Source organism: Bos indicus x Bos taurus, chromosome 9, assembly GCF_003369695.1.
Source record: "Bos indicus x Bos taurus breed Angus x Brahman F1 hybrid chromosome 9, Bos_hybrid_MaternalHap_v2.0, whole genome shotgun sequence".
Classification (NCBI taxonomy): domain Eukaryota; kingdom Metazoa; phylum Chordata; class Mammalia; order Artiodactyla; family Bovidae; genus Bos; species Bos indicus x Bos taurus.
In genome coordinates, this window is record NC_040084.1 from 19,704,658 (window position 1) to 19,765,605 (window position 60,948).

The window sequence follows — 60,948 nt, forward strand, 5'->3', positions numbered from 1 at the left end:
AGCTGAGTGCGAAAGAATTGATGCTTTTGAACTGTGGTGTTGGAGAAGACTCTTGAGAGTCCCATGGACTACAAGGAGATCCAACCAGTACATCCTAAAGGAAATCAGCCCTGAATATTCATTGGAAGGACTGATATTGAAGCTGAAACTCCAGTACTTTGGCCACCTGATGCAAAGAGCTGACTCATTTGAAAAGACCCTGATGCTGGGAGGGATTGAAGGCAGGAGGAGAAGGGGACAACAAAGGATGAGATGGCTGGATGGCATCACCGACTCGATGGACTGAGTTGAGTAAGCTCCAGGAGTTGGTAATGAACAGGGAGGCCTGGTGTGCTGTAGTCCATGGGGTTGAAAGAGTCAGACACAACTGAGTGGCTGAACTGAACTGAACTGAACCATAAAACAAGTCTCAATAAATTCATCTTATAAGAAAATCTTTCAATTAAGTCTGAGATAAGCTGATAGGCTACAGTCCATAGGGTTGCACAGAGTCAGACACGACTGAAGCAACTTAGCATGCATGCATATCCCTAATGAACATGGTTGCAAAATTCTCAACCAAATAATAGCAAACTAGATTAATAATATGTAAAAGGATCATGCATCAGATCAAGTGGGATTTATTCCAGGGTTTGACATTTGCCAATCAATCAATGTGACACACCATATTAACAAAATAAAAGATAAAATTATCTGATCTCAACAGATGCAGAAAAAGCACTTGACATCCGTTTATGATTGAAAAAAAAAACTTCAACAAAGTAGGTATGGAGGCATTATATCTCAGCAAAACAAAGTTTATGTATGACAGACTCATAGCTTATCTCACACCTGATTGAAAGATTTTCTTGTAAGATCAGGAAGAAGACAAGGATGCCTACACTTGCTACTTTTATTCAAGTTAGTATTGGAAGTCCTATCCACAGCAAGTAGGCAAGAAAGAGAAATGAAAGGAATCCAAAATGAAAAAGAAGAAGTAGAACTCCCATTACTTGCAGACGACATGATACTATACATATAAAATCCTAAAGACACCACCAAAAAAGGTTAGAAATAATAAATTAATTCAGTAAAGTTGTAGGATACAAAATTAATGTATGAAAATCTCTTGCACTTCTATACACTAATAACAAACTATCAGAAAGAGAAATCAAGAAAAAATCCCACTTACAAATACATCAAAAAGAATAAAATACCTAGAAGTAAATTTCACTCAGGAGGTGAAAAACATTTACCCTAAAAACTATAAGACATTGGTGAAAGAAATTGAAAAGGACACAAATGGAAAAATATTTTACGAAAGTGTAAGTTGTTCAGTCATGTCCAAGTCTTTGGGACCCCATGGAATTTTCCATGGCATGGAATTTTCCAGGCCAACATACTGGAATGGGTAGCCTTTACCCTTCTCCAGGGGATCTTCCCAACCCAGAGATTGAACCCAGGTCTCCTGCATGGCAGATGGATTTCTTACCAGCTGAGCCACAAGGGAAGCCATAATGGACACAGGATATGAATACATATTTTTCCAAAGACATACTGATGGCCAAGAGGCACGTGAAATGATGCTCATGATCACTAATCACCAGGGAAATGCAAGTCAAAACCACCATATCACCCCACCTGTCCAAATGGCCATTATTAAAAAAAAAAACAAAAACAAGTATTGGTGAGGATAGGGAGAGAAGGGGACCCTCATGCACTGTTGATGGGAATGTAAACTGATGCAGCCAGTATGGAAGACAGTATAGAATTTACTCAAAAACAAATTAAAAATAGAGCTATCATAGGATTCAGCAGTTCCACTTCTGGGGTTCTTTCTGAAGGGTATGAAAACAATAATTCAAAAGGGTATATGGACCCCTGTGTTCACTGTAATGATCTGTGTTCAATGATGCATGAACGGATAAAGAAGGTGTCTCTCTCACATGCACACACACACATACACACGAATACTACTCAGCCATAAACAAGAAGTAAATCTTGCCATTTGTGATAACAGGAATAGAACTTGAGGGTGTTTTACTAGGTGAAATTAAGTCAGACACAGAAAGACAAACATTGTATGATTTCACTTACATGTGGAATCTAAAACACAAAAAAACAAACGAAACTCAGATTGTAGATACAGAGAACAAACAGGTGTTTGTCACACTTAGATGTCACACCGAGGATAGCACTGGCCACCATAAACGTTAAACACAAATATATGCGTGTCTAGACACAAAAAAATTATTTGTGTCTACAAATACACAAAGAAATACACAAATACACAAAGAAACTCTTTAGAAGCAAGCTTTTATGAAGTGGTTCTAACTCTCTCTCCTCTCTGGATCTAGTTTTTAGCACCATTTATAATATTTCATTTTCTTTGCCCATCTTCTCCACAAGTCATTGGCTTCTTCAAAAGTTTAGGATGCATTTTTTAATATTTTATTTTGTCGATTACTTTTGGTTGCGCTGGGACTTCACTGATGCCTGGGCCTTCTCTTGTGGCAAGTGAGGGCTACTTTTCACTACTACACAGACTTCTCATTGCAGTGGCTTCTCCTGTGGCAGAGCACAGGCTCTGTGTGCACGGGCTTCTGTAGTTGCGGCGTACAGATTCTAGAGCACAGGCTCAGTAGTTATAGCCCACAGGCTTAGCTGCACGTGGAATCCTCCCAGACCAGGAATCAAACCTGGGTCCCCTGAACTGGCAGGCAGACTCCAATCCAGCATACCACCAGGGAAGTCCTTGGGATGTATTTTGAAAAAAAAAGAAATACTTGGGACATTTTTTAAAGTTTAGCATGTATATTATTATGTTCCTCAGCTAACACAATAATTGGTACATAGAGAGAAATGACAAGACACTTGTCAAATGAATGTATTCAATATTAATCTGAGAGTATAAAGAACGATTACCTTAAAATGATAAGCAAAGCTTTCTGTATAACATCTAAATTCTGACACAAACATGCTACCTCTTGACAAGGAATTGTTCCCTCAATTATAGTACTGTTTCCCAAATTTTTATGTAAATTATGCCTACAGTTAGGAAACCTCTGACTTAAATTTGAATATGAAAGGGTAAAAGTTGCATAAACTGTTGAAATTTTAACCTTTATCTCAACCTTTACAAACTTTATAAATTGCTGTAATTTTAATCATCAAAAAAGATGTTCAAAATTAAGTCTTTGAAAGACAGTTAATTTCAGTACAATTCCATAGCCAAATGGAGGTATCCTAAGAAGAACTTACACCACAATGATACAATTTAAATATATATGTGTGTCTGTATGTATTTTCATATTAAGATTTATTTATATTTAAATAAAACTTTCAGAGACCAAGATTAAAGCAATGTATTAATTTATGCTAAATATTTAGTAACTCTATAAGAAAAAATCATATAACTTTCATATGTCTTATTTCTTTTTACTTCTTCTTCAAGTCACTTTTGACCCTTTACACTCACCAGAAAATAGTTAATAATATTCTATACCCACATGATAAGAGGTCCCACTAGGTCATGGTAACCCACTTCTTCTCATTCCATGAATAGGAAAGTCTAATTGCATATAATGTTTATTAATTGATGCTACTGCTTGAAATAGGCTCCCAGTCTAGAGTGTTAATCTCTTTCCTAAACTGAGCTGGCCATGTGGCAGCACTGTGAAAACCATGGCAGGTGAGAACCGCTTCCTAAGATTGCTGGTAAGTATAAATCAAAATGAGACAAATTGGATTTCCCTGGTGGTACAGCGGGTAAGGATGTGCCTGCCAATGGAGGGGACATGGGTTCAGTCCCTGCCTCAGGAAGATTCCACATGCTGGGGAGCAACTAAGCCTGTGCACCACAACTTCTGAGCCTGGATGCCGCAACTACTGCAACCCGAGTGTCTAGAGCCTGTGCCCTGCAACCAGGAAAGCCACCGTGAAGAGAAGCCCACGCAACGCAACTAGAGAGTAACCTCCACTCTCTGCAACTACAGAAAGCTTGCATACAGCAACGAAGACCCAGCACAACCCAAAATAAATAATCTTTTTAAAAATGAGACATTATTAGTCAAATTATTATGTAATATTACAACTATATGACAGTACTGATCTGATCTGATCTGATCTGATGACAGTACTAATAAGATGCTGTAATTACTACAGTGGCAATAAAATTACGGAAACCCTGTGGTAACATTGACTGTTTATTGAACACTTAGTATGTGCCTGGAAACTCCCATGGACGGAGGAGCCTGCTAGGCTGCAGTCTGTGGGGTCTCGAAGAGTCGGACACGACTGAGCGACTTCCCTTTCGCTTTTCACTTTCATGCATTGGAGAAGGAAATGGCAACCCCCTCCAGTGTTTTTGCCTGGAGAATTCCAGGGATGGGGGAGCCTGATGGGCTGCCGTCTATGGGGTCGCACAGAGTCGGACACGACTGAAGCAACTTAGCAGCAGCAGTAGCAGTAGTATGTGCCAGGCCATAGGCTAAATGCTTTTCCAGCAATATTTCATTGAGTTCTCATTAAACCTGACTACCCAATTGTGATATAGAAGTGGGCAAACTAACATGAATTTTAAGTATAAAATTAAAATATGGGATGAACCAAGCCACCTCAAATTTTTACTGGAATAAAGAATCCCTTCTTCCCCTGCTGAGTCTACAGCACAACGATGGCAAAAAGGTGCTGATCCTTTCAGCAATATCTAAATGAAACTAATCGTATTAATGAGAAATGTAAATGATTAAATGTCTGTGACTGATTATTCCAAGAAGTCAGAGCCGTTGCCTTCATAATAGTCTGATCATTATGACTCAATATATTTATAAAATCACAATTTATGTCTAACTAGCAAGAATAAAACAAACCTGGAATATGTTTCCTCTAGTCTGTATGCTCTAAAAAATGAAGCATAAGTTTAAGGTAATTAAAAAATATGATTTATCAAGACAGCAGGAGACAAGCCACAGACTAACAGAAAATATTTGCTGAAGACCTATCTGACAAAGGACCGCTACCTAAAATACACATGGCACTCTTGAAGCTCAACAATAAGAAAATAAACAATCCAAATTTAAAATGGGCAAAAGACCTGAGCAGATATTTCATCCAATAAGACAGACAGGCAGCAAATGAAGATATGAAGAAATCCTCCACATTCTATGTCATTAGAAAATTGCAAATGAAAATAACAATGAGATGACACTACACACCCATTAGAACAGTAGCCTCCAAAACTGACAACATCAAATGCGGACAGGGACGTGGAGCAGCAGGAACTCTCACTCATTGCCGGCAAGAGTGGGAAACGGTACAACCACTTTGGAAGACAGTTCAGTAGTTTCTTACCAAAAAAACCACATACTTCTACCACATGAACCAGCAATTTGCTCCTGCGTAGTCACCCAAAGCAGTTGGAAACATGTCCACACAAAACCTGCACATGGATGTTTATAATAGCTTTATGCACCATTACATTTATGTTCAAACTGCAGGAGATTTATAGATGTATACAGGGATTGGCATGGTATTAGTAATGGTCCTTAATCCAGGAATCCATGGCAGGCCCCTCTGGATTTAAAGTCATTAATTTCTATTATTGTCACAGTGCCCAACCAGGAGCCCTTAATCTGATTATCTCTCCTGCTATTCTAACCAGAGCTATTCCAGTACTGTCTTATAACAAGTGCAAATTAATTCCTAATATAAAATAATAAATGCTAATATAGAAAGTTCTTTGAATTTATTGTTAATAAATAAATTTTGAAGTGCTTCAGTATTTAGTTAAGAAATCACACTCTTTCCTTTCATGATCTTCTTTGCCTGAATTCAAGTTACTTTAGTCCACAATCAAACAATATTAGGATAGGCTTCCCAGGTGATACAGTGGTAAAGAATCTGTCAATGCAGGAGACCCAAAAGACTCAGGTTCAGTCCCTGGGTCGTGAAGATCCCCTGGAGAAAGAAATAGCAACCCACTCCAGTATTCTTGCCTGGAGAATTCCGTGGACAGAGAAACCTGGCAGCCCACAGTCCATGGGGTTGCAAAGAATTGAACATGACTGAGCGGCTAACACATACATACATACATCCTTTCACACATTTTCAGGCCGGCTCACAAGTGAAGCTGTAACACTGCTGCAGTCCATTTCCAGCTTGTGTTTGCATTTTATGTGGAATAGTATTTCAGTTCAGTTCAGTTCAGTCACTCAGTCGTGTCCAACTCTTTGCGACCCCATGAATCCCAGCACGCCAGGCCTCCCTGTCCATTACCATCTCCCGGAGTTCACTCAAACTCACATCCATCGAGTCAGTGATGCCATCCAGCCATCTCATCCTCTGTCATCCCCTTCTCCTCCTGCCCCCAATCCCTCCCAGCATCAGAGTCTTTTCCAATGAGTCAACTCTTCGCATGAGGTGGCCAAAGTACTGCAGTTTCAGCTTTAGCATCATTCCTTCCAAAGAAATCCCAGGGCTGATCTCCTTCAGAATGGACTGGTTGGATCTCCTTGCAGTCCAAGGGACTCTCAAGAGTCTTCTCCAACACCACAGTTCAAAAGCATCAATTCTTTGGCGCTCAGCTTTCTTCACAGTTCAACTCTCACAGCCATTCATGACCACTGGAAAAACCATAGCCTTGACTAGATGGACCTTTGTTGGCAAAGTAATGTCTGTGCTTTTGAATATGCTATCTAGGTTGGTTATAACTTTTCTTCCAAGGAGTAAGCGTCTTTTAATTTCATGGCTGTAGTCCCCATCTGCAGTGATTTTTGAGCCCCCAAAATAAAGTCTGACACTGTTTCCACTGTTTCCCCATCTATTTCCCATGAAGTGATGGGACCAGATGCCATGATCTTCGTTTTCTGAATGTTGAGCTTTAAGCCAACTTTTTCACTCTCCTCTTTCACTTTCATCAAGAGGCTTTTGAGTTCCTCTTCACTTTCTGCCATAAGGGTATTTACCAGGCACGATTATTTTCTTTTTCATTTTCCCAATCAGAGTTTCAGCATAAATGAAAATTTATCACAGATGGTTTAAATGAAAAACCTTTTATAAAGAGATGGCTTACAGAGGTGTAAGCAAGGTTAAAGGAACAAATGACTTTCTGGTGCCAAGACCCTAGCAAGAGGATGATGCTGTTATCACCCCTAGAAGTGAAGAAGCGAGAGAAGAAAGCAGTGCTCCCAGAGCTTAGTGAGAATTAAAACTGTGGATAGATTTCCCAGCAGGGACTGTGGTTGTGGAGGGAAGTAGCTAGGGTCAGAGATGCATCACCCAAGTAGGGAAAGAGCATGGAACAGATGTTCTATGCATTCTATCCATCCACTTTTGATCTCCTATTGATTAGATCCAGCTGATCAGGGAGCCAAAGTGATGCACTGTCCACATGGGTCAGTGTCCACATGGGTCAGTGTCCTAGGACACAAAGCAAGGCAGAATGGATCAGACACGTGTAAACACAATCAATCTGTATTTCACAGAAATTTTCAAGAGGTCAAACTCGTGGGCTGAGGGAAAAGCGACAGTGCAGCAGGACTGATGCTGTGGCAGGGTGAGGCACTGCCCTCGCCACTCACCTGGGCCTTCGTGGCTGTCCACTTGATGAAAGGGTACTGCTGTGCATGGCTTAGCTTATGACACAACGAATCGGATAACACCCAGTCCACGATAGGCAGTACAGCTTCCATGGTCATGTGATAGTCTGTGGTCAGCTACACAAATTTCTCCCACGGTCTGGAAGCAGTCCAGGATCTGTTTCTTTAAAATGGCATATTTGGAGACTAGACTATGGCTTTACCCTAAAGCCCTAGAGGACTGCACTGTAATTCTATGTTAAGGCTGGCCAGAGGCCCCTATAGGATTGCTTTCTGTCAGATTCTTCAAGAACCATTTGATCTGTTGGATCTTAAGACTCAAATAGCAGAGTAACTTGCATGGCAGTCCATAGTAGGAACAAAGCCATTTCCTACTCTGGCTCCGTCCAGAACTGTCAGCCTGATGGGTTACTTGATAAGTTAGTAAAGTAGCCCCTTAAATGTATATATACTGTTTCAAAGGTCCAGTGAAATATAGTAGTCTAAGAAATTCACCTCTTTAATACCGGTGGGTAACAAAGAATAGCAATTGTCTTTCACTGAAGACAAAAAAAATCTCCATCTGCTATAGACCACTGGACTGCCCCAAACTGTTGATGTCATGGCTTTTGAATATACATGCTTTTTCCTGCTCCCACCACCTCTTGGGCACTTAGCAAGGAACCATGGTATTTTCCCACCTCCTGGGCTTCTTTGGTAGCTCAGATGGTAAAGAATCTGCCTTCAATGCAGAGGACCTGGGTTCATCCCCTAGGTTGGAAAGATCCCCTGGAGAAGGGAATGGCAACCCATTCCAGTATTCTTGCCTGGAGAACTCCATGGACAGAGGAGCCTGGAAGGCTACAGTCCAAGGGGTCGCAAAGAGTTGGACATGACTGAGCAACTAACACTTTCACTTTCTACCTCATCCTCATCACTAATCACCACATCCAATAGCAGGATGAACCAAGAAATATCTTATGGTGCAATGAGACAAACAGGATTTATAGATTATTATAGAATACTAGATAATCAACACTATCCTGCAGTAAGACCACAAAAAAATAAAGGTGAAAGAAACTACTTCTGTTTCCTCTTTATTGGAAAGGAGAAGAAAAACATTTGAAGATTGATAGCTAAGTATCAGATGTCAAAATTATATTGATTTGTTGCAGTTAATTGACCATGTCTAGAACAGCCACTTGGAAAAGACAATGGCACCCCACTCCAGTACTCTTGCCTGGAAAATCCCATGGACAGAGGAGCCTGGTGGGCTGCAGTCCATGGGGTCGCTAAGAGTCAGACACGACTGAGCGACTTCACTTTCACTTTTCACTTTCATGCATTGGAGAAGGAAATGGCAACCCACTCCAGTGTTCTTGCCTGGAGAATCCCAGGGACGGGGGAGCCTGGTGGGCTGCTGTCTCTGGGGTCGCACAGAGTCGGACATGACTGAAGCGACTTACCAGCAGCAGCAGTAGAACAGCCACTGAACTTGGAGTTACATGATTAAGTTAACATTTCCCAGATTACTCAGTGGTAAAGAATCTGCCTGCCAATGCAGGGGACATGGGTTTGATCCCTGGTTGGGAAGAGCCCCTGGAGGAGGAAATGGCAACCCACTCCAGGATTCTTGCCTGGAGAATCTCACGGACAGAGGATTCTGGCGGGCTAAAGTCCAGGGGGTTGCAGAGTCAGATAGGACTAAGCATGCACGCATATATGCATAAATAATCCAAGGTCATTCTCCAAGACTCTCCAATATCTGGCTAGGGTCAAATTGGAGAGTTAAATTAGTGTATAATAAAAGTAATCACCCCTGAATCTTCATGCCTTCGTTGCTGGCATGAACCTCTAACATTCATGGAGAAACATGGTATTCCTTTTGGTCCACTGTTTCAAGAAGGTGATTGATATTTAAGGGCTTTGACTTGGGCCTTTAATCTATATTAGCCCTCATTCCACTCAGGGAACCAATGTTGAGATTCAGCCAAAGACTGAGTATGACTAATCCACTGTACATTCAGGAACCAAAGAGTGTAGGTTTGGGGATCCATGGGGCCACTGTGAGATGGACTTAGGCCAAAATTACCTTTATCCCCCAGCCTCTTTAAGCCTCGGTTTTGACTGATGGTCACAGTGGGAATTTGGGTGCCTGACGATCAGCATCGGCTCAGTGATCCAGTAATTCCCTAAAGTCTGCTTATTTCCCTTCCCTTTGGGTGAAAGCTAGTAGAATTTATACTGCATTCTTGTGACAATGTCACAGGGAATTTTCTCAAGGGAACCCCACATTCCCACATTCCTTTCATTTAGGAAGTCCTGGGTCTATGAAATGACTCAAGTATAGAAACTGGTGTGGAGGCTGTCTCTCTCTGTCGTGGAGACTCAAGCCACACCTGTGCTCACTAAGTTTAGAGTGAGAGATAGAAATCAAGTAGGTTGCCTATCTGTTTCAGTCCTAGGGACATCATAATAAATTAACAGCCACCATTACTACTCGGGCTTCCCAGGTGGCGCAGTTGGTAAAGAAGACTCCTGCCAATGCAGGATATGCAAGAGATGAGGGTTCGATCCCTGAGTCAGGAAGATCCCCTGGAGGAGGAAATGGCAATGTACTCCAGCATTCTTGCCTGGAAAATTCCATGGACAGAGGAGTCTGGTGGGCTACAGTCCATGGGGTCATAAAGAGTCAGACATGACTGAGCATGCACACACACACACATAAATACAGATGAAGCTATTTTAATAACGACTCAGGGGAGTTCCCCGGCAGTCCAGTGGTTAAGACTCCATGCTTCCATTGCAGAGGGCACAGGTTCAATCCCTGGTCAGGGAAATAAGTTCCTGCAAGCCATGTGGCATGGCCTAATAATAATAACTGTCAGACTCAGCTGCCCATTACTATAACCATGTCCATTTTGGCATTTAAGTACTGGCATTTGGCCTCTAGCAATCGGCAATACCATCATTCCTACTGAAGTCAGAGAATATATTTCAGAAACAGCACTTTCCCTCCTTCATCATCCTGAAGGATCGGAGTACGTTACCCCAAAGCACTTCACTTTGACAACAAGGATTTTTTGAGCTGCAGACAACTGAGAAAAAGCAGACACAGAAAGAGCTCTTTGCCCTCCCTCTGACTGCCTAACAGCAGGGAATAAATTTTCCCTGTGAGGCTGTTCCCTCTACTCCTGTATCAGAAAAGGGAGAACAATCCTTATCCCTGAAAACAAAGAAGGAACGGAGATGAGTCTGCATTATGAAAAAAACAAAAAACAACCTTACAAAATAACCCTATCTCCCATGAGTTTCTCCTATATGCTTTCTAGTTACTTTCCTACAGAGTCTGAGCCCTAGAATCTGAGATTCCCTTTCCTTTGTCCAGTCACCTCTCTATAATTTGTTGTCTTTTGTTAAAATGGTATATAATTCCCAAGGCTAACCATTTCTTCAGGTTTTTTATTTCTTCACCTATGCATATAAAATTAAAAATATTAACATCAATGTTATAAAGCTCTTCTCCTGATAATGTCTCTTGTCAGTTTAATTCACAGGTAAAGTTGCCTTAAAACTCAACATTCAGAAAACTAAGATCATGGCATCCGGTCTTCATTTCATGGCAAATAGATGGGGAAACAATGGAAACAGTGACAGACTTTGTTTTGGGGGGCTCCAAAATCACTGCAGATGGTGATTGCAGCCATGAAATTAAAAGACGCTTGCTCCTTGAAAAAGTTATGACCAACCTAGACAGCATATCAAAAAGCAGAGACATTACTTTGTCAACAAAGGTCTGTCTAGTCAAAGCTACGGTTTTTCAAGTAGTCATGTATAGATGTGAGAGTTGGACTATAAAGAAAGCTGAGCCCCGAAGAGTTGATGCTTTTGAACAGTGACACTGGAGAGGACTCTTGAGAGACACTTGGACTGCAAGGAGATCCAACCAGTCCATCCTAAAGGAAATCAGTCCTGAATATTTATTGGAAAGACTGATGCTGAAGCTGAGACTCCAATACTTTGGCCATCTGATGCGAAGAACTGCCTCATTTGAAAAGACCCTGATGATGGGAAAGATTGAAGGTGGGAGGAGAAGGGGACAACAGGGGATAAGACGGTTGGATGGCATCACTGACTCGATGGACATGAGTTTGAGTAAACTTTGGGAGTTGGTGATAGACAGGGAGGCCTGGCGTGCTGCAGTCCATGGGGTCTCAAAGAGTCGGACACGACTGAGCAACTGAACTGAACCAAACGGTCATGAACCTAAGAGGGTAGAAGAAGTTTTCCTCCTTACAGTCCACAGCCTACAGAAAACAGCCACTACAGAAATTTGCAAGGACATATGACCAACATACAGTTAACACTGTATTTCTCAAATATGATGAGACAGCGGTCAAGGAGAGTCACATGCAATAAATAACCTGCAACATTCCTAACACCCTTAGCCTTTGGAGTCTCTCCTCCGTAACACAATGAATTTCTAACATATGTCTCACTCTGATGCAGGCCATTAATGATTCCAGGTTTTCCTGATTTCAGGTTAAACATTTGACAATTATTAAAGCTACTCCTCACTGTTATGTCCTCAAATTATTCTGATAAGTACATATATATTAATAATTTCAATCCCATCAAATTCTTTAAAAATAATTTCAGGGTAACCCTAAGACATGTTTCTTTTTGCTTGCTTAGCATTCATAGAATCAAGCAGGGAAAAATTAGCCAAGTCCCAAAGCCTTTGACTGTGGATCACAATAAACTGGAAAATTCTGAAAGAGATGGGAATACCAGACCACCTGACCTGCCTCTTGAGAAATCTGTATGCAGGTCAGGAAGCAACAGTTAGAACTGGACATGGAACAACAGACTGGTTCCAAATAGGAAAAGGAGTACGTCAAGGCTGTATATTGTCACCCTGTTTATTTAACTTATATGCAGAGTACATCATGAGAAACGCTGGACTGGAAGAAACACAAGCTGGAATCAAGATTGCTGGGAGAAATCTCAATAACCTCAGATATGCAGATGACACCACCCTTATGGCAGAAAGTGAAGAGGAACTGAAAAGCCTCTTGATGAAGGTGAAAGTGGAGAGTGAAAAAGTTGGCTTAAAGCTCAACATTCAGAAAACGAAGATCATGGCATCTGGTCCCATCACTTCATGGGAAATAGATGGGGAAACAGTGGAAAAAGTGTCAGACTTTATTTTTCTGGGCTCCAAAATCACTGCAGATGGTGACTGCAGCCATGAAATTAAAAGACGCTTACTCCTTGGAAGGAAAGTTATGACCAACCTAGATAGCATATTCAAAACCACAGACATTACTTTGCCAACAAAGGTTCGTCTAGTCAAGGCTATGGTTTTTCCTGTGGTCATGTATGGATGTGAGAGTTGGACTGTGAAGAAGGCTGAGCACCGAAGAATTGATGCTTTTGAACTGTGGTGTTGGAGAAGACTCTTGAGAGTCCCTTGGACTGCAAGGAGATCCAACCAGTCCATTCTGAAGGACATCAGCCCTGGGATTTCTTTGGAAGGAATGATGCTAAAGCTGAAACTCCAGTACTTTGGCCACCTCATGCGAAGAGTTGACTCATTGGAAAAGACTCTGATGCTGGGAGGGATTGGGGGCAGGAGGAGAAGGGGACGACAGAGGATGAGATGGCTGGATGGCATCACTGACTCGATGGACATTGAGTCTCAATGAACTCTGGGAGTTGGTGATGGACAGGGAAGCCTGGCATGCTGTGATTCATGGGGTCGCAAAGAGTCGGACACGACTGAGCGACTGATCTGATCTGATCTGATAATTCTAGGCTATCTCATCACAGGATAGATTCTGTGTTTTCTCCCTGGAGCATGCTCTAATTCTTCTGACAGATCTGATGACACTAAAAGCGTAGAAAGCAGACACGAGGAAGATCAGCATTGTTTTAGAAGGTTTCCACCTTGGGTGAGACAGTGACTGCAGCCATGAAATTAAAAGACACTTCTCCTTGAAAGAAAACCTATGACAAACCTAGAGAGTGTATTAAAAAACAGAGACAACACTTGGCCAACAAATGTCTGTATAGTCTAAAGCTATGGTTTTTCCAGTAGTCATGTATGGATGTGAGAGTTGGACCATAAAGAAGGCTGATTCTTTTGAACTATGGTGTTGGAGAAGACTCTTGAGAGTCCCTTGGACTGCAAGGAGATGAAACCAGTCAGTCCTAAAGGAAATCAACCCTGGATATTCATTGGAAGGACTGCTGCTGAAACTGAGGCTCCAATACTTTGGCCACCTGATGTGAATAGCTGACTCGTTGGAAAAGACCCTGATGCTGGGAAAGATTGAAGGCAAGAGGAGAAAGGGGCAACAGAGATGGCTGGATGACTCAATGGACATGAGTTTGAGCAAGCTCCAGGAGACTGTGAAGGACGAGGAAGCCTGGCAAGCTGCAGTTCATGGGGTTGCAAAGTCGGACAGGACTTAGGGACTGAACAACAACCACCTTGGTTGAAGTCATTACAGGATCTCAAGTAACCAAGGACTAATATCTGACCAGGAAGAAAGTGCTGCTTTTCTTGGCTAGAGATATTCAATGGGATTTAGAGATTCAGGTTCTCGGATTCATCCAAATCCATCCAAATGTCCCCATTCCAATTCTTTGGTTCCCACTCTTTCCCAATTAACACCGCAACTTTCACTTATTGAGGCTGTGAACTTCAGTGGTAATTCTGCCACCACTTTGGACCAAACTTTGGACCTCATTTTAAGGTGAGATCTTCCACTACAAGATGTAAGAGGGCCTCTTAGGGCAGCTAGGAATGAGCCATTTTTCTTTCTGATAGCTCTGCAGGGCAATCAGAAACATCCATCTCACTCAAGTCTTTATATTCCTCATTTCTATCACAATGCTTCAATAATGCCACCACTAGGTCTGCCAAAGACTTTGCTTTCAGTAGTTATTTTGTTCTAGGTGACCATGGTGAAAATGTCAGCTATCTGCTACATGGAAAATAGTATCTCATTTCCCACTGGTCATGAAATTGTCACTGCCTATAAACTCAACGAGGTCAGATAACCAATGCCACATTCTTATCTCAAGCAGCCTGTTTCCTGACTACATTTTGGTACTGAATACTTCATTATGTAAGTAATGTAATACTTACATGAAGTATGTAATACTTCACTGCATGCAATAGATATCACTCAACGTATTTCAGGCAGAAAGGGCTGTAATTCAAAGGATTAGATACTTACACTATTACTGATAACTTGGAGGAATAAAAGTCAGGAGGCCACCCACTAAGTCTTTGACTTCAAATTCCCATGACCACATCTGCCATGACTGTTATCACCACTTCCACTGCCTGCCTTCACCAACTTGGTGCCAAGATAGTAGAACATGCAGTTCAGCTATTGCCAACATATATGTCAGTAAGAAGTCTATTCATACAATTGCATTACTACAGAAAGATGGCATCCACCTCCCTTCTGCCTTTCAAAAGTTTCATTAAGTGCCTCCCTGAGGCTTCCCTGGCGGCTGAGATGGTAAAGAATCCACCTGCAATGCAGGAGTCACCAGTTTGATTCCTGAGTTGGGAAGATCTCCTGGAGAAGGGCATGGCAACCCACTCCAGTGTTCTTGCCTGGAGAATCCTAGGGACGGTGGAGCCTGGTGGGCTGCCGTCTATGGGGTCACACAGAGTTGGACACGACTGAAGCGACTTAGCAGCAAGCAACTAGTTAACCTGAATTTGTCAGGGAGTCTGAGAAATGTACTCTTTCATCCTCCAGACTGTTAACACAAAGGGAGGAAAGGATGGAAGGAGAGCATTTCAAAGGGTTAGGAATGGATTCATAGAGTTGTTAACATCCAGCACACAAACCTAAAGATGCAGCTGGATTTCCTAAGTAGTTAATATGTGCAGAAGACTCTGGGATGTAAACTCCAAATTTCAACTCTGAGAATAAATTAGAAATTTTTTCCCCAAATCAAGTCCCATACTCCCATATGGTACTAGCTCCCATACTCCTTTTCTTTCTGACAAAAAGACCAGACACCACTTTTACGAGGGCTGGTGATAATAATTCAAGTCTAACGTAAACATGTAAACGTTGTCAAATAAATATATCTTTAATGAGCAACTATCTTTGTAACCAAATAACATCTTGAATTTTCACTATGAGAATTCAACATGGAAAATATCTGAACTTCACATATATGTATAGTTGATAAACCCTAACTATATATAATCTGCTTAGAAAAATGTTAAAGTGTGTTTGGTTCCCAGATTTACTGAGGAAATTAGAACATAAATCATATTCAAAGGTGAGGTGTGAATGTCACTAACATAATACTGTGCAAGACTAATAAGCTACCCACCCTCTCATTACCAAATAGCTTGGTAATCATTCTTCTTGAAAGACTGGTTCTTAGGATAGCTACCTCACAGGGAGGAGAATCTCAGTCTAAGCCTACAGCATCAGAGATGACAAAGAATGAATCTCAACTGCACACTTTCCTTTCTCTTCACGGCAAATGAAAAAAAGGAAGAAAAAAAAAATTAAACGGAGGAAAGGAACTACCTGACTGGCTTCTCTAAAATTGAAAGAAAAGGATTCAAGGGTATGTGGAGACTGACAGTGGATACAGAACATGCCTGTGGGCTGACAAATACTCTTTACAACGCACAGTCTTGTATTTAAAGTGGGATATCCAGTAACTTCAAGACCTTGTCTTTTTAGTAGTGGTTGTATTATTTAAACCTTCCCAGAGTTTTTCATCTTAGAATGGCTTTTAATGTGGACATATTCTTTGTGGAGATGTTCAGTTACAATGTGACTTTCTGATAGCTGCATTAGATTAGGTAGATAGATATCAAATGATGTGTTTCAGCATGCATTTATTCTTAAAGAAGATACTGCTTTAAGGACAGATTCTTTGGGGAACCCTCACCTACGAGGACGCTAGTGGTAAAGAGCCCACCTGCCAATGCAGCAGATGGAAGAAATGTGGGTTCTATGCCTGGACCGGGGAAGATCCCCTGAAGGAGGGCATGGCAGCCCACTCCAGTATTCTTGATTGGAGAATCACCACGCACAGAGGAGCCTGGTGGGCTACAGTTCATAGGGTTGCAAAGAGTCAGACACAGGTGAAGCGAGTGACACGCATGCACATACTTATGTGAATAGAAAAAATAAAAAAAATTCTAGTTGAATTTCAATTTAAGATCAGATGGATCTCCAAGAAATAAAAGTATGAAGGAAACTTCGGTCACATGTGGACATGTAAACATGTCTCTATGTTGTAAAATGAAAAAGACAAAAAAGGAGACTTAAGTTCTGGGATTTCTTTTAAACAGATAGAAGAACATTTAATTTCTCAAAAGATACAGCAAAATTTAGACCTGTAAGTGCAAAAGGACACCAAGAGATAATTCAGATCATCCCCCTGCCAGGATGGTAATTAGTCACCATCCAAATGAAGCTATTACCATCTTTTCATATGTCATAGTCCTCACCTGGTATTTGTTCTGTATGTCAATTATAACTTTTAACTTAGACTTCTGAATCTTCAGGAACACAGTTATGTTACAGCCTCCTATTATAAAAACTTAAAAAAAAAAACGCTGTGCCCTTCAACTGACACTTGTGCATTCCCTCTATATTACATCAGGAAAACCGACCTGAAAAACACTTGTGTGATCAGTGTTTTCACACAAGAAATGTTTCTACATTTCTTCCTTTTCACAAAGATCCTTCTGGTTCAGATGTCCTCCGCCTAAAATTGTTGTTGCTGTTAGTCACTAAGTCGTGTCCGACCCTTTCGCTACCCCGTGGACTATATAGCCCACCAGGCTCCTCTGTCCATGGGACTTTTCAGGCAAGAGTCCTGAAATAGGTTGTCATTTCCTCCTCCAGGGTATCTTCCTGATCCAGGGATTGAACTCACATCTCCTGCATTGGCAGGTGGGTTCTTTTAATGCTGAGCCACCAGGGAAGCCCCTGCCTGAAGTACCTAAGCTTAATTTAAGGATGGATTTTAAAACCCAGTAGTAAGGACTTGCTTTCTGAGGTTACCTGTCAAAACTGCTTACATGCTGAGTGGCAGATGATTGATTTCATCAAGCAGGTTTTGTGTTTCCTGCTCAGATGCTGTGTGCCTGGGCAGGTTGCTCACCCTCTCAGCTCTTTGACCCTATTGATCATCCAGCAAAATCCTAACTCTGAGTCACCCAGGTCTGTAGTGAGGATGCCACTTACAGCCCATACATCCAAAGTCATCTTTTTCTCAGTAAGGACAATGTTACAAATACGGCTGGCTGAGGTTAAGGCGATAATAAGGCAAGAGCTGAGAGACTGAACAGTTCAGCATGCTGTCACAGTCTACTGAAGGTGAGATTCAAAAGCTCTGCCCCAACAGTCAATACCCAAGGCTTCAACTACATTATTAATAGATATGACAGCAAAATCACCTCCATCTCTAGGTTCTCCTTCTCATTTATAGGGTATCCCTCTATGAAGCACTTCTCTGATGACTCAGATGTGTCTGCAATGCAGGAGACCCTAGTTCAATCCCTGGGTCAGGAAGAACTGGAGGAGAGAATGGCAACCCACTCCAGCATTCTTACCTGGAGAATCCCATGGACAAGGGGAGCCTGGTGGGCTACAGTCCATGGGGTCGCAAAAATTCGGACATGGCTGAGCAACTAACCTATATGAAGCAAGCTTTCAAATTAAAATATTCCTGATAAATAAAAAAGCACTGCTAGATTTCATGTTCTAAAATGTGAATATAATAATCTATAGGAAAATATTTTTGAATGCCTCAGAGTATGCGTGGAAAGGGTGAAAAAGAGAATAACTAAATTAATAATGCTAAAACTGCAACTAGTCAGCGTCCACCAGCAAAACAGAGCCAGGAGTAACACAGAAAAGAGAAGAAAGAGAGCCGTAGTTATCAATTCAATGGGAAAACACACTGCTAACACATCTCAATTATTTCTAGTCAATGCAAATATTTCAGAAATTCCCTATTTTCTGTGTTAGAAAACTTTTCTTAAGTTAATGACAAAGTTTTACCAGAAAGAGGATGCAATCCTCCTCACTGATTTTTACATATGAGGCATGTGTATTTAGTGGGGTGATAGAGAAATTATGAAAGCGATCAGAAAAGGCTGTATTTATTATATCTTAAAATTATCTTTGGAAAAAAAAAACTTAAAAGTATAGTAAAGAATGGAAGATTTAAATATCAGCACAGGAGAACTTGCTAACTTTATTTTTAGAACAAAAAACAGCACACCATTAAATAGTGTTACCATGTACACACTGCTATATTTAAAATGGATAACCAACAAGGACCTACTACTGCATAGCACAGGGAACTCAGCTCAGTATTATATAACAACCTAAATGGGAAAAGAATTTGGTAAAGAATAGATACACGGATATGCATAACTGAATCTCTTCACTGTACACCTGAAACCAATACATTATTAGTCAACTACACTCCAATATAAAATTAAAAGTTTCTTTAAAAAAAAAAAAAAAAGCTTACATTTGAAATGACAAATGTAAGAATTCACAACAAAATGATATGTCAGGATCCAAAAATTCTTCCAAAGATACATCTAAGTTTTAAAGTAAAAATATGCTACCATGAAAAAATAAGCTTTTTGCCAGAAATTATTGACACCGAAGTTCTAGTTTCATTTCTTGTCTACATTAGAAATTGGCAGCAGGGAATAATTTAGAATATTAACAACTGAATTAAATAAATAAATATCTAGCAGATTTATATTATAACAAACTGAGTAGCCAAAAAAATCATTTTTCCCACAGCAGTAGTATATTTATTGTGCTGAAATCAGGTAGCGGGGAATGAATAGCTCTAGGGAACCAGTACAGAATGTTCACAAGATTTACAAATCTCTAGTCATTACAAACTGAGCAGTAAAAACAAAAGTGTTGAATCCTCCTAGATCAAACTATTACGTGCTGCAAATTTTCTGTAGTTCTCATGTCTGCATGCCTTGAAGGGGGAGGGGGGGAGTGTGTAATTTGAATGCACAATAAATATTTCATAGTTTACAAAGTATTCTGAAATAGTCTGCACAAACAGCATTACATCCTGCACATGCAGTTTTGATATCTTAAAGATACTTAGAAATACTCATGCCTTTTTATTTTTTGGTCACAAGATCTCTGTGCAATACCCACTAGCAATTTAACCTATGTAATAAGACATAGTACATGTTCTTTCCCAGTGAATTTCCAGTTGTGTTTTTACATTACATGAAATACTTCATTGGTAAAGAGCAAATTTAATTTTCTGGTTCTGACTACTCTCACTTTTACTCACTTTATGTCTTAGCAATTAACACCTTGTAATAATCAAGCATTGAATTTAATGATCTTTAGCACCAAGGAGTCAAGAATATCGCACCAAAACGGGTTTACACTTCGTATCTAGTTACAAATAAGATCTTGCAACTCTGACACAGAGAAATATCACTCCAAAATTAAACACATTGAAAGAGAAGGATAATTTCACAAAAAAGCTTGCTGTACGCTATTTGTAAAAAAACAAAAAAAAAGTTAGTGAATTTGAAAGTTAGTATTAAAATTTACATTAGAGGACTCCTTGATTTTTTAATTAAAATTTATTTAATTTTAAATGTTCTTTCCAACAGAAGAGGTAGGTGTATTTCCACATATGAAAAATCGGTAACAGCCACAAATCAAAACAAGGAAAGCCTGATAAAAATCAACATATTCTCTTCTAACAGCACATAAATGTAGAACTATTTTATGATGTTACTAGTAGACACATAAATTGTTTCATGTTCCAATCAGACAGTAATCTTAATTTTCATAATATATATCTAGTAGTAACAGGAGTATTGAAAGGCTGCCTTTTAATCACAAAAATTGTTTCCCACAGTGATTTGTGCTGCAGGTCACAGTGAACTTTGAGCCACTGGACAGGATTTTACTGTAATTCTATTTTCACCAACACCATCATCATAAAGCCTCTAAGAGTCTACAAAGATCATCAGATTTTTAAAATTTAATTCCAACCAAAAGGGTATCTTCAGACTACAGGTGGAGAGACTTGATCATTCCAGTCAGCAAATGAATTCAAATGTGCACGTTTTAAAATATCTGCATTTTCAGTTTGGGACCAGAAAAGATAAGGTAACTGATTTTCATCAGTACTTAAGTTGCAATTTAGCTAAAAAAAAAAAAAAAATGCATAAAGACCATGTTTCTGTGATCATCACACTGAAGGATGAAGAGAAATGAAAAATCTCATGCACTGTTGATGTGAATGCAGGGGGAGGGGCGCGGGGGAAGGGTCTCCAAAGTCACGTGATGATTGCTTTGGTCTGACAACATCAAGGCTGATAAAAAAAAAGTTTAAAATAAAAACTTCATAAATAAAACATCTGGGTGTTGTATTTAACACTTTACTCAATCTAAAGGTTACTAATAATACATAGAGCACATTTGCCTTTTTGCTCCCCACCCTCAAACCCTCATTTGCTTCTGTTTTCCCTGAAATCTTAAATGAAGTGGGAACTTCCTCACTGTCAACCCCAGGTAAGGCCCAGTTCATTTTACTCTCCTTTTGCTTTTCCATTTTTCTGCTTCTTGCCATTTTCTACCACTAGGTGGTTTTCGGATTTGTTCACACCATTAGCTGAAATACCATTCGTTGCTGTTTTTCCGGGTTTTGCTTTCTTAGGCTCTTTGTACGTCCGCACATAGAAGTTAAGGAAGAGGAATATGAAGCTGACTGCATAGACAATGAGAGCCCAGTGCATCCACTTGGGGAAGGGGCAGTCGGTGTAAAGGGACAGTGCTGTGTGCCCAATGGTCACGTGGAACTGAACCTGAAAAACAGAACAGCACAGGTGCGCTTACCGTGGGGAGCCAACAGCTCGTCACGACCCAGACAGGCCCATGCGTGCCCCCAGCACCCAAGACCTAAGAGCTCTCTGGCTCCTTCTCACGTGGGCCGCATCTCAAAACCATGTCCTCAACGAGGGCTTCCTGCTAGGACCCAAATACCCCCACCCAATGGGGTCCTCCATCCCTTTAACCAAAGGGTTCTGGTTTGTGCTGGTTTTCTGTTTCATAGGAATTATGTCTTTTGCATCTGCTGACTTCTGGACTGTCCGTCTCTTCCCTCGAGTACCACCTGAGGGTAGGGCTCCGCATTGATCCCCACGATTCCTGGGCCCTTGGCCTCTGGACCCTGGGGATTATTTTTTGGATAATGCTGAATAACATTATCTAATGAGAGGGACTATCACTGGCCTAAGAGAGTGAAGGCACTTCCGTTTTTGTTTTCCTCCCAAATATATTGCTTTCTTTCCACAAAGTTGTTAGCAAGCTGGTACATATACTTTTAAAAATACTTTTAAAAATGAGTTTATCAGAATGGTTCATTATCTGTTTTCTTATAGGAAACAGGTAAATATGCATTTTAAAATTAATTAAAAATTAATTTAAATATTGACAACACAATCCTTTAAAAACTAAGATTCTTGGTAAAACTTAGTAGATATTTGATAGTAAGTATAAAAGGAGAGGATGGTTCTCAATATAAGAGTTTATGAATTCCATGGGGTTAATTCCATGGGGTTAAACACTTAATTTTTTACAAGGTTAACATACAAGATTCACTGCTGTGAGAACTTCTGCCTTGGAAATACACTACCCTTCACAAAATTAACACCCTATTTAAAATGGGCAATTGCAGCTTCTCTGTTAAGGATAGCATCATCAATATTATTATATTAAATATTATTTTAAAATTTTATCCCATATATAGCTCCAAATTTCTATCAGACTAAAAAACTTTAAAAGTTTCCCAAGGCAAAATCCAGGTTTTAGGGACTTTTGATTTCACAGTGATTCTTAGAACCTGCAACGCTAGAAAAGGGTGTGTCTGGGGGGTGACTGAGTGGGGCATCGCTCAAGGAGAATCAGGTGCCGTCTTCCCACAAAGTAGATTACAACAGTTCACATGATTTCTGTCTTCATCTCATTTTCTTGGGTCCATTTACTAATAACTGAGAGAAACGAATTATACAAACTGTGTAAACAGGTTACACAAAAACTGGAGGAAGCTTCCTGTAGCATTTTACTTACAAATGAATCCTGCACACCCAGCACTCCCCAAAAGCTGTGCTTCCTGTTTGGGTAGCCTGTTGTTTGGCAACTTAAAACAGAGATGAATGATATTTCCAAATGTGATTCCACTGATAAAATTGTGCACATGCTATGATTAAAGCAAATTATAATAAATTCCAAGGCTTGAAGAATAGCTACCAGGCTGGTTTTGGATTTCCTGAAGATTGCACTCAGTCACCCAGATGCTACCAGAAGTCCTACTAGGGGCTAGTGCTGCGAACTGTCTGCTCTGAAGATGAACATTTGAGTATACCAAGCTCTGCTCTCTAAGGATTGTGTGTTAGAGAATTAAGAGTTCTTTGATCCTTCGTCCTTTAACCTATTTATTTTTTGGCCACATAGCGCTGCATATGGGATCTTAGTTCCCTGACCAGGGATCAAACTCACACCCTCTGCAGTAGAAGCATGGAGCCTTAACCACTGGGTGGCCAGGGAAGCTCCCCTTGGTCCCATCCTTTACCCCACCCCTTCCTTGGTTCTGTGACTTCTATACAACTTTCCTATTCTAAATGTATAGGATCTGTTCACAAGGACGGAAAAATGGGAGTAAAAAACAGAAAATTTATTTAAGGGCAGAATGAAGAGAAGTAATAATAACATTTTAAGTGGGAAAAAACTAAGAAAGAAGTTAGTTTTCTAACTGTCAGACGAGTGTATGCTCCTCGGTTCTGTCTCATCCACAACAAAGATTTGGAGTGACGGACATTAAAGTGCTTGGCGTGTCACAGCTCTCGGGTCTTGGACAGACCGTGTTCTAGCTCTCAGGGTTCAAATGGACCGTGTTATAGCTCTTAGACAAATCAGTGTTACAGCTCCTTTTTATTTAGATAATAGCAGGAAGATCCATCCTCGAGGCGTGAGGGCATGTTGACCCAAAGACGCGAAGAGAAGAACGCCCCACCATGCGGGGTGGAGCGGAGAGAGAAAGAGAGAGAGCCCTTCGGCTCCTCTTTTTATATGTTTTTCCCTCCCCCTGGGCCTGCCCTATGCAAACTGGGCTAGCCAAGAATGCTGTTTGTTTTACCTGAGGTCCTCAAACCTTCCTTTGTTCTATTTTTGCGGGCTTTTCCCTTCCTTGTCTTTCAGCCACTGCCATTTTGGACTCCTGTTTCCTATTCTATCAACTTCAACTCCTATCGTTGGAGCACAGAGAAAGCCAGTTTGGTAACATAAAATGGTTGAAAATAACTCAGCACTTCACAATTAATGAGAGTCTAACATTCTCAGTGTTTTAATTGAGAACTTACCAGCTGCAACATGGTCAGGTATCGTTTCCACCAGAGATATTTCTGAATCCACGGGCCGAAGGCAGCTAACCCATAGTATGAATACATAATCACATGGATGAAGGAATTTATCTGGGCTCCAAAAAATGCTTTAGAAAAAGAGGTAGTTACAAGACACAGAAATCTTTATTTAATAGGTGATAAACCATTTGAACATAAAATAAATCTACATTATTTTCCAACATTTAATTCTGAGTATAGATAAGAAATAAAAGTTGTAAAATAGTTCTAATGGACAAGCCTTCTCTTCAGATAATGCCAAATATTTTTACAGTTTAGACTCCGGCTTTTACCATATAAATAAAAATGGGTGTTCTTCAAAGGCAAAGGACTTCCCAAGTGGCTCAAATAGGCCCTAATATACTTAAGTAGGTCCTAATACTGCCAATATTATTTTTCATTCTGTTGCTCTTGGGGGAATAAAAGCCAGGGTACATATAATGGTTTAAACAGACTTGTAAATCCTTCATTATTGTCTTTACACGTGCCGATAAACATAGCTACAACAAAATAGTACTCATTTCTTAGATTTCTAAATAGTTTAAAAGTAAAGTAGCAAGGTGAAGTGTAGTATGACTTGTACCCTGGGTCCCCATCAGAGGAACGGTCTGTTTCCAGCTCAATGATGTGAATTATCTCCAATGTACAGGCATCTGAAAAGCTGGAGGCAGATCTTGGCCAAACTATGAGTTCAGATTCTCTTCAATACTGAGAAGGCTACATACAATTTCCTTTGAGTAAGAAGCAGTAAGTACACTGGGGCCTATTTGAGAACAAGAGCAGGCTCTGGGCTTGGAGAAGAGACGGAACCTTCAGATGGAGAAGTTCTATCTTGGTATCCTCTGGATCAGAACCACTAGAATTGCTCCCTCTCAAAATACTGTTTGCTACACTTGGGATTCATTTATGCTAATCTCTGGGGTAAATCTTTAGGTGTCAAAGTAGTCACAGATAAACAGCTAAAGCTCTACTTTCTTCAAATTTCTTTAAAGTGACATTAACACAGGAATAATTAAGCCTGGAAGTAAGTTATATATTTGTGTGTGTGTGTGTGTGTTAGTTGCTCAGTCATGAGCCTCCTCTTTGGGATCTCATGGACTGTAGCCCACCAGGCTCTTCTGTCCATGGAATCCTCCAGGCAAGAAAACTGGAGGGGGCTGCTGTTAGACCAAGTCAAATTCTCACCACTCTCCACCCGACACATTTATGTAATTTAGTACCCGGGGACACATTCCTGAAGATGCTCACCCTGTCCTCCTGCAACCCACTTAATTCCAATCCACCACAACGTAAACATGGTACAGTGATGATACACGTGAAGAAAAGAGACTTGGTTGTTTTTCTTCCTCAGGATAAAAAACACCGTGTCCAAATACTCAATTCCTTTAGATATAAAGTACCACCACAGAGCAGCAGCTATCTGCAGAAAGAAAGGGAAAGCATTTTATAAACACCAGGATGATACTATCACATGGTTGTCTACTAAAGTTAAGTCTTAAGCAATTTTTACTGCACAAAATGTATGAGGCATAGAATCATTTTTGTTTAAGTGGGTGTGAAACGTAGGCATTTATTCATGGGGAAAATGATGGGAAATAAAAGAGTCCAAATCTATATCTACACTGTGCCAACAGTTCAGAGGAAATTTTCAGTCTGTTTCATAGCCGATGTCATGGGTACCAACCTGCTGATTGCAGTGCTGTGAACACTTTCAACTGCTATGATTTTCAATGTGGTAGAGAAACTGAGATATTTACTCTATAAAGGTATTTCAGTTGTTCATGCCTAGCCTATATTCCAGCCTCAGATATTCTTACAAGTATGCTTGAGTAGCAACTGGTCTCTCTTTCTCACTTTAACATGTGCAACAAAATACTTAACCACATTATTCTTTATTAGGCAGTGAAATTTTTAAAATGATAAACTGCAATAAACACACACACGCAACAAATATTTCCTAGGTCATAAATATAATCCTGCTTACATGAGTAAGTCTTTTCTTTTCCTGAGCTCTAATTAAGACACCAGATGGTGCAGAAAGATTACATTACACGCTGAGATTAAGGATCCAAGGATCCAGTGAGAGGTGACCTCTGTATATACATTTTAAAATATTTCACAAGAATCCCACTAAAATAGTAATCTAGATTCATCTTTCTTATGTCAAGTATTTTCTATGACATCTGCCCTATATACCAACAGCAAAGGCAGCGGTACAAAACTGAAATCTGACGGTAAACCTGTGTGTGTCAGCAGTTTGGCAGATGCATTCACAGGAAGGCTTAGGCTCTTCAGAGCTGATGGGGTCTTTCTTCATTTGATAAGAGCACCTGTTGGATGCCATGGGTTTGTGTTTGTTTGGGTTTGGCTGTTCGCTTTTGAAAAACAAAATTACGATTATAAAGTGTAGGCAAGGAAAAAAGAGAACAGCCAAAGAAAAAAATAATGTATCTACAAACTGAGAATTATTTACTGAGTCTGTTTGCATAATAACATTGTTGAAAATGATAAAGTTGTTTGAAAACAAACTTGAAATAGGGAACTACTGACAGCAACATTGTATTTAATATTCACTATTATGTTAGTCGGAGAAGGCAATGGCAACCCACGACAGTACTATTGCCTGGAAAATCCTTTTAAAGTGTAACATTTTGGTGCAGTAAGGGGCTTTGGAGGTGGCTCAGCAGTAAAGAATCCACCTGCCAATGAAGAAGACATAGGTTTGATCCCTGAGTTGGGAAGATCCCCTGGAGCCAAAAATGGCAACCTACTCCAGTATTCTTGCTTAGAGAATTCCATGGACACAGGAGCCTGGTGAGATATAGTCTGCGGACTTGGACTTGACTTAGCAACAGAGTATGCAAACTCTATCTAGAAGGGAAGAGGTCATGTCTTATTTTCCCTCTTATCTGGCACTCTAAATCAGCAATGATTCATAAACAGTAATTAACAATCCTTCTTTCTAGTTTGTGAAAGTGTTAATCGTTCAGTAGTGTCTGACTCTTTGCGACCCCATGGACTGTAGCCCGCCAGGCTCCTCTGTCCATGGAATTCTCCAGGCGAGAATACTAGAATGGGTAGCCACTGCCTTCTCCAGGGGATCTTCTGACCCAGCAATCAAACCCAAGTCTGCTGCACTGCAGGCAGGTTCTTTTGCATCTGAGCCACCAGGGAACTGAAAAGCTACATCAAGTGAGAAGATCCCTCTTAGCTACATAACAACGAATACAAAGATGAGTCTCTGAGTAAAACACTTATTCTGCCACATCTCAGAATAACAGAGAGGGAAGAAATGTTCAAATACAATCTGCTGCCACTCTTGTCCTTTCTCCTCCTAGATATCAGGTCTCACAACAGCTACATTTTTAAAGAACTGATCAATTTACGCATGCCAGAGGGCAGGCACACAATGCCCAGAGTGGTATTTTAAAAACTTTATCCCCCAAACGTTAACATGTTGTTTCACCCAAAGGGTTTATCTAAGCTCACTCCTCAAAGAAAGCAAGTCCGACAAGTTCCCTTTTCTCTCTCCAGATGCAAGCAAGACCAGTGCTCCTCTGCTCCAACCAGGAGAAGGTTCTCTAGCAACAAACCTAAACAAAGGGGCTCCCCTCAGGCAATCTCAGGTCTGAGCTCCCGTTAACCTTTTGTTTACACGACTGCCTCTCCCCGCTTAGCTAGAAAGCCAGCTCCACAAAGGCTGGATCCCTGTCTGCCTTTCCACTTGGGCTCCCAGTACTATCTGTGTATAGCTGATGTTCAATACACATTTGTTGAATGATTAAAACCAACGTGACAACCAAAAGGGGTAATTTTTCATCAGCATGTTAAGTCTTCTAATGGGGAAATGAAGACAGAGGCATAAAATCATAAATACATTAAAGCAAGTCTTGGGTCTTGATGAATACTAGTGTTTATATTGTTGAACCCCAATGCTAAAGAGCTATTTTTTTTCAGGGCCAGCTACTACATATTATATTATTACTACATATATTATATCTAATATAAAACACACACATAGATATAACATATGTTATGGACACATGTTTAATATGAACACAGTATACAAGAGGCATTCAATAAATACTTAACAAAGTAAGATAATTTGTTTCTTCACTTGAGTAAAATGGCAATTTTACTGATGTAGGTGACTACAAAGTAAAATATGAAAACACTGTATTACTAGTCTATTTTTCTCAAATATTTTTCTCAGAAACTGGGTTTATACCTATACAAGCTGTGCCATGCCTAATTTACTAAACATGAAATCGTTTATATTTGTCTTCCTCATACTTTCTTAACAAATGAATTCAACTTCAAGAGTTTCTATTCTTGACCCAAAAAACCAAAAATCTAAAATATAATCTTTATACTAAACATGGAACTATTATTATTATTTTTTTGAGTACTGCATTTCAGTAGTCCAACACATATTCACTCTCAAATCATCAAATGAGAAAAGATAATGGGGAAGGAAAATGGATTTTAAATTATGTAATTTTTAAAAAGTAGTTTTACTGACCCAAAACAATCCCACTATAGTTTTACCACTACATTTAAAGCATATTTTTCACAGACTAGAGACTACAAAATTAAACCAACTTCTACTGATTACCAGTATTTTTAATGTACTTACCCTGACTTCATGAACGTTATCAGAATAATCCACAGTCTGGCAAATATAGCTATATCCTGCATTATATGATCCCATGAGTAACTGGAAAAAGCAAATAACATTTGGAGTAAAGTTTTAGAAGATATAGCATTTAAAAGTACTACATACAATGTGCAAACTTCCAAAATATTTTTAAAAGCAATATTGTCTTAAAAATAAATTTCAAATGCACTAAACATTTAATATGTTGGAATTTCTAAAATTAATCATCCATCAATTTATTCTTAAGTTGAAATCTAAATTTAAAATGACATGTAAAATTTGGACTGAGACATTCTATCTCTATTATAATATTAAGAGAAACTGTGATTAATCATGCTGCAAGAGTTGCATGGGTTTCTAGTTTTGAACCAGAGTGGATTGCATTTAACAAATTAGGTAAAGTAGCCAAATAAATTAAAGTTTTTTATGATGTTGAGTTTCTATAGGCTACGCTGTCAGTTAAAGAGATTTTTTAAAAGGAGCATACGGTTCATTTTCTTAGCATCACCAGTTCAGCTTGCTGGGTTCAGGTTGAACACTAATGAGGAGTCTCTTGGAAAACAAACTCCTTTCACTCTTATAACTTAAAAAGTGGTTGGGTCAGTCTAGCTTTTAGGATTTCCTTTTAAAATGCCATAGAGAATTTGTTGGTGTCCAGAAGAGTATACATTGATTAGCAGCAACAGCTGTATAACAGTTAACTCATTTTAGTTCCAACCTAAAATATTAGTACAATTATATTATGTGGTAGGATTTAAATTTGAAATCAGTATTTTACATCTGCACATTTTCATCAGTTACCAAACCTGCAACTGCTGAATGAGAAATATAAATAGCCACAACTATTTACTGAGGTCTTAATATGTTGTAAACACTATGCAAAAATTATCTCACTTATCTCTGATACTTTAGAAGATAGGTATTATGCCCATTTTATAGATGGGGGAAATGAGCCTCAAAAAAGTTAAGGAACTTCCAATGTCAGAAAAACTAGTAAGGGTTATTTTAGAATCCAGTTTGTCTGCTCCCAAATTTCACTTTAAACAAGTCTTATCCTTTATGTATGTTTCAGATTTTTGCTATCCATGCTTATGTCAATAACATAAAATTTACTCTTAGAGGAGCTAACAGTTATCTTACGGCACAACATTCCAATCGTAGTTTTACACATTCTTATTTTCTAATTTGCAACAGACCTGAGGAAGTATAAAGTGAACTTTAGTAAACCTACCTCTCTGAAGATAAAAAGGTTAAGCAAAACCATCCCGAAATTATAGAGAATGAGCACTAAACGCATCTGGAAAGGTTCTCGGTCCTTCATCCATTTTGGACCCAGCCACACGAAGAGGAGGTACAGGGTGCTTATGCAAAGTGTAGGCAGTGGAGACTGCATCAGAGGCCAGTTCTCGACGCGTTTATCTACAGAGGGGACACAAAATTCATTACATGATAAACGTTTTATCAGATGAAATTATTAGGAAGTGCCACATTTCAACTTAGCTTTCCTCTGTGACCAAATACAGATCCTTAGAGGCCCAACAAAAACACATGACATAAGTTCTAATGACGTGGACGAACCCAGACCCTACTGTACAAAGCGAAGTAAGTCAGAAAAAGAAAAACAAATATCGTGTATTAACACATATGTATGGAATTTAGAGAGACGGTACTGGTGAACCTATCTGCAGGGCAGCAGTGGAGATGCAGACACAGAGGACAGACTTGTGGACACAGGGGGATGAATTGAGAGTAGAATGGAAACATGTATGCTACCATATGTAAAATAGCCAGTGGGAATTTTCTGTATGATGCAGCGAGCTCAGGCCAGTGCTGTGTGACAACCTAGAGGGGTGAGACAGAGTGGGAGGGAGGTTCAAGAAGGAGGGGACATACGTATACCAGTGGCTGACTTATGTTGATGTGAGGCAGAAACCAACACAATACTGTAAAGCAATTATCCTCCAATTAAAAAGATATACATTTAAAAACTACATGACATTTAAACCAAAGAAACAAGACCAATTCCTGGGAGTAGCTTTTGGAAGTGAAGTTGCATTATATAAGGTACACCTTATACATTTGACAGAGAACCCTGACAACAAAGAGACGAAACAAGGTTCACTGAAAATACAGAATAGGCTTGGGATGAAATGTTAATCAAAGGTTTCACAGACAGAAAATACTTAAAGGAGAAACTTGACCTTATATTAAACGTGAAATAAATCAGCACAGTTTGGAAGCTGCTCCCTCCTATGCTAAAAGCAGGAAAAATTTAGTAAACTGAAAAGGTCTGGAGAATGGAAGCCATCCCCTGGAACATTTCTGGATGCTGAAGACAAGAGTATGGTTATATCTTAATTAAGTTGAGGATTAAGTTAGAGGTCATTACAGTTTGATAATTTATTTAAATGGCAACCACCATATTCAAGACATTTTTCTTTTTTCTTGAGAACATGAATTTATTCTTTTCCGATGAATATAATCAACTTAAGTGCTTTTCTGTAAAGCTATAAATCATTTACCTTATGTATGTGTAAATATATATATATATCTCCAATGTAACACATTATTTCATTTAAATTGAGTCAGCTGTCTTTAAATTCAAATATGTAATCTTGAATCAAATTTATAACAGAGTTTTGCCACAAATATTTCTGAGATGCATAATAATGAAATATGAGGTAGACAAAAATTTACATTATAAAAAGACACTGAAGTCAATTTTTATATTTCTAAAAGCTAAATGGCATTTTGAAGGTTGTGAATCTAATGTCTAATTTATTCTTGGTAATGCATATTATTTCTATGTTGTATTTTGAGGAAAATAATATATTTCTCAATAGTTAAAAAATTTTAGCCAGTTCCTAAAACCTAGCCTAAAGGAATGTAATTTGATTGCTCATTACAATGTCTATTTAAACTGTCAGTTTTATTAAAACTATATATGTGAAACAGCTCTGGATAAGTTAATTATCTTTCAAAATACTTTACATAAAAATAAATTAGTCTGTTTCTATATTACTGTCAACAGAAAATAAGATAGAACATGTGAAACACAAGTACAAAAATATTTAATCACATAGCTTCCAAAGTTGGGAAGTGATTTAATAACTATGGTTTCCATAAAAGAAGAGTTGCTAGAAGGGTGGGATGGGGCTTCCCAGGTGACACAGTCAATAAGAATCCCCTCGCAATATAGGAGACGTGGTTTCGACCCCTGGGTCAGGAAGATCCTCTGCAGAAGGAAACAGCAACCCACTCCAGTATTCTCACCTGGAAAATCCCATGGAGAGAGGAGCCTGGTGGGCTACAGTCCATGGGGTTAACAAAGAGTCGAATATGACTTAGTGGCTAAACAACAACAAGGATGGGATACTGACTCAAAAAGAAGGAAAAAAAAAAAACCCACAAATATGAGAACAAGAATAGAAAACCCAGAGGAACTGTTTTCACTTTATAGTTTACAGTAGAAGCCTACATCTTATCTATTCATAGAAATTATGGTCTGTCACTTAAAACATATTCCAGAACTAAAAATAAACTAAAATACTTAAATGACAGGAGGGATAGTAGTCCTCTTATAGGGAGGGTAATTTAAAAGACGGTGGGATGGCTTTTGTTGAAGGCACTGTGCCACTGTGGTCTCATTAGTGGTTGGGCAGTCTTCTTTAATGTCGCTATGCTGTCCTTCTGCACTCATATCTTTCTATGTCAAAAGGCCCCTTAAAACATGGGGTATTTATCTACTTAGATCTCTATTTTTCTATATTATAGAAAAAGACTAATACAAAGCCCCTAAATCCTAAAGCTTGGCTCTACTTCTGGTCACAAGAAAAGAAGTTGCAGGGGTGTCCCACCTCCATCCACAAACTAGAGGGCTTTTCCCATGGGATAGATGCAGAGAGCAAAAGAACTCTGCTATGAGATAATCTATGTAACAAAGAAAATCACAAAGAAAGATCGATTATATTCTTTGCAGCTGAAGACGGGGAAGCTCTGTACAGTCAGCAAAAATAAGACCAGGAGCTGACTGTGGCTCAGATCATGAACTCCTTATTGCCAAATTCAGACTTAAATTGAAGAAACTAGGGAAAACCACTAGACCACTCAGGTATGACCTAAGTCAAAATCCCTTACGATTATACAGTGAAAGTGACAAACAGATTCAATGGATTAGATCTGATGGACAGAGTGCGTGAAGAACTATGGACAGAGGTTCATGACATTGTTCAAGAGGCAGGGATTAAGACTATCTGCAAGAAAAAGATATGCAAAAAGGCAAAATGGTTGTCTGAGGAGGGCTTACAATCAGCTGAGAAAAAAAGAGAAGCAAAAGTCAAAGGAGAAAAGGAAAGATCTGAATGCAGAGTTCCAAAAAATAGCAAGGAGAGATAAGAAAGCCTTCCTCAGTGATCAATGCAAAGAAATAGAGGAAAACAATAGAATGGGAAAGACTAGAGATCTCTTCAAGAAAATTAGAGATAGCAAGGGAACATTTCATGCAAAGATGGGCACAATAAAGGACAGAAATGGTATGGACCTAACAGAAGCAGAAGATATTAAGAAGAGGTGGCAAGAATACACAGAACTGTACAAAAAAGATCTTCACGACCCGGATAATCACGATGGTGTGATCACTCACCTAGAGCCAAACATCCTGGAGGGCCAAGTCAAGTGGGCCTTAGGAAGCATCACTATGAACAAAGCTAGTGGAGGTGATGGAATTCCAGTTCAGCTATTTCAAATCCTGAAAGATGATGCTGTGAAAGTGCTGCACTCAATATGGCAGCAAATTTGGAAAACTCAGCAGTGGCCATAGGACTGGAAAAGGTCAGTTTTCATTCCAATCCCAAAGAAAGGCAATGCCAAAGAATGTTCAAACTACCACACAATTACCCTCATCTCACATGCTAGTAATGCTAAAAATTCTCCAAGCAAGGCCTCAACAGTACATGAACTGAGAACTTTCAGATGTTCAATTAGGATTTAGAAAAGGCAGAGGAACCAGAGATCACATTGCTAACATCTGCTGGATCATAGAAAAAGCAAGAGAGTTCTAGAAAAACATCTACTTCTGTTTTATTGACTACGCCAAAGCCTTTGACTGTGTGGATCACAATAAACTGTGGAAAATTCTTCAAGAAATGGGAATACCAGACCACCTTACCTGCCTCCTGAGAAATCTGTATGCAGGTCAAGAAGCAAAAGTTAGAACCGGACATGGAACAACAGACTGGTTCCAAATTGGGGAAGGAGTACATCAAAGCTATATATTGTCACCCTGTTTATTTAACTTATATGCAGAGTACGTCATGCGAAATGCTAGGCTGGATGAAGCACAAGTTGGAATCAAGATTGCCAGGAGAAATATCAGTAACTTCAAATATGCAGATAACACCATCCTTAAGGCAGAAAGCAAAGAGGAACTAAGGAGCCTTTTGATGAAGGTGAAAGAAAAGAGTGAAAAAATCTGGCTTAAAACTCAACATTCCAAACACTAAGATCATGGCATCTGGTTGCATCACTTCATGGCAAATAGATGGGGAAACAATGGAAACAGTGAGAGACTATTTTCTTGGGCTCCAAAATCACTGCAGAATGTGACTGCAGCCATGAAATTAAAAGACGCTTGCTCCTTGGAAGAAATGTTATAACCAACCTAGACAGCATATTCAAAAGCAGAGACATTACTTTGCCAACAAAGGTCCATCTAGTCAGAGCTATGGCTTTTCTAGTAGTCATGATAGATGTGAGAGTTGGACTATAAAGGCAGCTGAGTGCCAAAGAATTGATGCTTTTGAACTGTGGTGTAGGAGAAGACTCTTGAGAGTTCCTTGGACTGCAAGGAGATCAAATTAGTCAATCCTAAAGGAAATCAATCCTGAATATTTATTAGAAGGACTAATGCTGAAGCTGAAACTATAATACTCTGGCTACCTGATGGGAAGGATTGACTCACTGGAAAAGACCCTGGTGCTGGGAAAGATTGAAGGCAAGAGGAGAAAGAGATGACAGAAGACATGACAGTTGGATGGCATCACCGACTTGATGGACATGAGCTTGAGCAGCTGCGGGAGTTGGTGATGGACAGGGAAGCCTGGTGTGCTGCAGTCCACGGGGTCGCAGAGAGTTGGACAGGACTGAGCAACTGAACTGACTATGTAACAAAGAAAGGAAGATAAATTCACCTTAAGGCGATTCTAATTTCTAACATTATACGTTATTTCCTACTCTTATATACACAATTCCTACTGACTTCAAAGGCAGTTCCGAGCATCAAGCAAGGGAAAAATTAGAGAGGTGGGTCCAAAATTTCCCCCAAATCAAGAATAAATAAAAACGCGCATTCTTGGGAGGGAGTTTGGGGGGAAATGGATACATGTATGTATATGTATGGCTGAGTCCCTTTGCTGTCCACCTGAAACTGTTACAAAATTGTTAAGTGGCCATACTCAATACAAAATAAAAAGTTTAATAAAAAATTTAAAAAGAAAAAATGTTAATTGAATCATGGAGTCACAAAGAGTCAGACATGACTGAGCGACTGAACTGAACTGAATCTTCAAGAGCTCATGCTCGTTCTCAATCATGTCTTACTCTTGTGAACCAATGGACTGTAGCCTCCCAGGCTCCTCTGTCCATGGGATTCACCAGGCAAGAATACTGGAATGGGTTCCCACTGCCTACTGCAGGGGATCTTCCTGACCATTAAATACAAACAGTTCTACAAAACACACATTGGTTTTTGCAATCCTTGAACGTAAGCCTCAAACTTTGCTTAAAATATTAATTTGAATATTATTTTCCTTAAACCTGAATAGCAAGTTTACACATGACATAAATGATTGGTTATATCATCATAATTTTGTAAAACCAAGAACAATGAACTCTGAATGGTGGGAGAACTGAGGTTCTCTTTAACAGACTCTCTCAAACCACATAAAAGTTGGCATTTTGTTCAGGACTGTTACTTTTCAAAGAACTGAAGTCTTTCAATAAAAGAAAGTTCTTATGGGAAAAAAAAAATGCCCATATCTTAATGCACAGTGTTACTCACGGAACAGAGATATTTAATGAGACACAAGTAAGAAGCTGAAGGTCTAGACAGGAAGAAATACCGACAGAACCCAACAGGGATAAAAGAGGTGGCAGGGGGCAGACAAGGAGTAACAGGCGCAACAGAGAAGGCATGCGAGACTCCACTAGCAGACAGGCGGGCTGTTTTAAGGCCAGCTCTGTGAGTGTGGGTAAGACCTTAAGGGCACAACTTGTCCTCATTCCCTTCATCTGTAAAGCCTGATGGGGAGCAGGGAAACTGGATTAGCGCTTCTCCGACTTCAACAAGAAAAAGAATCACTTGGGAGCATAGTTACAGTGAAGGTTCTGACTCAGTAGCTTGGGGGTATGGCTCACCTTTAGGAAGATTTACTTTCTAGAAGTAGGATTGTACTTTCTAGAAGCTCCAAGTGAAGCTATGCCAATGTTCCATGGACCATCCTTGAGTAGCAGAACACTAGGTGACCCCTTGGGAGTTTTTCTTCTAACTTCTAAAAATGGCTACTTTTTACAACAACAGCAAGGAGAAGAAGGGTTCCCTGGTAGCTCAGATGGTAAAGAATCCCCCTACAATGCAGGAGACCCCAGTCTGATCCCTGGGTTGGGAAGATCCCCTGGAGGAGGAAAAGGCAACCCACTCCAGTATTCTTGCCAGGACAATCCCATGGACAGAGGAACCTGGTGGGCTACCGTCCATGGGTTTGCAGAGCTGGGACACGACTGAGCAGCTTTAACTGTTTCACAGAGAGAAAGAATGGGATTGAAGATAAGGAATACTGGGTTAAGAAAACAAGCAGTTTTTGCTGGCCAGGGACCCACTTCTCACAGCCAGAGCCCTGCACGTATTCTCCTTATATCACAATGTTCTGTGGCCATCCTCCAATGCCCTATCCCCACATTCTATGCCTCTGGTCTGACCTCTTCTTCTGAGTTTGGTGTTTATTTTTTTTAAATAATCACTTTTTATCTCTTTATTTATTGTTGGCTGTGCTGGCTCGTTGTGGCTGTACGGGCTTTTTTCCTCAAGTTGCGGCTAGTAGGGGCTACTCCGTAATTGTGGTACCAGGGCTTCTCATTGCGGTGGCTTCTCTTACTGCTGAGCGTGGGCTCTAGGGCATGTGGGCTTCGGTAGTTGCAACCCGTGGGCTCAGAAGTCGCGGCTTCCGGGCTCCAGAGCACAGGCTCAGTAGCTGTGGTGCACAGGCTTAGTTACTCCACAGCAGGTGGGATATTCCTGGACCGGAGATCAAACCCATGTCTCCTGCATTGGCAGGCGGACTCTTTACCACTGACCCACCAGGGAAGCCCTTAAATAATCTTTTGAAGGAATTAAATCCTCTAGTTACTTGAGTTACACGGAATCCAAATATATATCATGCGTATTAGAGTAAAAGAAGACATGTTTCTGGTTTGCTGTCAGTACACAGTGATGGGTGGGGTTCCACACCATGAATTTATTAGGGGTGGGAAAAAAAGAAAAATTCTATTGAAACACTATCCCTCTTGCCAACACTGAAGTCAGATTCTGTCATCAACGAATATCAAGATTCAAATGGGTTTTATGTAACATTCTTGGGAATGCTCTCTATGCAAAGCTCTTACAGGGGAGGGAGAGGGTCAGTATGGCACAAATAGCATATAAACTGAACTCTAGTTGATTCGTCATATTGTCTTCTTTCTATATTTTATTTTATTAATATGTTTACTAACATGTCTATGCCATCCTATTTTGATGATTTTGCTCTTATTTTTGAGTCTATTTATTAACAATTTTGGGCCTTCCTCATGGCTCAGATGGTAAAGACTCTGCCTGCAATGCAGGAGACCTGGGTTCAAGACCTGAGTTCAATCCCTGGGTCAGGAAGATCCCCTGGAGAAAGGAATGGCTACCCACTCTAGCCTTCTTGTCTGCAGAATTCCATGGACAGAAGAGCCTGGTGGGCTACAGTCCATGGGGTCACAAAGAGTCAGACATGACTTAGCAACTTTCACTTTCACTAACAATTTTAAGCCTTTCATGTTGCACATCCCTGAATATTCATTAGAAAGACTGATGCTGAAGCTCCAATACTTTGGCTACCTGATGTGCAGAGCTGACTCATTGGTAAAGACCCTGATGCTGGGAAAGATTGAAGGCAGGAGAAGAAGGGGACCACAGAGGATGAGATGGTTGGATGGCATCACCGACTCAATGAACATGAGTTTGAGCAAACTCTGGGAGATGGTGAAGGACAGGGAAGCCTGGCACGCTGCAGTTCATGGGGTTGCAAAGTGTCGGACATGACTTAGCGACTAAAAAACAACAATAAATTAGATGTGTAGAATTTCAGATTTAGAAATGATCCCTTTATTTTAAAAATGAGATGCATAGAGACCAAGAGACTTGCAGGAGACGGTGGAGCCCACCTTCTCAGTCACCATGCCCACTGATTTCAGGCCTAAATTATAGGCCTGAAGAATTTTTCAAATAGAACTCTGACTATCCATCATGGTCCTTAAAGGGAAAGAAAACAAGAGAGACTTACAGAAGCTCCCTGAGCAGAAAGAAGGACAAGAGATAAACACACTGAGGCTCGCACCTTCTCAGGTGCCGCATCCAGCAGACCTGGGCTAGGGTCACGATGCTCTGGAAGACACGACACCAAATACCGAGGAAAGACCAAGGATGTGTAGCTTTTGAAAGAGGAGGCCTCATCAAATACTGAGAGACCTAAAGAGGCACCAGATTTCTTCTCTATTTCCAGAGAACCCATGAGAAGGGCTTTGGCAAAATAAATTATGCCTATAAATTCAGAAATTTCTAACCATGAGGTCTCTCTTTCTATAAGTAGAAAAGCTGTCTCCTTTGGAAATGAGTTTCCTTTATTTAAGTTGTGAATAATTAAATTAATTTTAAATGAAAGTTAAGCACATCTAAAATTAAATGTTACTGCAAATCAAGTTTTGGAGCAAGGAACTTTATTTCAAAAATAAAAATTACCAAGACATATTTTAACCTTCCAGACCCTTAAGGGTTAACTTCTTTCTCAAGAAACTGTTTTCATCTAAAACACTCTGACTGTTTCACAAAGCTCATGCCAAGTGAGACTGGTTGACAAACACTAGTTTGGTCAATAATCATACAATTTTATCTATATTAAAAGGCCATGTAATGGTTAACAACTATGTGTTCAAGAGAACTCACAAGCTGTTCACTAGAAAAGAGTTCACTTTATTATGTGTAAATTACACCTTTATTTTTTTAATGGTACCAAAAATATGGTCCATCTGAAGTGGGGCTTCCCTTGAATACCTTCCCCACCAACAGTTTTGCTTATTCTTAACCTGACTTACATCTTAAAAATCACCCAGCATAGTAAATAGAACAGCCCTTCATCCCTTCTGAGCTCACTGATTGGGGACAGGTCATTTTGTCCTTTACCTCTCAAAACTCATCATCTATTAGAGGAGACAGACATGACAAATCAATTGCTTTGCAGGATTCTGAGAGCAACATCAGAGGCCAGTCTGGGGACAGGAGAGAGGTGACAAGGGCAGCTTCCGGAGCTGACGCCCAAACCACTCCTTGAAGAAAAGAGGAGAAACTTGGCAAGGAGATAGGAAGGGCGGAAGGCTTTCCTGCAGAGAGAACCATATGTATAAGGAGCCACAAATCAAGAAATAAAACACGTACTCTGGAATCTAAGCAGGCCTGAGGTAGAGGATGTGAAGTGAAAGTGAAAGTCGCTCAGTCGTGTCCGACTCTTTGCGGCCCCATGGGCTATACAAGTAGTCCATGGAATTCTCTGGGCCAGAATACTGGAGTGGATAGCCTTTCCCTTCTCCAGGGGATCTTCCCAACTCAGGGATCGAACCCAGGTCTCCCACATTGCAGGCGGATTCTTTACCAGCTGAGACACACAAGGGAAGCCCGAGGTAGAGGATATATACAAGGAAAGATGACAGGAAATGACTAGAGATTTACAGGTCAGATCAGACCTGGGAGAGTCTCACAAACTCTGCTGAAGAGGCTGGAACTTATCCTGTAGATAACAGAGAGATGCTTCCTTGGTTAGAAACTGGAGACCACATGTGGCTTTCAGCAGATGCTGATGGAGGCAGCAGGGGATGGACTGAAAGGGAAAGGCAGGAAAACCAGCTGGGTCAGTGGTTTTCAAGTATTTGTCTGTTGCCCACAGAAGAACCATCTGCTCATTAAAAATGTAGATTCCTAGTTTCCACCCCAGATCTACTGAATCAACATCTCTGTGGGTAGGGCTCAGTACTACAACCTTCAAATTCCCCTGCTGATGCTGATGGGCGGGGCAGCCAGCCTTGGAGACCACTACACTGTGCAAGAAATGAGTGTAACCTGGATTCAAGGGCTGCACTGCCAATGGAAAAGATAGGCAGATGTGAAAGTCACAAGAGCAAAATCTACAGGCTTGGTGGCTGATATGGATGTGAGAAGTGAGAGTGAAAGAAAAGCTTGGGGTTACTCCCAGATTTCTGGCCCGGTTGGTGGCACATATGGTGAAGTTGTGGATCTGGGACAGAGAATAAAGGAAGAGAAGCAGGAGGTAATCAGGTGCTTTCTAAACCTCTTCTGTCTGAAGCACTCGTGGGACACCCAGCAGGAGGTATCCAGCAGGGTCTGGAGCTGCAGATGACTGCCAGGGCAGCAGAAACACAGAGGAGTCACTGGCAGTGAGAACCCCTCCAGGATTTCAGGTCACAAGGGAAAGAACACACAGAATGAAAGACTAAAACGAACGAAGGCTGAACCCTGGGGAACACCTAAGGGAAGAGTGGGATCAATGGCTGCGAAGCAACCAGAGAGGAAGGAAGAGAAAATAGAAAAAGACGTGAGGACCAAGAGAGGGGATGGGCAACAGACTCTATGGATGCAGGATCAACTGTTCTTTCCAACTCTTTTTAATGAGAAAAAATAACTGTCTCACAAGGTTGATGGGTGATAGTTAAATGGGTACGTTCTCAGCACACGTGGACGCCACAGGCCCTTCCTTCTGTTGCACCGTTCCCTCTGCATCTCCACACAGGTGGGTCATGTGTTAGGGATCACCTGGCAGGTGGGTCCTATGTCAGGGATCATCTGAGCCCCTCTGGCTAAGAGCCAAGCCCTCTATGTCTTCTAGGCCTTTTCTTCCCAACCTAGAGGCGTTCTCTAGGCTCTGAATATGAACTCTCAAGTCAGACTAGCAGCCTTATGACACCAGCATTCTCATTCACCAGCTGAATAAGCCCCAGCAAGCTACCCAGTCTCTCTGACTTTATGGGTGATGTTAGGGTTGCTGGGAGGAATAAGACACGACGTACACTGTCTGACAGAGAATAAGAGCTCAGTACATGTCAGCACTGTCTTTACTATTGACAATAATCAAACCACTAAATCCTCCTCTCTCCCAAGAGTTAAACCAGATTAAAGAAAAATCACCATCAGCAAGTAATCTTAGCAGAAGACTATAAAGTGAGAAGACAGAATATTTTATAACATATGCTCAGCATATATATTTTATAACATATTCTCAGCATATATAACAAATTATAAAATGTGCTATATTCTCAGCATATATAATATGTTATATATGCTGAGAATATAGCACATTTTATAATTTATTCAGGAAAGCAAATGCATAACAAGTCTAACTCTAAATTTTTAATTATTTGAAAAAAGTTTTTTTAAAAAAACAAAAGCATCCTTTTAAGAAAATGTAAGCCAGATTTTAATAAATAATAAAATATTTTTAGTCCAATAGTTTTGAAGTAACCCAAGTCCTTGGAAACTTCTACTTGTATACAAACAACTGTAATTAATTCTAACAACAAACTATGTATAGTAAAACAATTTTCTTAAAAAGCTCTATAGGCCTCTTCTTTCTTTGAAGGCTTATTTCTTCTAAAGCTTTTAAGAACTTGGGATTTCTACCAGTTAGAAGGAACTTTCTTCTGCAAGTAGTCTAAGCTGACAGTTGATTTACAGGGCTTCCCAGGTGGTTCAGTGGCCATCAAAAGAAAAATTAGTAAAAATTTAAAATTTTAGAAGATCCAAATTCCCAGAATTGACAAGGAAGGGCACATGTTACAGGAGGGAATAATCTTAGTTGGGTGATGACTTGGAGAGTCACACAAAGCAGAGAGAATATGGCACCCAGGGACAGAGGGCAGGACCTGAACTGACAACAGCTGGATTCCAGCTCTATCGGTCATTTTCCAGCCCCATGACTTTGAACTTGAAACTCTTGGGCCACAGTTTTCTCCTATGTAAAATGCGGGTGATAATGTGTGTGTGCTCAGTTACTCAGTCGCGTCTGATTCTTTGCCAGGCCATGGACTGTAGCCCGCCAGGCTCCTCTGCCCATGGAACTCTCCAGGCAAGAATATTGGAGTGGGTTGCCACTTCCTACTCCAGGGGATCTTCCTGACCCAGGGATCGAACCCACACCTCGTGCATTGGCAGGTGGATTCTTTACCACTAGCGCCACTAGATTACCCAAATCACAGAGTTGCTTTGAGGTTCAAACTGAAAACCCTCTGTAGGAAGCCACTCCAACACGAACCCTTTTTGCACTCAAAATTCACTAAACATGAATTTCTTCTGAAACTTTTAGAGCACGCTGTGACTGCCTCTAGCATGACATGACCCTGTCCTGGCACTGTCTGCTTAACTGTGTCCCATGCCAGACAGGGCAGGGACGTGATCTCTAAAACCACAGAGGTTCCCACGGTGGCTGCACCCACAAATGGTTGAGCCCAAGCACACTGAAGGCCACAAAGTATCTAGAAAACAGCTACTATTATTACGGCTACTGTGAGAATCGACAGTCAAGACATTTTATTTTTATTGAAGTGTAGTTGATTCACAGGGCTCCCCAGGTGGCTCAGTGGTAAAGAACCGCCTGCCAGTGCAGAAGACCCAGGAGACGCATGTTCAATCCCTGGGTCGGGAAGATCCTCTGGAGAAGGACATGGGGACCCGCGCCAGTATTCTTGCCTGGAGAATCCCACGGACAGAGGAGTCTGGTGGGCTACGGTCCATGAGGTCACAAAGAATCTGCCACGGCTGAGTGACTGAGCACACACGCAGCTGATGTGCACTGTTGTGCCAATCTCTGCTGTACAGCAAAGTGACTCAATTTTATAACTATACAGATTCCTAACATTCAAGATATTTCTAAACTGCCCTTTTGATTCCTACAAAATGAGCAAGAGTCCTTGATCAATATCATTCTTAAAAAAATACAAAGTCTCTGTTGGAGTGGGAAAAAAAACAAGTATTCTATGTAAATCCATGCCATTGCTGTGGTTCTCTTAAATAAATTTTAATAACATTATTTTAAAATTCTTAAAAAAATTTTAAAATTTTAAAATATTTTTAAATTCTTGTTTTTCTATCATAGTACATAGTGATTGTGGTGTCAGTCTCTCAGTCGTGTCTGACTCTCTGCAACCCCATGGACTGTACTCCACCAAGCTCCTCGGGGATTCTCCAGACAAGAATACTGGAGTGGGTAGCCATTCCCTTCTCCAAGGGGAATCTTCCCAACCCAGGGAGCGAACTGTTGCACTGCAGGCAGATTCTTTCGTCCAAGCTACCAGGGAAGCTCTAGTAGGTAGTACATAGTAGATTATCAAAAACATTAAAACTCCATCCTTGTGCTATTTGAAGTGCGGTCCCAGGCTTTCCTGGTGGTCCGGTGGTTAAGAATCCACCTGGTGCAGGGGACACGGGTTCATTCCTGGTCTGGGAAGATCGCATTTGCCGAGGGACCACTAGGTCCAAGCATCCCATCTACTGAGCCCGAGCTCTAGGGCCCTCAAACTGCAACTACCGAGCCCACGAGCCCTAGAGCCCAAGCTCCACAACAAGAGAAGCCACGGAAACAAGAAGCCCACACGCTGGAACTAGCGAGGAGCCCCTGCTCGCAGCAGTGGAGACCCAGCGCAGCCAAAAATACATACATAATTTAAAAAGAAAAGAAAGTGTGGTCTCTGCACTAGCAGAAAAGCACATCTTGGGAACTTACTTGAAATGCAGATTCTTCAGGCCTCACTCAAGACTTACTAAGCCAGAGCTGTGCTTTAATTAGTTTTCTAGGTGATTAACACATTAAAGTCTAAGAACTGCTTTAGTCTATTCAGAAGTGTAGGCCTACTTTATATAATACATAATCAAGTCATGTAATTTTGATTTGTTTGTTCCTAGAGCCTCCCTGAATAAATCAGCTAGTTTTGTTTTCTAACAACGTCTACCTCTATTTAACCTCCCATAGTGCTTAGTCGCTTAGCTGTGTCCGACTCTTTGTGACCCCATGGACAGTAGCCCGCCAGGCTGCTCTGTCCATGGAATTCTCCAGGCAAGAATCCTGGAGTGGATGGTCATTCCCTTCTCCTGGGGATCTTCCCGACTCAGGTATCGAACTGGGTCTCCTGCATTTTAAGTGTATTCTTTACCATCTGAGCCACCAGGGAAGCCCTTAACCTCCCACAGACAAAAGAAAAACTCAAGTCCAGCAACCAACTAGAGACACTGAGTAGCTTCTGGAGTATAGTCAAGACATCAAGACATCAAGAAGTATGTACTACACATTGTTCTCTGTAACTATTCACCCCTCCTTAATAAATTAGAACCAACAACTGCAAATCAACTCCATGTTTTTAACACCTGGAAGCTAATCACTAATCTTCAGGTGATATTGTTATAAATCCATTCGCCTCTAAAGACTACACAAAATAACAGTGACTTCATGGTATGCTGTACACTGAAGCATCCCAAAGAGAAACTGCTATTTTTCTGAAGAATGTAGTCAATGTCTTCCTCCAATTATTATAAGTATCATGAGGGCCAGGGCTACAGCCCTTGTTCCTTGATGTATCTCTACAACAACACTTGCAAAAACTTGCTAAAAGAAATTTTTTAATGAGCAAATGTAGATAACTGTTGTCAAGAAGAGTTTGAGAAAGATCTTACCTCTGTGACAAGGATAAACTAAATACCACCTCTTCTGGGTACCAGTCTAAAATCTGATGCTTAATATATTCTTCAAGCCAAGGAAGATTTGGGGTATCAGAGAGATGAAATAGGCAGAAGCAGAGAAGAAAGGTCTGGATACAAGTGGACAGGTCACCAGCTGAGATTTACTCTAGAAATCAAACTTTCTGAAGATAGTGGAGGACCAGGGGGTGAGTCAGGGTGATGACCAGGGGGAATGTCTGTCTGCTTTAACCCACTCTGGGCTCAGGGCAGAGGATGCTGCTTTTAGTTTGGAAGACTGCCTGGATGAACTGAAGGAAAGGGCAGCTCCTGAAGAATTCGGAGGCTGAGCTAGAAAAGACTAAGAGGTTAGAGTGTGATGGGCAGACTGGAGGGAGTGGAGGTCATCACCAGCAAGGCTTTGAGGGGTTCAATGGCCAGCGTAGAGTTTTATGAACTCAGCTGTATACTAGTCACCCAAGAGCCTGCAAGAATGAAGAGAGGAGTTAACACAGAGAAAAAAGAATTCTGGTTCCAAGTATATCTGTATATACCAAGTATATACAGAGAACACAAAAAAGGTGAAAAGCGAGAGAAATTATAAAATTTCTCATAGAGAGCAGCTAAAATAGGGACGGACTCAGAAGCTTCAAGGAGAAAAGGCAGTAATGCAGACAAGGTGAGTGAGTCAATGTGTGATACGAGGTGCAGATCATTTATACGAAGGCTTAATTTGGGAGGGTTGGTCCTAAATGGATATTATCTGGAAGGCTGGTCTATCTGCTTAGAAAATGGGGATAGTAGAAACAAGATTGTAAAGCAGCTATACTCCAATAAACATTGCTGTTGCTGTTGCTTGGGCTTCCCAGGTGGCTTAGTGGTAAATAATCTACCTGCCAAAACAGGAGATGCAAGAGACATGGGTTCGATCCCTGGGTCAGGAAGATCCCCTGGAAGAAAAAAATGGCAACCCCCTCCAGTATTCTTGGCCTGGAGAGTCCCATGGACAGAGGAGTCTGGTGGATTACAGTCCATGGGCCACAAGGAGTCGGACACGACAGCAATTGAGCACCCACACATGCTGTTGTTTAATCGTGAAGTCATGTCCAACTTTTTGCGACCCCATGGACTATAGCCTGCCAGGCTTCTCTGTCCATAGGACTTCTCAGGCAAGAATTCTGAAGTGGGTAGTCATTTCAGGATCGAACCTGCCTGGGAAGCTCCAATAAAAAAATAATTAAAAAAAAAAATTTAACTGAAAAAAAATAAATAAATAAAATGGGGATAGTTACATACTAAACCCAAAGGAGTATAAGGATTAAATGTGACACATACAAAGCACTGGTCAGAGAGCTTTGCCCATAATAAATATTCAATAAATGTTCACCATGATGACTGGACAATAAAACAGTATTTGTAGGACAAGTAAGGAGGCTGTGTTGCTTTATGCAAAGGTCACCAATGAAAGACGGAGGTAAAAGATCTCAATTCCATCCCAGCTCTGTTACTTTCTAGTTGTACAGTTTTAAGTCTATCTCTTCATCATGGTGGTGGTTAAGTCACTAAATTGTGTCCGACTCTTGCAATCCCATGGACAGCAGCCCACCAGGCTCCTCTGTCCATGGGATTTCTCAGGCAAGAATACTGGAGTGGGTTGCCCCTTCCCTCTCCAGGGTATCTTCCTAACCCAGGGATCAAACCCAAGTCTCCTGCATTGCAGGCAGATTCTTTACCACTGAGCCACCAGGGAAGTCCTCTTCTAAGGACATGAAGAAACATTAAATAATACAAAGTATATAAAATTCATATCATAGCCTTCTATAATTCATAAGTCCTATAATAGAAGTTCAATAAACAGTAGTGAGTTCTACCATGTGCAGACTATATCTATATTCATGGTTTAAAAAATTACATATTCATAAAAGCCAGTGGGGGAGATTTAGGGCAGTCATAGGTCACAAGGAGAGGCAGATGTATATGCGTATGTATAATATATACTTTTTAACCATGAATTTAGATACCATCTTCATATGTTGAAACTCACTGCTATTTACTGAGCTTCTAGTATAGGATCATTATGGACTATAAAATGCTGTAATTTCCATTTTATACACCTATGTTAATGTTCACAGTAGGCATTATTTAACAACTATGAGAAATATCAATAACCTCAGATATGCAGATGACACCACCCTTATGGCAGAAAGTGAAGAGGAACTAAAAAGCCTCTTGATGAAAGTGAAGGTGGAGAGTGAAAAAGTTGGCTTAAAGCTCAACATTCAGAAAACGAAGATCATGGCATCCGGTCCCATCACTTCATGGGAAATAGATGGGGAAACAGTGGAAACAGTGTCAGACTTTATTTTTCTGGGCTCCAAAATCACTACAGATGGTGACTGCAGCCATGAAATTAAAAGACACTTACTCCTTGGAAGGAAAGTTATGACCAACCTAGATAGCATATTCAAAAGCAGAGACATTACTTTTCCAACAAAGGTCCGTCTAGTCAAGGGTATGGTTTTTCCTGTGGTCATGTATGGATGTGAGAGTTGGACTGTGAAGAAGGCTGAGCACCAAAGAATTGATGCTTTTGAACTGTGGTGTTGGAGAAGACTCTTGAGAGTCCTTTGGACTGCAAGGAGATTCAACCAGTCCATTCTGAAGGAGATCAGCCCTGGGATTTCTTTGGAAGGAATGATGCTAAAGCTGAAACTCCAGTACTTTGGCCACCTCATGCGAAGAGTTGACTCATTGGAAAAGACTCTGATGCTGGGAGGGATTGGGGGCAGGAGGAGAAGGGGACGACAGAGGATGAGATGGCTGGATGGCATCACTGACTCGATGGACGTGAGTCTGAGTGAACTCCGGGAGTTGGTGTTGGACAGGGAGGCCTAGTGTGCTGCGATTCATGGGGTTGCAAAGAGTCGGACACGACTGAGCGACTGATCTGATCTGATCTGATGATGAAGAAATGGACTTAAACATAATGTACATTTGATATAGAAGAATAATGTTATGTATACAGGAAGCCAAGACAGAATGCAGGCAAGTAATCTTCTCACCCCATTTTCACACTTTGCTGGGCTTCTCAGAAAAAGCAGTCGTAAAACATGTGCTAATCTGAGAGTTCAAAGTCCAAATACCACCCTTAGTGCTATCAGTGTGGCTTTAAAAAAACTAAAAGTAAAAAAACACTGAGATACTACTGGAGTATGAGGTGTGTTTTAATGGAAACTTTGGTTAAGATCTTCTCTTGCTAACTGTTCTATTTGCTGAATATCCATAATGGATCCTGAATTCCTCTTCACTAATTAACTAATTAAGAAGTTTTTAGTTCTTGTATTATGAAGTTTGGCAAACACTTTCATAATTCACTTTGAATATACTTTTTTTAAGGTCCTAGGCGATTCCATAATATGGAGTCACCTTTACCTTCTCAGGCTAAATACCACTACCACTTTTTTATATTTTATATATATATATATATATATATATATATATTCATATATATGGTATATGGACTTCCCAGGTGGCACAGTAGTAAAGAATCCACCTGTAATGCAGGAGACACGGGTTCAATTTCTGGGTCAGGAAGGTCCCCTGGAGAAGGAAATGAATGGCAACCCACTCCAGTATTCTTGCCCGGGAAATCCCATAGACAGAAGAGCCTGGCGGGCTACAGTCTCAGTTCAGTTCAGTCACTCAGTCATGTCTGACTCTTTGCGACCCCATGAACCGCAGCACGCCAGGCCTTCCTGTCCATCACCAACTCCTGGAGTCCACCCAAACCCATGTCCATTGAGTCCGTGATGCCATACAACCATCTCATCCTCTGTCGTCCCCTTCTCCTCCTGCCCTCAATCTTTCCCAGCATCAGGGTCTTTTCAAATGAGTCAGCTCTTTGCATCAGGTGGCCAAAGTAGTGGAGTTTCAGCTTCAACATCAGTCCTTCCAGTGAACAACTGATCTCCTTTAGGATAGACTGGTTGGATCTCCTTGCAGTCCAAACGACTCTCAAGAGTCTTCTCCAACACCACAGTTCAAAAGCATCAATTCTTCGGTGCTCAGCTTTCTTTATAGTCCAACTCTCACATCCATACACGACTACTGGAAAAACCATAGCCTTGACTAGATGGACCTTTGTTGGCAAAGTAATGTCTCTGCTTTTTAATATGTTGTCTAGGTTGGTCACAACTTTCCTTCCAAGGAGTAAGCGTCTTTTAATTTCATGGCTGGAGCCCAGAAAAATAAAGTCAGTCACTGTTTCCACTGTTTCCCCATTCTATGCAGTCACAAAAGAGTCGGACACAATTTAGCAACTAAACAACAAATATATATACATATATATGTGTGTGTGTGTGTGTATATAATACTTTAGTTTAATTTCATACAACAGCCCTTACAGCACCATTAAGCATTTCAGATGCTTTTCTTTAGATTACCTCTAGTGGTATTATGACTCTGTTCAGATTTAGTATTCTATATAGTGATACTATGTCCATGAGAAAGCAGTGTAAGGTAAGGTAAAATAAGAGAAGGTACACGTCCGAGGACTTTGCCTTCTTGCTGGGCGAGCACAATGGGAAACAAGGGCGCTGGGCTAAGAGATGAAACAACCTCTTTCGATTCGTTTCCACTACACTGTCACGTGCAAGTTGTTTAACTTCTAAACATGGAAAATATCACTGCCGGCCAGGCCTAAACCCCAGAGTTGTGAAGTTCTCAGTAATCCTGTAAAGCAAAATACAAAGCCAAGGCTGTAGTCCCTGTCATTTGCTACTTTCTAGCCATTTGCATGCATGTGCGCTAAGTCGCTTCAGTTATGTTTGACTCTTTGCAACCCCATGGACTGTAGCCCACCAGGCTCTTCTGCCCATGGGATTCTCCAGGCAAGAATACCATAGTGGGTTGCCATTCCCTTCTCCAGGGTACCTTCCCGACCCAGGGGTCAAACTCACATCTCTTACATCTTCTGCATTGGCAGGTGGGTTCTTTACCACTAGTGCCACCTGGGAAGCCTTCTAGTACCATTTGGGTACTTTTTTTAAAAAGCAACAGTACGGAGAAGGCAATGGCACCCCACTCCAGGACTCTTGCCTGGAAAATCCCATGGACAGAGGAGCCTGGTGGGCTGCAGTCCATGGGGTCGCTAGGAGTCAGACATGACTCAGGGACTTCACTTGCACTTTTCACTTTCATGCATTGGAGAAGGAAATGGCAACCCACTCCAGTGTTCTTGCCTGGAGAATCCCAGGGACGGGGGAGCCTGGTGGGCTGCCGTCTGTGGGGTCACACAGGGTCGGACACAACTGAAGCAACTTAGCAGCAGCAGCAGCATGAATACTCTACAAAGAGAGACATTTTATGATAAACAAACAAAAAATAAAAACAGTTTTAGTGTTTTGGCAATGAACACCAAAGAAAGAGCATTTCTAGAGATGCTATATTAATTTTACAACACATGAAAATCTTTTTAAAATTGTAGTAAAAATACATAAACTTTACTATCTCAACCGTTTCTAAAGTATACATTTCATTAGTGTACACGTCATTAGTGTTACATGTATTCACAATGTTGTGCAACCAGCCTCCAGAACTTTCTCATCTTGTGAAACTGAAACTCTATATCCATTAAACAAGTCCCTGTCTCCCCAGCACCTTCCCAACCCCTGGCAACCACCACTCTACTTTCTTTTTCTATGAATATAACTATTTTAGGGACTTCATAATCACCAGTATTTGGTTCTTCCTGACTAGCTTCTGTTACTTAGTATAACGCCCAAACGGTTCAGCCATGCTGTGTCTTGTGTCAGAATTTCCTTTCTTTTTAAGGCTGAATAATATTCCACTGTATGCATGTATCACAGTTTATCTACTCACCCATCAGTGGATATTTGGGTTGCTCCCACTCTCGGCCATTATTAACAGAGCTGCTCTGAATATGGGTAAACAAATATACATGAAATTCTTTAACAATACATGTCTGTGCCTAAGTTTTCATCTGATAAACAAACAAAATGAAAAAAGAGAAGCTTACTCCTTCAAATAATCAGTTCAAAAATCACAAATGCCTTGATGTGATCACACCTAACAATGAGAAACTGATTCCTCAGTGGATTAATGCATTTGACTTTCAAATTCTAATTAAATACAAATAAAGTATTATACTGAGTTTTTTTTAAAGAATTACAATATTCCATGGAGAAGAATAAATGACAAAAGTAAGATGCTTTAATACCAAAGTGCCTAACCAAAGTTAAGGAACACACAGCAAAACCATTTCTTTTGTTTTCCCTGTATGCTAAAACCTACATATTAGCAGCAATTTTACAAAAAATTTAAGCCATACTTCCAAATTTGCTAGAAATGCTCAAAGAGTACTTAAAACTGAAAATCTTTTCTAATAAGGTATGATAAAATTTGCATGTTCTATAGAAAAAAAAGTATGAAGTAAAATTAAGTTTAGACTATCTAAGCCATTGCTTTAGGAGCTATTCTGAGAATTCAGTAAAAAGTCCTGAAGGGGACATGTAGTTTCAAATCTTCTCATTGTACAAGCAGAAATATGAGCCCCCTCAAATCATGAGTAACTTCTCCAAAACCATGTAAAAAGCCATCCTCAGAATAATAAAATTACTCTTCAATGTTACTGCTATTATTTTTGACAAAATAGTTAACTCTGGGTTGTTTGAGAAATACCTAGATCATCAGAGTATTACAGCAACAAACACAGTACTACATCAAAAAAACAGGGGCTTAAATATCTGTATCTCTGCGTTTTTTATTCCTTCACCTATCCCTTATGGCGCAAATAAGAGAAAGTGAAAAGGACTAAACATGAACCTGTTATTTAATATTTACACAGCACTGCTGCTAAGTCGCTTCAGTCGTGTCCGACTCTGTGTGACCCCATAGACGGCAGCCCACCAGGCTCCCCCATCCCTGGGATTCTCTAGGAAAGAACACTGGAGTGGGTTGCCATTTCCTTCTCCAATGCATGGAAGTGAAAAGTGCAAGTGAAGTCGCTCAGTTGTGTCCTGACTCTTAGCGACCCTATGGACTGCAGCCCACCAGGCTCCTTCATCCATGGGATTTTCCAGGCAAGAGTACTGGAGTGGGGTGCCACTGCCTTCTCCTTACACAGCACTAATAACAGTTTTACTGGTGAAGACTGGAATTGTTGCCTGGAGTCAGGTTTTCAATTACTTATCAGTATATGTTTATTTGAAATTGCTTTATCTATGTAAAGAATGTTTAAAAGCTGCACCTATATTTAGAATTTAAGAGCCAGGAGAGACCTCAGAGATTACCTGCTGCTGCTGCTGCTAAGTCGCTTCAGTCGTGTCCGACTCTGTGTGACCCCACAGACGGCAGCCCACCAGGCTCCGCCGTCCCTGGGATTCTCCAGGCAAGAACACTGGAGTGGGTTGCCAGTTCTTTCTCCAATGCACGAAAGTGAAAAGTGAAAGTGAAGTCACTCAGTCATGTCCGACTCTTAGCGACCCATGGACTGCAGCCTACCAGGTTCCTCAGTCCATGGGATTTTCCAGGCAAGAGTACTGGAGTAGGGTGCCATTGCCTTCTCCGAAGAGATTACCTAATTCAACTCAATTTGCAGATGAAAAAAGTTGACTTGGAAAAGCAAAGTGCCCACTATACACACTCACTGGTAATTAGTGGCACGTCCAGGACTAAAGCCTAAAGTCTAAACCCCAGTCCAGGGTCCTCTCCATCTCCTACACCACATGGACGCCTCACTTGCACACACACCACAGTGCTTACGTGCAGATGATGAAGAGAGAGGAAGAACGGCATCTGGTTCTACATCTCTTGACAATATTCTGTGCTACTAAGTGATTTTATGGTTTGATTCCTTCATTAAATCAAGTCAACACTGATTGATTTAAGACTAACTTATGATAAAGATCATTCTTAAACTCTCCATAATTTACTGTAACCCCTTAAACTCTCCATAATTTAGTGTAATCCCAAGCCTTACTAATATTTATCAATCAGAATGTATCTGAAATTTCACTATCTGAAATCAAGCTAGATTAAGGGAGTCATGTCAAGTCAACAGATGTACGGGCACTCCCCAGTGTTGGGGAGAAAAGTACAAAGAAGGGAAAAGATAAGTAATAATGAAGGTTAAAACAGTGCAAGAAAACAGAGTCTCAGAAGAAACTGCACAAGGAGGTACATGAGCGATCGCTCAGGGTAATGGGGTCAGATGGGGCGACGAGCTGCGCTGGGTACCAGGGCTGAGAAAGGCTCCACGTGGGAGGGAGCCTGAGCCGGGGCCTGGTGAAGGGCATGTGGGAAGGGAACCAGGGAAAAGGGCAGGAAAGGCAAGGGCAGTGTGACAGCCGACATCAAGTGCACCTGTTTTACTCAAGCGTGAGTCTTCCAGGTTGGCTCGAGCTGCGGGCCTGTGGACAGGGACCAGCGTAGACAGGAGAGCAGGAAACTGGGTTTTGAGAGGCTAAGTATTTCTTCCTCCCCTCTCTTCTCTAAAAGTCAAGATCCATATGATTTTGTAACATATATATTGTAATACATTCTCATCCTAAGGGAAAATGAAACAATGGCACCTTAATTGAACAGGAAAAAATGTCCTAATAAGGAAAAAGAAATAAGAGCCATCTCAACGTGAGAAAAGACAGATTCTGCTACCCGACTCTTCTCTATGTGACCACAGACGTCTAATTAGAAATAATAAGTGACTCAATAATTCAAAGATAATACTTTGGTTAACATTAAATCATTCACTAATGACATTATCACAGGACTTAGGAAAAAAACAAAACACTGAATTTTAAAAGGATGACCAACTTCTTGTGGCTCTTAAGATCACAAAAGCACTCACTGATATAATTATCTATGTAATTCTTAAAACCTTGTTTCCCAAAGCCAAAGATTCTAACTGTGTAAAACTGTGTCCCGATTCCAGTTTTAGAGCCTGCATTGTTCTCCCCTCCTGGCATTCCATCTGTGATTGGATACTTTGGCGGAATGGACGAGAGTATCAGACATTAGAGTCCAGGACCAAACAAACAAACAGACAAAACCCTACAGCAGCATGGACTTCCTGGAGGCTGCAGGGAGGCTGTGAAAAAAGGTAAGAGGAGGACTTCGTTGAAAACATGGCCTAAGGGAGACACCATGTTAGAAGATGAACATGTATTTGTCTTTCACTGTCCAGAACTTAGAATGTCTTTTCTCAAAGAAACACTGAAAATGATGAGTTCCCACACTAGTCCAAACAGAAAACCTATTTTAGATAATGACGTGAATTAAAAAAAAACAACTATACATTAGCTGTGACAAATAACAAGATCAATGCAATAATGCTGTGCTATGCTCAACAGTGCCCAACTCTTTGTGGTCCCATGGACTGTAGCCCACCGGGCTCCTCTGCCCATGGAATTTTCCAGGCAAGAATACTGGAGTGGGGCACCATTTCCTACTCCAGGGGATCTTCTTGACCCAGAGATTGAACCCTTGTTGTCTCTTGCTTCTCCTGCATTGGCAGGTGGATACTTTACCAGTAATGCCACCTGGGAAGCCCCAGTGTAACTGAATAACCTGTTTTAAGACCCATGCGCCTCTGGGGCCCAGGAAACTGTGGAACAGACCCCTGCCTATCTGAGCTGAGTTAAACACCCCCTTCCGTGAGCCCTCAAGTTTCAGCACACCTGTCTGACTCACTGGCCCTTAAACTCATTCCTAGTTTCCATGGACTTTTAGTTTTGACATCCATTTTTAGTCAACCTAATAAACACTCTCCAACAGCATCCACATCAATTTCACATGGTGAAACAGCTTAAATACTCTAAAGACAGAGCCATACACTCCTCTCACAACTCAAGACTGCCAGGCAAGTGGAAGTGGAGACACGGAGAGTAGAGGAGTTTCCTGACCTTCCCCAGGCTCCAGCGAGGCCTGACCCTGACTCTGACCACACTGCTTTGAGACCATGACAGCAAGGAAGTTGGAATGGGTGTCATCTCCAGACTTCTCAAGCTGCCTGGGATGGTGACCACTTGTCCTCATTCTATCCCAGAGCCCAGAACAGTGCCAGCACATGGCAAGTGATGAGACAAGAAGGAAAGTTTATACAAGCCTCGCTTCCAGATTTTATCATCACCCCACAAGAGGCCTCCACCCTTGTGGACCACACTTCTCCCATCTGACCCTCCAAAGTGAGGGGAAGGTCAGATAGACTGGCCTTTCACATTCTGATCTCAAGTCCTACTCATCTACCTACTTTGATCACAGCTCCCAAGTAGACAACGCATTTTTCACCCAACTATAGTCTGCTATATTAGTGAACATAGAGCAGTGCCCTGCCCAGCATACATGCAATGTGCAAACATATTCCATGAACAATGGCTGTTTACAAACACATGGTCAAAAAGAAACATGGTATCTCCAGAGGCAACTGGCCTTAGAGTGGACATGCTGGTTATTAACTTTCTAAGATGTTTCTTTGTTAATGCTACTAATAAGTAGCATTAACACAAATGCTACTAACACAAAATACTACTAATAAATAATTACTAAAATAATAAATGCAATGGAAAATATAGACAATTAGGGTATTTGTAAGTCGGGGATATTGACTCATCAGTTTTGAAATCGTACCTACAATTTTTCTTGAGTAGATATACACTTTGAGCCTAGGATCCCAGTCCAATGATTTTAATGTACTCATAAAATGAAAGAACAAAAGGAAAACACCACAATGACATCAGAGTACCTACTCTCATGCCACCAACTGGTATTAAAAAAGTCCTGTATCAGTCTATACTTTCCTTTATATTATAAACTAAGACTCACTTACTTGTTCAAAATATCTAAAAATAGAGAAAAATTATTTTTGCAGGTTTTCTAAGAGTACAGCTCTTTCACAGTTTCAATTCCAAGGTAAACACTATTAATTACATGGTAAAAATAACATTTTGAATGTTCATACACTGCGGGACATATTCTGCATTTGCTAGATGTGTCTTTGAAAAGCCCAGTTTTTATGCATTGCTTTGGACATGTGTTATTAAATACCGTCATTTAATATAATAGCAAAAAATTTTAATTTTTCCAGACATTGCCCTAGGGCAAAAATCTTTGGAATCATCAAACGTACTCCCCAAGTGTGTAACTATTCCTATTAGACTGCCCAAAGTAAATAGAGTTAGGCAGAAACCTTGACACTAACTTTACACTTAGGCAGACACCTCAGGGGAGAGAAATATTTAATGAACTGACAGAACAGAAAGCAAGAAGCCCACAGCTACCACGTGGGGATGAAAGCGCTCCAGGGCAGGCAGCCTTGTTCATCTCTTGCTCTCCCTGGAGGATCTGAATTCTTTCACCATACTCACCACTATTTCTCAAGACCATCTTTCTCTCTGCCCACTTTTATCTTACCCTCCTTCCAAATTCATCAACTTTTTCTTCAGCCTCATCTCCTAAGCTACTTTTCTACTTTGAAACTCCTTCACCCAGATATTCATGAAATTATAGGAAGGAGGGCCTCTTGGAATCAGTCGTATGAATCAGTCGAAGACAGGAAAGTGTAGAAGCGGGGGTGTGGCGACAGGGTGAGAAGAAATGGGGCAGCTCGGGGTTCAGACCAGCTCTTGTGCCTGAGTCTGAAATAGTCCTCCTTACACAGCAGTAAGGCAGAGCAGACTATATCCCACTAAGCCTCTAAGTTGGTTAAGAAATACCATCTACCTACACTAGGTAGCTCAAAGCAAGGAAGCAGTCTCAGGTTTCGTAAGTGGATAGCCAGAGCATGGGCAAATACCTTCCCTCTGACCTGCTAGTGAGAGGTCACTTCTTTCTGGTAGCTACTCTCATTTCTCAGGCTGGGTCCACGATACTATATTATTTTATTTGCCCTTCACAGGCCAGAGGAAAGCTTTCACATGAGGCAACTGCACGAAATTTCCCACTTCATTTGTGACTTTTTTTTTTTTTTTAATACTAGCATCATTAAGTAAGTAAGTAAGTAAAGTCGCTCAGTCGTGTCCGACTCTTTGCGACCCCATGGACTGTAGCCCGCCAGGCTCCTCCGTCCATGGGATTCTCCAGGCAAGAATACTGGAGTGGGTTGCCATTTCCTTCTGCAACCAGCATCATTAGGAAGGAACTAACCATCACAGAAAGGTACATTCTACCTTTGCTCTCAATGGTTCTGAAATTGAGCCTTCCCAAAGGTGGGAAAGCTCTGAGGTAGGGCAGACAGACAGGCATGAGAAGTCCTGGGTGTGGCTGGCTATATGGAGATTGGAGGACCTTGACAATGTCTGGAGTCTGAAATATGCAAAGTGCAATTATCTGCCAACCAATTAGCGTGATGTTCAGCTCTGCACAATTGTGTAATGGGAAACCCTGATGCAATGTTTAAATAACCAAAATCACAGAGATGAAGGAAATGATAACATCTCTCCCAGTTTTTGTAGGTACCGCAAAACCTCAATGGACACTATATAGAAGGGAGACTTTAAAAATCAATGACTCCATTAAAAACTGCTTTTTAACCATTTTCAAGTGCAACAGCTAATTAAATCGCTTATTTCTCACTGTCAAACTTAACATCTTCTGAAAAAGAACTTTGCTGAAGTTAAAACCGAGGCAATGCCAAGGAATCATTTTGTCTCCCACAGAAATAATTTCAGAATACGTTTTTTCCCACAACATATATCCATGAATTCATGCTGCAACCACTGCTTCTAACAACAAACACCAAACTATACAACAGACACCAAACTATAGGAATATATTTCCATTTCTAGGGAAGGGAGGCTCGATGGTAACATGTCACGTAAACCTCTTCCACTGTTGGCATGAAGGGCAGTACTGCAAAAGGACTGGCAAATGAGAAAACATAAGATCCCTCCTAAAATCCTGTTGGCCTCGTTTATTATTTCAAAATTTTGTAAACGCTTTAAACCCAAAAGTAACTGAAGCAAATAAAGAAAAAAAATGGTAAAGTATAACAACTGCCTCCCCTTAGGCAGGAAAGCCGCCTAGCTCAGTTAACTAAGGATCCCTGTCAAACTGCGACGGCGAAAGAGAAAAGTTGGTCAATTTAAGAAAATGATACCCATGCAGGCTTCTGGGACCACCTCTAGGTGCTGCTGTAGAGACCCCCCATCCTACAGATTCCCCATTTCTCTCCCGGTTGTTTTAGCTTCCCCCCCTCCCCCTGACCGCACTGCACTGCGCAAAGCCTTCGCAGACTATCACTTGGATCCTCCGGGCGGATGAAAAAGCCTCCGAAACTAACCCCCTCCCAGGTTCAAGGAGCCGAACAATGGCTTCCGACTTTTCCTTCCAAACGATGTTGCGGACGGACAAGCCAGACAAGAAAATTACGGGCAGGTGTGTCAAGGCAACCAGGAGCCCAAAAGGACAGCGACCCCCCACCCCGACCCCGGGCCCTGCTCCCCTCCCCCGAGCCCCATCACGGAATGTTCCTAAAGGTTACAGCAGACCCCGGAGCCGGAGAGAACGGTCAGAGCCCGGCAGGTGCGCGGCCACAGGGTGGGGCGGGCCTGCGCCAGGCTCCAGCTGCGATCGAAGCGCCTGCATCCGAGAAACCTGGCGAGACCCGCTGGAAGGAGCTCAAGAGGGAAACCGTGCGGGCGCCGGGGGAGGGGAGCGCCTTAACGTTCGGATCCGATTTAACCAGTGCCCGCCCGCCCGCCGGTCCTCGGACCCGCAACACCCCAACAGCCGCCGGGCGGGCGGCGGAGGGCAGTCGGGGCCGAGGCCGAGGTCCCCCCCGGGGGAGGATGGCGAGGATGGAGAGGACGGCGAGGATGGAGAGGACGGCGAGGACGGCGAGGATGGAGAGGGCGGCGAGGATGGCGAGGACGGCGAGGATGGCGAGGCGGCGGCTTTACCTGTGATGGACAAGGTCCAGCGGTAGAACTCCACGGTGTCGTTCAGCGCCGTGGACACCGCGTTCAGGACGCTGCCCGGCTCCGAGTCCAGGAGCCCCATCCCGGCCGAGAGCGGGCGCCGGCGGCGACGCGAGGAGGAAGCAGACACCCCGCGGGAGGGCTGGCCTCGGCGGCGGCGGCCGGGGGACCCCCTTCCCCCGCGAGTCCCCCCGTCTAACGGCGGCGGCGGCGCCGCAGCTGCGTCCTCGCCTCCTCCTCGGGGCCCCGCGGCGGCGGGGACGCGGCGGCGAGGAGCCGGGCGGAGGGCAAGGGACCGTCGAGGCTCCGGGGAGGAGGAGGAGGGAAGGAGAAGCAGGCGGAGGAGATGCCGCCGCGCGCGCCGGGCGCTGCACCAGTCTGCCGCCGCGCGCCGCCGCCGCCGCTCCAGTCTCCTCGGCTGGCGTCACGTGGCCGCGCGGGGCGGAGGGGCCGGCGCGCCCCTCCTCCCGCCCGCGCGCGCGCGCGCGCGCCCGGGGACGGCGCAGGGATGCTGCGGCGGGGGCGGCGGCCGCGCAGGCGCCCCGGATCCCTGCTCTGGCCGCCGTGTTCGGGGAGACCCGCACGGCGGCTTCCCCGCGCCCTCTTCGCCCAGGTCACCCGCCCCACCGCATCCCCAGCTCCTTTCCCGCCTCCCTCTCCCTCTAGGCCGCTGCGGAGAAGTCTTCCGCCTGCCCACAGGTGACCTCGCATCCGCCCGGGATGCATCTTAGAAAACAGGACAGGTGAAGGATGGGAGTCTTGTGGGCAAGGCTGATGGACGACGTGCTTTGGTCCCTACTTGTCAATCATTTCGGTGTCCCTTGGGTTTTTGTTTTTGATTTTTGGTTGGTTGGTTTGTTTCACCTCCGCCTGCACTGATGTCACCACTATAAGGGAGATGCTGAAGTTATCCTTCTAAATAAGTAAAAGGATATTTGTCTTCTGAGCTACGGTGATGGAGAATGGACTTTGGGGAGCTAATCATTAACAAGTTAAATAATTTGAATAAATGCTCACGTTTATTGTTCGGTAGAGTCTTTTAATATTCAGGGAGTAATCAAAGCAGTGTAATTGTTAAATGAGGTTATAATAAGTAAACGAGGTCATTAGGAAAAGAAAGAGGGCCTAGAGAGGCCTTACAGTTAGAGAAGTCTGCTCAGACCTGAAGGAGTTGTGGTGAATCTGAAAGGATGATTACTCAGGAGACAAAAGACAATCTAGGCAAAAGAGGGATGAGTTGTTTATTTATTTATTGTTTAGATGAGAAGAAGATAGGAGGCCACAAGATAATCTTACCCCTGAAAAGTGAACCTCTAAAAAGTACCAAAACTACACTACACTCAGTTCATAATTAGCTTCTGACATCAAATAAGACCTTTGAGAATAGTCCAATGACCTTTTCACCTACTTGATATTTAAGCATGTCACCTACTTTTTGTGTAACCTTTTCACCAATTGTTGATTTAGGAAGCTCCAGTTAAAGGCCACTGATGGATCAATAAATACAGGCCTTTGAGTGCAGTGTTAATTTCTTGTGCTCTTTGACAGTATTAAAATAATCTGAATACTATCTTTGTCATAGTTATTTGTTTGCCAATTGACCTGTTATATGATCTTTGATTTTATTTTATATTGGAAGCATCCTGGAGGATAAGAATTATTTTGGGTTCCTTTTCAAAGACCCAACCCAGTGCTATAAATAAGTATTTATGATGATGTCAAAATGATAATATATTTTTTCAGAACATAAAAAGAACTGTAAGTGGCAGACATTTTAAGGAGAGAAGCGATAACTAAAAGTAACTGATTTATTGTATCACACAAGTAACCAGAGTCTTCATTAAGTGCTTTTTTTTTTTTTTTTTTGGAAATTAACCAAGCAAAATGTAATTTATCAAAAAACCAGACTGAAGGTTTTTATATTGAAATTATGGTTTCTCAAGTCTCAACCTAAATTTATGTGTATCTGTCCCATTCTAGAAGCTATACAGTATGTATAAAACATCCCGTCAAGTTTGGAGAGTGGATTGTTGTTAAGTTGCTAAGTCCCATCTGACTCTTGTGTGACCCCGTGGACTGTAGCCTGCCAGGCTCCTCTGTCCATGGGATTTCCCAGGCAAGAATACTGTAGTGGATAAGAGTGAATAATGATCAACAATTTACTCTTCTATTTTGATGGTCTGGCAAGGTTCAGATTAGTTTGAATTTCATCTAGAAAATTGACTACTATTTCTGCATTGTGAGATCCTGAATACTTTCTATGGAGAACAGATCCCTCCCCTCTTTCGCTTTCACAT

General features: G+C 41.4%; 1 protein-coding gene across 1 annotated transcript; it reads right to left on the minus strand.

The window, feature by feature from the left end:
* Positions 1–18,798: 18,798 nt before the first annotated feature.
* ELOVL4 (ELOVL fatty acid elongase 4) lies at positions 18,799–59,075 on the minus strand. The gene is made up of 6 exons (XM_027550993.1): positions 58,634–59,075; positions 29,925–30,112; positions 28,673–28,753; positions 25,285–25,456; positions 23,998–24,125; positions 18,799–21,444 (listed from the first exon to the last, which is right to left on the minus strand). Exons 1-6 carry the CDS (start codon positions 58,731–58,733, stop codon positions 21,169–21,171), a joined length of 945 nt encoding a protein of 314 aa, XP_027406794.1. The 5' UTR covers positions 58,734–59,075; the 3' UTR covers positions 18,799–21,168.
* Positions 59,076–60,948: the final 1,873 nt, after the last annotated feature.

Coding starts and splice junctions, on each gene's coding strand:
- ELOVL4 (XM_027550993.1), bottom strand. CDS start 58,733: ATGGGGCTCCTGGACTCGGAGCCGGGCAGCGTCCTGAACGCGGTGTCC. Junction 25,457..28,672: donor ATAACGTTCATGAAGTCAGG/GTAAGTACATTA, acceptor TTCTTTCTGCAG/ATAGCTGCTGCTCTGTGGTG. Junction 21,445..23,997: donor ACCTGACCATGTTGCAGCTG/GTAAGTTCTCAA, acceptor TCTGTTTTTCAG/GTTCAGTTCCACGTGACCAT.